The sequence below is a fragment of the Mytilus trossulus genome, chromosome 9 (assembly GCF_036588685.1).
Source record: "Mytilus trossulus isolate FHL-02 chromosome 9, PNRI_Mtr1.1.1.hap1, whole genome shotgun sequence".
Lineage (NCBI taxonomy): Eukaryota > Metazoa > Mollusca > Bivalvia > Mytilida > Mytilidae > Mytilus > Mytilus trossulus.
This window is the reverse complement of record NC_086381.1, coordinates 81,647,606-81,719,694: the sequence shown is the minus strand read 5'-3', so window position 1 is coordinate 81,719,694 and position 72,089 is coordinate 81,647,606. Positions and strand designations below refer to the sequence as shown.

General features: G+C 32.2%; 2 protein-coding genes across 2 annotated transcripts; one reads left to right on the top strand and one right to left on the bottom strand.

The window, feature by feature from the left end:
• Nucleotides 1-26,187: 26,187 nt before the first annotated feature.
• On the bottom strand, nt 26,188-35,596 carry LOC134683455 (uncharacterized). The gene is made up of 2 exons (XM_063542751.1): nt 35,572-35,596; nt 26,188-27,264 (listed from the first exon to the last, which is right to left on the bottom strand). The coding sequence occupies exon 2, from the start codon at nt 27,262-27,264 to the stop codon at nt 26,536-26,538; it is 729 nt and encodes a 242-aa protein (XP_063398821.1). The 5' UTR covers nt 35,572-35,596; the 3' UTR covers nt 26,188-26,535.
• A 15,691-nt stretch (nt 35,597-51,287) lies between these two features.
• On the top strand, nt 51,288-53,555 carry LOC134684239 (uncharacterized). Its single transcript, XM_063543504.1, has 2 exons — nt 51,288-51,681; nt 53,044-53,555. Exons 1-2 carry the CDS (start codon nt 51,336-51,338, stop codon nt 53,502-53,504), a joined length of 807 nt encoding a protein of 268 aa, XP_063399574.1. The 5' UTR covers nt 51,288-51,335; the 3' UTR covers nt 53,505-53,555.
• The last annotated feature ends 18,534 nt before the right edge of the window (nt 53,556-72,089 follow it).

Here is a 72,089-nt window from a genome sequence, read left to right as displayed (position 1 = left end):
ATGGTGTCTTGTCAGACTGTTTAGGAACATTTTTGTTATTTGAATGTTTGGCATGTGATGGTGTCTTGTCAGACTGTTTAGGAACATCTTTGTCATTTGAATGTATGTCTTTTGATGGTGTCTTGTCAGACTGTTTAGGAACATCTTTGATATTTGAATGTTTGGCATGTGATGGTGTCTTGTCAGACTGTTTAGGAACATCTTTGTTATTTGTATGTTTGTCATGTGATGGTTTCTTGACAGACTGTTTAGGAACATCTTTGATATTTGAATGTTTGGCATGTGATGGTGTCTTGTCAGACTGTTTAGGAACATCTTTGTTATTTGTATGTTTGTCATGTGATGGTGTCTTGTCAGACTGTTTAGGAACATCTTTGTTATTTGAATGTTTGGCATGTGATGGTGTCTTGTCAGACTGTTTAGGAACATCTTTGTTATTTGTATGTTTGTCATGTGATGGTTTCTTGTCAGACTGTTTAGGAACATCTTTGTTATTTGAATGTTTGGCATGTGATGGTGTCTTGTCAGACTGTTTAGGAACATATTTGTTATTTGAATGTTTGTCTCTTGATGGTGTCTTGTCAGACTGTTTAGGAACATCTTTGTTATTTGTATGTTTGTCTTTTGATGGTGTCTTGTCAGACTGTTTAGGAACATCTTTGGTATTTGTATGTTTGTCTTTTGATGGTGTCTTGTCAGACTGTTTATGTTTTGAGGAACTTTTATCACTTACTGTTGAACTTCTATTGGAATCGGACTTTGATGAGGATACAACCGTTTGAGCGTTTCGAAAACTTGCAGCTAGTTTTTTTAGCTTTCTCAAGTTTTTCCTGTGCAGATAGCTTTTGACTTTTATCTGTTTGTTCTGTGTTGTCTTCTGGAGGACGAGGTTTCTTTGGAATTCTAAAAACTTTCTTTTTTCTTCTTCTATTTGTCTTTGTTTCCATTCTTCTTTCATTCTTTGTTGATCCAGTTCTTAAAAAGGGAAAAATATAGTTGAATAGAACTTCATAAATATTTCAGGTAAAAAATTTACAAAGATAAAAATGATTCAGAAAGAAGTATACTAGTATTCAAACATAAAAATATTATTAACATAGTTCTTACAGCTTTAAGTTTAAAGCCCACGTTTTTTTTTTATTTTATCATGGGATTCAAAATTATCTCACCTGATATTTTTATTTACAATTGATGCATAACTCAATGCAACTGTTAAACTTTTACGTAAGTGTCAGAAATATAAGCAAAAAATTGCATTTATATACCTATGTTCTATTTTTTTAAATATGTCTGCCATGTTGGCAGGCAGGATCCTCCGACACATTTTTTAAACTAGATGCCCTAATGATAATTGTGGCTAAGTTCGGATAAATTATTCCCAGATGTTTTAGAGGGAAGGCTTTTGTAAAAGATTACAAAAATTTCCGAAAATTTGTTAAACATTGACTTTAAAGGTGAATAACTCCTTATGGGGATAATTGACCATTTTGGTCATGTCGACGTATTTGTAGATCTTACTTTGCTGAACATTCATGTTTGTTAACAGTTTATATAGAAAGGAAGATGTGGTAAGATTGCCAATGAGACCACTCTCCACGAGAAACCAAATGACACAAAAATTAGCCATCAAAGGTCACCGTACGGCCTTCAACAATGAATAAAGCCCATACCGCAAAGTCAGTTATAAAAGGCCCCGAAATGACAATGTAAAAGAATTCAAACGAAAAAACTAACGGTCTAATTTATGTACAACAAATGAACGAAAAACAAATATGTAACACAAAACACAAACGACAACCACCAAAATACAGGATCCTGACTTGGGACAGGCACATACATACAGCATGTGGCGGGCTTAAGCATGTTAGCGGGATCACAACCCTCCCCCTAACCTGGGACAGTGGTGTAACAGTACAACATAATAACGTTCTATGAAATTCAGTTGAAAGAGGCTTAACTCATCAGATGGATAAAAATATAAATACTGCAACTACAGGTGGACGTGGTTGGGTACTTGTACATCCAAACAACAACAAGACACTCAATATAGATCTGAAAATACTCACAGTTTCTTACAGCTAGTTCAAAGCCATTCTCCACAAAAACAACAAGTCATGCATCTTAGAGTAAATTATCATTCCGTACACATCCAATTTTAAACTGGAATAAGTGTAAAGACGTAAAAAATAGTCAGTGAAAAAATGACTTTGTGCAATGCCAAGATACAGGCAAATAGTTGATCCATGAATTTGTTTATGTATATATAACACTGATATTCAGTCTGCTTTAAATTTACTTTCTATAATAATATTCAAGATAAAATAATCTGCTGAGCGGAGACTAATACGAATGCAGTGGTCGAACCCTGAACAGTTGGGGCAAATGTTTAAGCTTCATACTATCTGAATTTGTGTTGTAATCAAATTGTTGCCATACTAAAGGTTTCTAATACAAACTAAATGTGGTAAAAGATTTGACATCTTTTACCACATTTAGTCTTCTGCGCAATACTGTGCGATTAAAGATAACGTCTAAAAAAAATTCAATATTTGAAATTTGAATAAATGATCTGCAGGGTGCAGCTTGATACGACCGCAGAGGTCGAACCCTGATCAGTTAGAAAAGGAATGGACACAACATTCAGTTCAGCACAGAAGGGCTGACTATTGGTCTGGTGATACCTTCGGGGAAATAAATCCCCACCAGCAGGGATATCGACCTAGTGGTTGCAAATAAACTAATATATACCAGGATCAAAATTTTGTATTAACCAGACGCGCGTTTCGTCTAAAAAAGAACCCCAATAATTCAATTTTTGATGAAGTCAAACTTATTTAGTTTCAGATCCTTAATCTTGATCTCAATAAAGATCAATTTTAAACGGGGCCCAAAATCCAAAAATGTAAATAAACTGTTAGATTCAGCATATAAAAAAACCGCATAAATTTAACTTTTGTTGAAAATCCAATCTGATGGAACAGTCCGTGAGTTGATGGAATACTGGAATTGTAGGGTAAGTGCTGGTGAGATCTCAGTTGAACATGTTCTCAGGAACCGAGTTGGTATCTTGTTCCGACGCTTTTTATTGGTTTATTAGTCCCTTTAAAGCTTAATGATAGGAATTTCGTTGATTCGGATGTCATTTATGCTTTCAAATTGTCATTTGAATTGTGTAACGAATTCTGTAGTTGCCGATCTAAGTGCAGTTTCATTCATCTTTTTCCAAAGGTGAATATTCCTACATTGTTTGATTCTTTTCTCTTTGAAACTTGGTGGGTAGTATCATAAAGGACTATGTCATGGTCACTTTTGTCACAAACTGATGGTAGTTTTTACAACATAGTTTAAATGCCGAGTGACAAGAAAATGTTCTTGTCGAGTATGGAAATCCACAATCTGTTATACCCACTAAATCATGTGATAGGTCTAAAGATAGTTTATTGACTTTCTGTGCATATTGATGACCAGCTATGGTGGTTTTTTTTCCAGCAGATGTCTTGGATTTTTAAGTCTCCCGATAAGAGAGTTCTATGAAAATCTGTCTGATTTCATAAGTAATTATGAAATTAGAACTGTAATAATAGGAGGTGATAGGAACGTTGTACTGTCAAATTTAGATGGAAACTAACAAGCGATAAAAACAAAAATAGAAAACCAGTGAATAGTGTAAAATTAGTAATGAAAACGCACAATCTTTTAGATATATGGCAATATTTAAATCCCAAAAATTTCGGAAAGACAAAATTGCAGTCAAGCAAGTAGAATTGAATGAAAGGTTTCCACAGATTTCAATATAAACAATATGCACATGTATATAATTTACTGGTAACATTCCCAAGTTATGTCTCTTTGAAATGACACACATAGAGCTGAACTGGAAACTAGCATGTAAACAAAATTATTTTTCTATGAATATTCAGGAACAAAGAACAAATCCCGCCGACATATACAATATCTTCAAAAACGAATTTGGATTATACTTTAAAGTTAACAGATATGTGAAAAAAACTCAAAAGAAATCCTATTCGTAAATTTCAAACATTTCTATATTTTGTACTAGATATGTACATGTTCCGGACTATATGAGTATTTGGACCATACGCGTATGGTCATGACCATACAGGTATATACTCATATGGTCGGGATAATTAACAATCTGTTACGATTTACTTTTAATGTCTTTATATTGTATGACCGGTCATTAAAAAGACGATATCATATAGGTATCTTTATTATTATATAATATAAAGATTAGCTAAATAATAATTAGAAGTTTCGCATAGTAAATTTTACTTACTTGTCAAAACTATAATAAACACATTTTATATCGATGGTCATCATTACCGATGGTCATTACCGATGGTCATTACCGATTCGTTATTACGAGTAAATGGCAATATGTCGACTTAAAAAAATAAATTCCAAACATTTCTTAATAAGCTGCTACACAAGATGTCACTGGGAACAAACATAGTTTATTTAAGTTTTCTTGTGAATATGGTGTATTGCAATCATGTTACGATATTTCAGATCTAAGTCTTCTTAACATACCGTAAACATATCGGAATGGCCCAAGACCTGTGTATCACTGTACGCAGCTACAAAAAGGCTGGATTTTAACTCGCAAACAAAAGGTGTAAATGAAAAGGATCGTGCAAAAAGTCATGACCGTACGCTTATGGTTCAAATACTTATATGGTCCGGAACATACATATAGTATTCAAATATGGTTGTGAAGCATAACGTTTAGATTAATAACTTAATATGTATCTATAAAATGAGATATTACACAAACAAAATAAAAATTGACACCTCAGAGTACAGACAAACCTATGGATCTGCAAAATTATTAAGGGATGGCAGGGACATGATAATTAAATTTTAAATGCATTTTAGGTTTCAGAAAATTTAAAACTTTACCAGATTTTGCTTTTCATTTTTTTGTTCGTACCTGCAGAAATTGCCAAAATTAACTAAGTTTGGAAAGAGGTTTAAGAATCTCCCCTTATGTATTACATGTTGTGAGTAGTATTGATTTAAATGTACAATAGATGGACGATTGACATCTGCAAACAATAGGTGATTTTTATCGGTGTAACTGAGAGGACTGTATCTAATGAAACTCGGGGTGTTTGTTTACTTTATTATCTTCTGCAGACTTGAAGAAACTGCACATCAAAATCCAGTAAAGTTTTTAATTTTCTGAAATGTAGACTACACATTACCATTATATATCTAGTTCCTGCCATGCCTTTTTCTAGATTTATTAGTTTGTCTGCACTCATAGTAAATGTTAAGGTGTAAACGCGGTCATATAATTCCTTATGGTGAACCTTAATAAACCCTCAAATAACACTTATTCTAAAACTTTAAATCATAACACAAAATATCAAACAATATAATGAAAGATAATAAATTTTCATTTCGATAAGAATAAACATGTAACGTCGTACCTTTTGATGAAAATTCAAAAGTGAAAAGATTAACACATGAACTATATTATCCTTCAATCATCATGATCATATCAGGTTACGATTATTTGATCACACTAGACACACGAATGATTTTTCTAAACTTTTAAATATGTGTCGGGTAGATTGTATGTTATAAGGATGTAAAGGTAAAGGTCAAATACGGAAATGCGTTCTTACAAATTTAAATGATTTGCAATTATATATGTTTGTATTGTAGTATATTTAAATGTACACGTAACTGCTAATTGTTTATAATTGTAACAGCTATAGACCAATAAATCAATTAGGATAGTCATAAATTTAAACAAAAACTGTCACGTATTCAATATTTGACGTTGTCAATGTTGATATAATATATATTGTGTGTTCAATCACTGGAACAGCAAATAATTGCCTTCATATGTACATCTTCATTCCGAAAGAAAATGCTGTCTTTATCCTATTATAAAAGAAACAATTCATGAAGGCTTTAATTTATATTGAGTGTAAATAAAGGCAACAGTAGTATACCGCTGTTCAAAACTCATAAATCCATGGACAAAAAACAAAATCGGGGCAACAAACCAAAACTGAGGGAAACGCATTAAATATAAGAGGAGAACAACGACACAACACCGAAACGCAACAGCACACAGAAACGGACCAAGCAACAGACAATACACCACGAGAATAACAAATATAACATCAAAACCAAATACATGAATATGGGATAGACAAGTACCGTGCCACGTCTTATCTCAAAAATAAGAGAAAACAGAAACGAACAATATTATAACAATGGCCATCTTCCTGACTTGGTACAGGACACTTTTAAAGGGGAATAAAAGTGGTGGGTTGAACCTGGTTTTAAGGCATGCCAAACCTCGCACTTTAATGGCACAGTTAAATATAACATTGAAATGAAAACAAAAAATTACAGGACTACAATACAAATAAAAAGCAGAACATATTAGACAAAGAAAAGCATGATTAATAGATAACAAAAAGCATCAGGTTTAAAATTCAATACGCCAAAAACGCGTCTAGTCCACACGAGACTCACCAGTGACGAAAAAAATACAAAATTGTACAGCACTGAAGATCAAAAGTTGAAAAGGTTTTGCCAAATACGGCATTGTTTGTATGCCCAGGATAAGAACATTCATATTATATAAAACAATTCACACTATTGCAAACAGTAAATTTTAACAAATGAATATGAAAGAGATATACATAATGAAATTAAAGTAAAAACTAATTACAGAAAACTAAACCCGAATACATAACGCCCAGATATACAAGATCGAAAGTGAAAAAAGTACAAAGTTGTACAGCACTAAAGATCAAAAGTTGAAAAGGTTTTGCTAAATACGGCATTGTATTATGCCCGGGATAAGAACACTATTATATAGAACGATTCATGCTATTGCAAACAGTAAATTTTAACAAATGAATGTGAAAGATATATAACACTGGTTGGCTTATTACAATATTCAGCATAATGGGCCAAGACGTGATAAAATCACGATAAATTCAAGCCCCAAATGAATTATTTCTTAATATTTCTGTCTTTACTTTAATATGACAAAACTAATGATATAAAAATTGAAAACAATGCCTTTGTATTTTTTTCTTTGCGTAGAAAATAAGGACATTATTTATTTGATTTAAGTTTATATATATTGGGGTTCGTGTTGTTTTTATTCTTTAGTTTTCTATGTTGTGTCATGTGTACTATTGTTTGTCTGTTTGTCTTTTTCATTTTTAGCCATGGAGTGGTCAGTTTGTTGTATATTTATGAGTTTGACTGTTCCTCAGGTATCTTTCGTCCCTCTTTTGCGTTTACGATGAGAGTATGACTGTCATTCCTTTTAAATATTTATGACAATATAACAATACTGTATTTCAATCTAATACAAAATTGTTTAACAATGATCTTACCTGCAATATCCAACTACGGTAATTTTCCTCTACAGATGATTTGTGCAGAACCTTGATGTGTATCTCATTTTTTTCTGTAAAAGTGTTGTTCAATCAAAACAAAGGTTTATATATAGATATATCCAGAAAATTCGAATTTTAAAAAGTATGATTCAATTTTAGTTTGACATTGAGTTACAATGGGTATTATTTGCAAGCGGATGTTATAAAGAAAATATCAAATCATGAATGAAGTAAAATAATATCATCTTAAATAATCTTATCAATGAATATAAATCAAATATGATTACCTTAGTTCAAATTGAACTATTTAAATGTAGTGTTCACCTATCTTCATATTTTAACATATGTATCACAAATTTTAAAGAAAACAATTTGAGGAAATTTGACTAAATTTATAAATAAAGTTTGTTCATGCTTCACCGAGCATTGGACACTGCAACTTTTGATAAAAGAAGTACATTCTGACAAAAAATCAGGACACTCAAGATGTACAACAAAAACAAAGTAAATTGTGTTTCATTGTGGTGTAATTGCGAACTGTGTAGTAGATTTTGTTAAAAAGTGGTTCGAAATGCTAACTTAAAAAAATAATGGTATTATATTAACACCTTATTATAATTTGAAATTGTATTAACCGAAGTAATTTTGTTTGATCTCAAACACGTCTATTCACATACCCTGTTGTAAAATACTTTTACATTCTTTTATTATAGACATTTTCGTTTAATTGGTAAACGTCTTAAAGTCGTTTACCGCGGTAATTACGTAACTGTATATTCGACGTCGCTACTTAGCGACGTTATTGTATTCCTACATGTAGTTTAGATAAAGATTTCGTTCTATGAAGACGTTCTTCATCATTTCTTTAGAATATATGTTAAATTGGTGCCGTGACAAAAAGAACGATGAGTTCTAAACTCAAAGCTATTCGAGCTGGACATCGTGGTGCAGTCACGAAACTACTGAAGCGAGTGATCGGAAATTTCGAGGAGTTATCAAAGGAATACGATGTCAATGAAATTATGTCAATCAGGGAAATGATACGGAAAAAGGAAACAGTTATTTCGGAGCTCAACGATAAAATTGTGGAAGAAATTTCGGAAGAGGATATTCAAGAAGAGATAGAAGAAGCCGACAGGTATGAATTTGATATTCAAATTACTCTAACAAAATTAGCAAAAGTAATCCGGGAAGCAGATAGCACAACATCTTCGAAACAGCAACAATTAAACCCGCACGCCACAGAATTTACACTTTCAAACAACCTAATAAAACCTACTCCAGTAAGTTTCACGCCAGCAAATAATTCTTCATCTACATTTTCAAACTCCAGTATGTACCATAAATTACGGAGGAAATATACTGGAATGGCAGCCATTTTGGGATTCCTTTTGTGCAGCAGTTCATGAAAATGTGTCCTTAAACGACGTTCAGAAGTTTAACTATTTAAGGTCTCAATTGTACGGAGAAGCAAGCCAATGCATCTCAGGATTACAAATTACAAACACAAATTACGCTCAAGCCCTAAATGTATTGAAACAGAGATTTGGTCAACCTCACAAAATTGTGAATGCCTATATGCAAAGCCTTATTAGTCTACCCAGTCCATCCGCGAATATTAGAGAGTTAAAGAACTTTTACGACAGTATGGAGAATTACATTCGAGGTCTTGAGGGAATGGGACAAACACATGAATCGTACGGGAGCCTTCTAGTACCAATTATCTTAAATAAAATTCCCGGAAACATTCGACAAAATATGGTACGCGTTCACGGAAATGACATATGGAATTTACAGTTGCTACGTGACGCAATTCAGCATGAAATTACTATCCAAGAAGCAGGTCAGTCCGTAAGTTGTTATGAATCAGAATCAGAACATACATCTACGTCAGCATTTATAGTAAGTACAAAACGAAACTACGAATCAAATAACAGAGATTTAACCAGCAAACCCTGTATATATTGTAACGACATTCACGCTCCAACTACATGCATGACGGTAATAAATATTGATGACAGAAAGCGCACAGTTAAGGAGAAACAGTTATGTTTTAATTGTTTGGGAAGACACAGAATTGCAAACTGCAAATCAATAAATACATGTAAAATTTGTGGTAAACGACATCACACAAGTATTTGCAATAAGGCGGAGCAATATACGCAAAACGAAGCAAAAACAGAAACGGAAAATTACAATTCAGAAAAACTAGACAGCAATCTCTCAGTAGCAAGCATGCAATCATTAACGACATCAGTAAGAGCTCAAGTACTTTTGAAAACCGCGATAGTTACAGTCTCGTCCGACAAAACCCATTTTAGTCAAGCAAACACCTTATTCGACGAAGGTGCACAGCGCAGTTTTATTACCAAGGATATGGCAGATAAATTAAACTTGAAACCCGTGAGAAATGAAGATATAACGGTCTCCGGATTCGGTGAAACAAATACGAAGGTAAGACATCTTCAAGTGGCTACTGTTTATTTACGAGCCCAGACTACAAAATTAATACCAATTAATGTACTTATCGTTCCAAAGATTGCTCACCCTATACAAACATACGCAAGAAATCAGTCACATTTTCCGTACTGAAATGGATTTAAATTAGCACACCCTGTATCACGTGACGAGGACTTTGAAGTTTCTATATTAATTGGCGCTGATTACTTTTGGGATATTGTAGAGGACAAAGTTATTCGAGGACCGGGACCAACCGCAGTGAAATCGAAAGTAGGCTACTTATTATCTGGGCCTATGTATCGAAATTCATCAGAACATTACAGTCCGTCATTTTCACCAATCATGAATATGTTAACCCCGCACAGACATGAAGAACGTGAGAAAATCAAGACATCAGAGAACTTTACGACAAGCCGTATTCACTACAAACCACCCACTGTTAATGCAAATATGTTACGAACAGATTTTACGGAGATTGAAAGCGTTTACAACTATCGCCCAGTATCGTACATTACGCGGGATCCGAGATCCAGAGCAATTGACACCGTCACATTTATTTCAAGGGAGGATAATATCACCTGAGAACTTTATGCACACAGAGGACAATATGAACGCATCAACAGAACCAAATGGACTTATTACTACACGGCCAATTGTTAACTTCCTCTTGAAATATGAACAGTAAACTCATTTTGAGGCCCCCAGAATGTTGTAAAATACTTTTACATTCTTTTATTATAGACATTTTCGTTTAATTGGTAAACGTCTTAACGTCGTTTACCGCGGTAATTACGTAACTGTATATTCGACGTCGCTACTTAGCGACGTTATTGTATTCCTACATGTAGTTTAGATAAAGATTTCGTTCTATGAAGACGTTCTTCATCATTTCTTTAGAAAATATGTTAAATACCCCGCCCACTAAACCCAATCTTAACGACAAAAACAGCAAACATAATTTGCATTTCTATAGATATAGACAATGCAATAACACATAGGAACACCCCTTAAGGCTGAAACTGGGCCACTTTTACTATGAAGTTTCCTGAAAAAATATGTCCTAGAATGGAAATTTGATATGCACTACTATTTAATTCAAAGCTCAAAACATAGGGCTGTGCCCCTGACTGTTAACTTCAAGTTCAAACTTATACTTAAATTCTGTGCTACCCATACATTGACTTTGTGGCTACTTCAGAATTCAATTTTAACTATAACGATATGTTTTATACTGGAAACATTTCTGAAATTTAAACTCGAAGTTCCTGTCCTGAATTGGTATATATTGACCATGGTAATAGAAAATGATAATTCGTTTCCAAGTCACCACAACGACAGTATAAAGAGTCTACTAAATTCTGAAGAAACAGACGAGAATTTAATTACATCAAGCTTGAATATATTGTCCACATATTAGTATAAACCTGGTATCTTTAAAAAAAAGAATTTTGAACAGTGACTGAAAAAATGTTTTAAATATTAACAACATGTTTATATTTTTTATTTTCGTCGAGAGACAAATGTAAAACCTTTGGAAACAATTTAAAAAATAATGATAAATCGATATCTCGGGACTTCATTAACACAGTTATTAAACCCACATTAAAATTTTCAGTTGATCTTTTTAAGGTCATTTGTCTTTTAACCAATTACAAAAGGGCCAATGAGTTAGTAGAATTCGAATTACTAGCGTTGGAGTTAGTATTAACGAAAAAACAATTAGAATGAATAAAACAGAAATAAATTTATCAGACCTTGACAATAAAACCGTCTATCAATATTTTATAAAACAAAATTAACTTCTTACATTTGAATAATAAAATGGAAATGAATATTAGACTCAAAACCATTACAAATTAGACAATCCTTAGCCTTTACAAACAATGAAATATACATTAACAAACAAAAGTTTATAAATGGAAATTATTTAGCTATATATATTACCATGATTACCGAACAAAGAAAATCTTTTCAAATGGAAAATATCAAATACCTCAGAGTGTGCTTTATGTAAATGCACAGACAATTATCAACATTTTTTTGAACGATTGTGGATTTGTAAAAGACTTTTGGAATAAAATAAAAGAAAAAATGAAAATCATAATCTTCTGTAAGAAAATATAATATGGAAGGCCGACATTATAATGACATAAATCTTATTATAACGTTGATAGGTTTCTCAATTTACAAATCATTTTACACATCGGAACAAAGAACAAAACTTGCCGACATATAGAATATCTTCAAAAACGAAATTGAATTACACTTTGAATTTAACAGATATGTGAAAAAATGCAAAATTAATCTAAATCGCAAATTTAAAAAAATCATAAATGTGCTAGATTAAGATATATAAACATAGTATTCATATATAGTTGTGAAGCTTAACAAAAAGAATATTAACTAATGTACGTGGTAAAATCACGATAAACCCCAATGAATTATTTCTTAATCTGTCTGGCTTTACTTCGATAGGACAAAACAAATGATATAGAAATTGAAAACGATGCCTTTGTATTCTTATCGTTTGCGTAGGACATCATTTATTTGATTTAAGTTTATATATATTTACGATGAGAGCTTGACTGTCATTCTTTTGAAATATTTATGACAATATTACTATATTTCAATCTAATACAAAATTGTTTGACAATGATCTTACCTGTATTATCCAATTACGGTAATTTCCTCCAACAGAAGATTTGCGGAAAACCTTGATGTTTTATCTCTTTTTTTTCTGTAAAAGTGTTGTTATAAAATCAAAGTAAAGATTATATTTATATCCAGAAAATTCGACTTTTAAAAAGTATGATTTGTTTTTAGTTTGAGATTGATTTACAATGGGTACTATTTGCTAGCGGATGTTATAAAGAAAAAAACCTAAAACAAATACACTTACCTTATTTCAAATTGATCGAAATAAATGTAGTGTTTACCCATCTTCATATTTTTAAATATGTATCACAATTTTAAGGTAATAAATAAGGTAAATTTGTAAATTTAATAAACCGTAATACCTCTTGGCTAATTTTGGTCTTATCTTAAAGATAAATATATAATATCCTTTGATTAAGGAATGTCGTAGAGAGCCAAAGTGGTGCAGATTTTTGAAAACTGCGGTCAAAGGTCAAAAGGGGGGATTTTAAAAAATCGCAAATTTTAGACATTTTGGACGATTTCGCGGTAGTCTTTCATGTTAACTGAGAATATTTTTCTATGGAAGCATGTTGTATGTATGCTCCACGAATGCAGCTAGTCATATTTATGTCTGGTTGCCAGAGTTTAGTGATACATACCCTCGCTTGCAACATGTAAGAAAATGAATAAAATATCTTAATCTACTGAAATTATCGACAAAAAATATTCATAATTAAGATTTAGCTATGCTATAATATATGGCAACATGTAAAGATATTTTTTGAAAAGTTTTGATAAAATGCCATAAAGAACAGAAGAGAAATAAGAACTGTAAAGATAACACCTGGTCCATGATGTAATGAAAAAAAATGATGAAATTCCGTACTTTGACCTTTGAATGGTTAACTTTTACAAATTATGACCTTGATGGAGAGTTGTCTCATTGGAACTCATACCACATCTTATTAAATCCATAAACAATGGAATGTATAGCAGACTTGAAAGCCCGATATGTATATATGAACTGCAAACAAACACGATCCACATAGATATAACGCTTCAAAAGAAGCTTTCTATGTATAATTATAATACACTAACACTAGACACCAATTTGATCAATTTGATAAGGTAACAGAATACTGGAAAAAAAAGTCGATGCATTTGTTCAGAGATCACCATGTACCGATTGACCATTGCTTCTGGGATCATTTTGCCCCGCGGTGAATTGATTTTAACTGCAACAGATGTGTCAATATTAGAACCAGCTAGAATGACAAATCTTCAATTAGAGAAGACGTGTCGTATCCTGTAAGAGCGCGAGCTGCTGTTAATGTGCCAGACATCAGGGGTTCAATATCTTAAAAGAAAGTTGCATATTTTGTGAATAGGTAACAACTGTCTTGTGGCTTTGGTTGAAGAAATGCCTCCAGTCTGAAATCAAAATTCATCATGTTTGACATCTGAGGAAAAAAAAACTTATTAGAAATAAAACATAGCAGTCTTGATTTTAATATGATGCAACCTCTGAAATATCATTCAATATCTGTTCATTGGCAAACAGATCTAAAGGGAGCAGAATAATTCTTGTATCTGCCTGTTCAGTCACTTGCAAACCGTGTTTGAAAATGAAAAAGAAAAAAATCCGAAAGTCTCATTTTAACGCAATTTTATAAAAACAAAAACAAAAAAACTACAGCGCGGGAAAGCTCTACGACAGTGCTAAAATGAAAGTATGATGTTTACTATACCTTCATGTGGATTTTCAGCCGTGAGGTATTTCGGTCCATCAAACTCCTTAAATAAGCGACTTTTCCCGATTAGTCACTCCACTATTAATGTTGACAAAACATCAAGACACTGCAGCTGTATCAAACAGTAAATTGTGAAGAGACCACTGAACTAAGAAGATTTGTTCTCCTATTTTTTCTCTTTTCCAAGATGTGGACGATAGAACGTATTCTTACAAGAGGAAAACAATTATGGTTGTAGACGTTAAACATAAGAATCTTGTGCAATTTTGAAAACAAAATGTTTAAGAAGAAAAGCTTGTAATGTACTATTATATTATTTATTTATGTATTTCTCTGTCCTGAGAGTCCTTTCGTTTATTTATACTGTATTCCAGTCACGCAATGTTGTCATTTTAGCGGTATACGAACATTACCATTTACGGGGGAAGTTTAACTAACCATAAAACCAGGTTCAACCCATCAATTTTGTTTCTTAAGATGTTCTGTACCAAATCAGGAATATGGAAGTTGTTATCATATAAGCTGTTTCTATGTACGTTGGCCTTCGTTTTCCTCTTATAGTTGTTCTGTTTCACTCGGTTTTGGTTTGCTACACGAGTAAATTTTTATCGAATGGATTCATGACTAGAGAAAAGCAGTATACTACTGTTGTCTTTATTGATCCACTTTCTATATAATCAAACGTTAAGTACGTAAACCTTTATTCAGATAAGCTCGTTATGTTCACATTTACGACCCTATTATGATGCAAAATTTCATATTCATCACTGAAACATACAATAGCTTGTTGTTCGGTGTGAGCCAAGGCTCCGTGTTGAAGGCCGTACTTTAACCTATAATGGTTTACTTTTTAAATTGTTATTTGTATGGAGAGTTATCTCATTGGCACTCACACCACATCTTCCTATATCTAATGATTGTCAAGTCTGGACTATTACTGACAAAAAACAGGTTTTTTTTGTTTTTTTTTCTTCATTTTTTTAGAGTTTATTTTATTAAACTTAAGATAGATGTCTTTTCGGCAATTACATCATAAACAAGAGACGAAGGAAATTTGGCTTTGCCAAATAACAATAATAATATAGGCACGACAGAATTATCGAATAGAAATATATACAAATCAATAAACTTTAGATCATAGATTAATAAGGAGGTTACAAATTACTTTCAGGATAATGTATACAATCAAATTGTAAAATCATATGTCCATATGTCGTTCAAACAAACTGAACATATACTATGTTATCTATGGTTTTATAAATGATCGAGCATTTACATTAAGGATTGAATCGTTTGTTTTTTTATTAAAAAAATTGTTACTAAAACGAATAAGTTGTGATGATACACTATTGTTTCAGATAAGGTTGGTACCTATTTAAACGTTATAATCCGCTGCCTTTGTTTGCATATGTCCTAAGTCAGAAACCTGATGTTAAGTGGTTGTCGTTTATTGATGTGGTTCATAAATGTTTCTCTTTTTTCTATGAATTAGACCGTTGGTTTTTCTGTTTGAATGGTTTTACACTAGTCATTTTTGGGGCCCTATATAGCCTGCTGTTCGGTATGTTAACGACTGTATTTTGACCTATAATGGTTTACTTTTACAAATTGTGCGATTGGATGGAGAGTTTTCTCATTGGCACTCATACCACATCTTCTAATATCTATAGACATATATGATGATTTGGTTGTCTGCAAAAGCATGGCGTTCATATGTAATCAATTGAACATTGCTATATTCAATCTCGCTTTTAATAAATGTAAAGTTACAATAGACGCGATAAAAGTGCTCTTTCAGAGACGAATGGAATTTGCAATGAAATGATTAATGATTAGCAAATCAAATTTCAAATATCTATCTATACAACAGGCTAGGCAGCTATGCATATTTTAATTTTTGAATAATTAGCATATAGGTAATAAAGTTTGCAAACAAACTAAAATTTATGTTCGAAGAGAGTTTTACACAACAAATAAACCTAAAACTTGAATATGGCATCTGGCAGGATTATACGAGCCTCCTCTCTGGTAGGGTCGATCTAGGCCAAGAACGACAACAACTTCTTTGTCGGCTTTAGGTAATTCGACGTGATTTATTCCTGCGATGGGCAAGTCGTAATAGGTATCTATGTTTTCCATAATGATGTTGAAATATCGAGATATATTTTTAGCACTGAATTTCAAAACTCCTGCAGATGGTGAGTCGGCATTTTCATTCAAATACTTTTTCTCCTTTATATCTAAAAAAACTTCATTAATATCAAGGTTGCTCTACTCAGAAGAACCTGTGCTGTGAACATTGCGGTTTTCTCTTCAGTTACAACAGAAGCAACTACCATATCTTCATTGCAATGTGGATATGGGGTTAAGAAATCTATATTATGGTCGTCCGATTTTAAAGTCACTTGAAAACGATAACTTTTTCAAGTAGAAGTCTCTCCTGGAAGGCCAGCAACAGGTCCCCGCCATTGTGTTGATAATTGGTAATCTATAACAACAGAAATCGTAAACATTATATTTTACAAACAGGAAGCTCTATGAAGGTAAACTCAAGGACAATTATGACATGATACAATGTAAATAAAGTCTTTAACGACCTTGACTGGCTATACATCACTCCGTCGGTCGGTTGTCTAGACAATATTGATTTGTTTGTAAATAGTTATCAAAGGTACCAGGATTATAATTTTGTATGCCAGACGCGCATTTCGTCTACATAAGACTCATTAGTGACGATCAGATCAAAATAGTTATAAAGCCAAACAAGTACAAAAGTGAAGAGCAAAAAGGATGCGTTGTCTTTTTTTTTACTACGTAATTTTTCCACTCATAGTAATATTACTGTTTAACCTTTTTTTTATTGGTATTTCGCTGAAAATATTTGGAATTCTTACTTTCTCTTAAATAGGGTTTTATGCAAAAAAGGGAGAACATGTAATTTAAAGGCAATAACTCTGGCACTAAAGTTTCATTAACAATGTGGATTCTTTGATACGTTAGAAAAGAAGGGATATGGTGGAATACAAAATCAAAACACACATTGAAAAAAAAGAGGGCTTTTAGTCTTGTTTGAAATTACACGCATCATCATCGATCAAAAACTCTAACTGCAAGTTCAAGACTTCCCTTGCCACCGTTTTGATAGAACTTCACGAGTACTGTAATATATTGAGCCTTTATCTGGATGTAAAATACAGAAAAAATACTGGGATACCCATAATAAAAATAGCGTTCAACGTCCATGTGATAGGTATGATGCCACGCCTATCATTGTAAATATAACGGAATTTGATGGGACTGTCGTACAAAGTGAGAGGTTTAGCGCTATAAAACCAGGTTTAATCCATCATTTTCTACATTTGATTTTTCTCCGAGTTCAGTATTTTTTGTGATTTTACTTTTTAATATAACGTTATAAAAAGACATAACTCAAAAACGGAAACAACAAGACCACCCACGAACTTTGATCTGCGTTTTGTGGTTATTATCATTATAGAAAACGGAAACGAAAAAAAACCCAGCATATTCCCGTTTGTAAATGGTAAAGTTGCATAACTCTAAAACTGTAAAAGTGACGCTTCCCAAATTCAAACTTGATCTGTGTTTTGTGGTTAAGTTCCATAATAGGTTAAGACAAACTAATGTAAGAGAAACAAAACCAATTTCGGGATGTGCTTACGGACTGACGCACAGACTGGCAAGGGTTACATTAAATGCCCCTCAGTTGCGTCGGGGTCATAAAATGAAGCATCATGGTATTCATATTTTACAAAGTTTTCTGCATAAAATGGTGCAAATTTGTTTTTCGCCTTGCTCTGCTCGGAGTAAGATATGCTTGCATGCACATCATGTAACCTAGTTTCGCCCCTGCTGAGTAAGTGGAGGGTCACCACACACTGCATAAAATGCTTTAACTAAATATTGTTTTTTGCGATCACTCCGGTAATTTGGAAATTGATAGTCCCTCCTAAAGGCATTTGGAACCTTCAAGATTTAAATCGATTTGTGTGTATACCGGTGAAGAGAATAGTAATTCGTTTCAGTATTTCATTTTGTGTGATGTAAGATTGTTTAATTGCTTAATTTCTTGATTTTTCTTTTTTTGATAAAGTTATTCCATTTCAAATTTAATTTTAAATGTATGTGTAGTTACCAGTCGTTATTCGATATTCGATATTCAAAATTAAGTTGAAAATAAAAAATAAAATACAAAATGCTTTATAACATTAAAAGCCTGATTTTCAAAGTTAAGAGTACTGATAAGATACGTAGGAAATCATTACCGCATTTTTATGGAACGCCACAGCTGTCTTATGTGGAACTCTGATATTACTTTATGTTGTTTTATCATTACTTAATAATAGTTTGTCTTTATTTGATATGGTTTTGACATTACGTAATGATGTTTTAATACAACTCAATATGGAATAGTCATTACTTAATGATATTTCGATATTACACGATATGGTTTCGTATTGACTTGATATGGTATTGTCATTACTCAATATGGTTTTGTCATTACTCGATGTGGTTTCACCATTATTTAATATGGTTGTGTCATAAGTCGATGTGGTTTTACCATTACTTGATGTGTATGTGACTGAACGTAATGTAGTTGTTTCATTATATGATGTGGTTTTGTTATTCCGTAATGTTGATTTGTCTATTCTTTATATGGTTTCAACATTACGTAATAATGTTTCATAATTTGACCATTTTCACTACTTGATGTGTTTGTTTCATTATTTGATGTGGTCTTGTCATTCTTTGATGTGGTCCTGTCATTCTTTGATGTGGTTATCCCATTACTTGATGAGGTAAAACCACGTGACCAATTCGGAAAAACCTGTTCTATTTTTAGATAGATTTCCATATTGTTTGTGCTTTGAATGCGTTTGGCCATCCATCTAATTAGTATTCAAATTAAAGTTCGGGTTACTGTTTGAGTTAAACTTTCAGTTAGTTTTCGAATTCAAGTCATACTTATAATTAAAGTTTTAGTAAGCATTGAGTTTCGAGTTGGACTTCGAGTTTGAGTCACATTTAAAGGCAGAGTTCTAGTTACAACTTTGAATTTGAGTTACTTCTTGAGGTAGAGTTTGAGTAAGATTCGAATTTAAGTCTAATTTTTATTAATTAAGATTTCGAGTTGAAATTCGAGCTATTTTATATGTCTTTTTGAGTTCGTAATTAAATTTTCTATCGCGGAACAATGGCTTTTGCTCGGGCTTCCGAAAAGAGGGCTCCGGGATATGCGTACTAAATAAACACTTGCAGTATACAAAACGAAACATAGGAGTTGAAATAAAGTTAGATGTGGTGTGACTGCCAGTGAGACAAGTATCCACCACAGTTTAAATGCAGTGGATGTAAGAAATCATATATAGGCAACCGTACAGCCTTCAACACTTCGTATAGTCAGCTACAAAAGGCCACCATGCACAATGTGAAAAAAAACTTTTTTTTTCACAGATTTCAATGTGTCGTTTGTTTAATGTGCTTTGGATGGGTATCGCCAAAGTTAAAATCAAATTAAAGTTCGAGTGGTTGTTCAGAGTTATTTGGTATGAAAAAGGGCAGAAAATAATAAAAAAAAAAAAAATCCTAAAAATTTTACAGTATTTCGGATATAATTGGGATATCCCCAAACCACTTGGTCCTGTTATTTGATCTATATGTTTTCAAATAGAATCAGTATTACAATAAATTTGTAAAAAAGTACACGGAACGCTGTGTCTCGCCTGATATTGCTGCTTTCAGTGTAAAAGCGTAATGTTGATCGGCTGTTCATTCATCGGTCGAAAAAAAAAATTTAAATGTTTTTCTGTAGATAATTTTTCTTGATATTGAGGAAAAACTCCTATACAAGTTTTAAAACACTTCATGGAGGTAATAAATTTATCATGTCAAAACAGTTTAATTCGGTTTTATTTTACTCAAACAAAACTGCATGGTTTTCAACAATGAGCAAAACCAATACCCCATAGTAAGCTATAAAAGGTCCCGAAATAACGCCACTTTCGATGACGTTGTTGTGTCTCATTGCCGCTACATTTATGTCGCAGGCTCGACACAAATCAAAAGACTAATACTTTTTTGTTAAAAAATGAGACACTTCAAATCAACTCACACTTTAATCACAGGAAAATCGGAGGAGGGGGCTCGGACTAAGCAACAAAGCATCAATACTGTAAAATAAGAATTCTCTAAAAAAAAAATTAATGACCATTTGAACATATATACGAATATCAATCTTTTACTTTTAATCAATTGAATTCTCTGATCTATCTCGCACTAATTGAAAAATAAACTTTTTGGAATATCTGTATCACATGTGATGGCGAACATGTTCCAGTTGTCGTAACCATAATACCTTCATCTTTTGAACTTCCAAATAAGACCAAATCACTCGGTTTGTAATTTCGCAAATAACACGATGGATGCCACACGTTGAGCAGAATCTCCTTACCTTTCTGGGGAACCCGAGATCACCCCGATGGATTTAAATTACCCAGTCATACCGATCTATTGAGCCAGCCAATTGAAATGGGTTTTTTTAGCCACAGCAACTGAAAGTTGGGGGCATAGTTTTTAACATTTGTCCGTCCGTCCGTCTTTCCGTGTCATTATGGGTACATAGTTATTCTGCATAACTCCTCCAACAGTTTGAATCCTAGGAAGTTTTCTCTTTACTGTCTGTTAGTACATATTTTGACAATGTGCTGCATGTGGTAAGGGTTTAATTTTATTAATATGTGCTCTTCGGGAGAAAGTTGAACTTTGTCACTTTTGGGAAATTTACTTGCATAAGTAGGGCGTTTCCAGATAACCCCTCCTACAGATTGAATTTATAGGAATTTATTACTCTGCTAGCTGTATGTACCTGTTTGATGGTGTGCATGTGGTCAGGGATTTTTCTTTTTATTACTTTTCCTCTTTTGGGAGAAAAATTTTGTCCTTTTCGGGGTATAAGTGGTTAAATGAGTGGAGTGCATCGATTTGTCTAGTTTACATTTTTTTCTTTGCTGTTACACTACTGTTACAGTTCGGTGTTCTCTCACATACGTGTTAAACTCTGCCACGTGCACTTTCTTTATGTACCTGAAACAAGTCTGGAGTACGAAGTTCAATTGTTGTCGTTGTATACATATGTGTCATATTTGTTTTTTTTTGTAAAATAGACCGTTAGTTTTTTCGTTTAAATTCTTTTTCACATAGTGCATGGCGGCCTTTTGTAGCTGACTATACGGATTTTTGAAGGGTGTATGGTTGCCGATATATGATTTCTTACATCCACTGATTCAAACTCTGGTGGATAGTTGTCTCATTGGCAATCACACTACATCTAACTTTATTTCAACTCCTATTTTGCGTTTTGTATAATGCACATTGTTTATTTAGTACGCATATCCCGGAGCCCGCTTTTCGGAAGCCCGAGCTAAAGCCATTGTTCCGCGATAGAAAACTTAATTACGAACTCAAAAAGACATATAAAATAGCTCGAATTTCAACTTGAAATCTTAATAAATCTAAATGAGACTTAAATTCGAATCCAACTCAAACTCTACCTTAAGAAGTGATTCAAATTCAAAGTTGTTACTAGAACTCTGCCTTTAAATGTGACTCAAACTCGAAGTCCAACCCGAAAATCAATTCTAACTAGATCTATAATTATAAGTATGACTTGAATTCCAAAACTAACTCAAAGTTTAACTTCAACAGTAACCCGAACTTTAATTTGAACACTAATTAGATGGATGGCCTAACGCACCAAAGGCACATACAACATGGAAATCTATCTAAAAATATAACAGGTTTTTCCGAAATTGGTCACGTGGTTTTACCTCATCAAGTAATGGGATAACCACATCAAAGAATGACAGGACCACATCAAAGAATGACAAGACCACATCAAATAATGAAACAAACACATCAAGTAGTGTAAAATGGTCAAATTTTGAAACATAATTACGTTATGTTAAAACCATATAAAGAATGGACAAATCATCATTACGAAATAACAAAATCACATCATGTAATGGAACAATTACATTGCGTTAAGTCACATACACATCAAGTAATGTTAAAACCACATTGACTAATGACACAACCATATTAAATAATGGTGAAACTACATCGAGTAATGACAAAACCATATTGAGTAATTACAAAACTATATCAAGTCAATACGAAACCATATCGTGTAATATCGAAATATCATAAAGTAATGACTATTCCATATTGAGTTATATTAAAACATCATTACGTAATGTCAAAACTATATCAAATAAAGACAAACTATTATTAAGTAATGATAAAACAACATAAAGTAATATCAGAGTTCCACATAAGACAGCTGTGGCGTTCCATACATTTTTTACAACTTTTACAGTAGTATATATTACTTCCTTTAGTCATGTTAGAATTGTTGGCTTCTTTATTACATGTTATTAAAAGGTATTGAATATTGTACAGTTATCATGGTAGCATTGTAAATTTATCTTATCACAATTATGTTTTTTTTTTAAATTAATTCTTGTAAACTATTTGTTTTTATTTTGTTGTTTATTGTTTGTTTAAACTTGTATTACCACAAAAATTGTAAATAACTAATGACAATAAATACCATATAATTCAACATCTATATATAAGTTGTACTTTCATTATTTAATTATATAAGTCTTCGGAATTCGGGTTTGCTTTATAGCTTACAACACTATTTATTATTTTTTTAATATGTGTGTTTTAATAGTTAATTTCTTTTGAAATATACATGTATAACAGTGTTGTCTGCAAGATTAAAAATAACATTACATCCTTAGTGTGATTTTCCGAAAATCAAATCTAGGTCAACTAACTTGAAATGTCTGACTCAGTGATAAAATCTATTCAAAGAAAATGAATAAATAAATTTAAATCAAAGCTTTTCTCCTTGAATTTCTGGAGTTACTTTGTTGCTTCTCTGTCTTTTCTGAATTTTATTTAATTAATTACGCCGTTTCATAGGTCAATGATCATGTTGTAGTGACACGTGATACTGCGTAGAATAAACGTACATAACCGTAGAAAAACGTGCGAAAAACGTTACTTTAACCTTAGAAAATCGAATAAGAAACGTACTGACCCCTTGTAATACGTACTGAAACGTAGTTCAACGTAGTTTATAAGTAATAAAACGTATTAAAACTTGGTAGAATGTGCCCCGTGCTTTTATCAAAAAACCTAACAAAACGTTACAATACGTCCGGCGGCTTCAAGCATACTTCAGACGAATTGTGCACATCCTGCTACAAGCATGAAATTTGGCATAGACCTCCCTCAACTATTACACTTTTATTTCAGATAGGGAGGCATTTGAAAAAAATGTCTCACTTCCGGTAAAATCTAAAATGGCGGACTTCATACTTAAATCAACCCAATATTAAAGGCTATAGTGTTTGCAAATGTGTTATTATCATGCTACAACCATAATATTTGGTACAAATCTTTGTTTTGTACTACTTTTTGATATACTATATTGTTTAGATGTCTGCAAAAATCCTACTTCCGGTAAATTCCAACATGGCGGACATTGTACTAAAATAAGCTTATTTTTAGGGAGGGTAATTGAAATGTGTTTAAACGTATTGCTACTATCATTACATTAGGCAGGAACCTTTCTTTGGTGCTTCTAATGAATACAATGTATATAAAATCTGTCTTCAAAACCCCTACTTCCGGTAATATTCAAAATGGTGGACATAGAAATATCAATTCATTATTCAAATATTCAACTTTTTTTCAAAATGTAAAGAAAATGTTGTTTTTGTGCTGCCATTGATATTTTGGCTTTAAGTTATCCTCAAAACCTCTTATTCTATTTTGTTGTAAATGTTTAAATACAAAGATGACACTTCCGGTAAAAAATATGGATTAAATTTCAAAGATGAGCACTCAATCCATTTCTTCGATGTAGAGTTTTGGATAGATTTATTAAAAAGAAAAATCAGTACATATGTATAATACTAAAACATTTTTAAAATTACTACTTTTTGGCCAAAAATACATGTTCATTCACAGTCCCTACCACATGCACACATAGAAGTGGCTTGAGACCCGATTTCCCACATTAACAACGACCGAGACACCCTTTATTACATCCACAATGTACAAGCTTTTGACAGTCTGGTTGGATTATGATGAGGCCTCAGAAAGAGTTTTTTAAAAGGGATCCTCTTTGTCCCTTCGCCATCCATTAGTGCCTGCATGGACTGGATAGCATAAGAGCCAATCAAATGATCGTCCCCCTAAACACATTCCCTAGTATATTGCACGTTTTACATGCTGGAAAAGAGCAGACCAAGTTGAGGAAATAGCCTCAATTAGCCTTCCCTTTTGTGAAAATAGTTATTTGTTTGCTTCGTTAACCATGTAAGCCCCATCTGATAAGTTTTTGGGATCTTATAGTAAAACCCCGGTAATTTCGGTTGATCAATCATCAATCTTTATGTTAAAGTCACATCTTCAAATGCAATCAATGACTCCCACGCGGTCTTTTTTCTTTCCAATCAAAGAGAGAACTGTATCACAACCGGTAAAGGCATTGATCACAACAAGTGTGTGTGATCACTTATTGCCTAGTGCATTTGAAAGACCATTGATAGATAGTAATCCAAAGTGTTTTGCCCTCCCAAACACAATCCATAGTTCGTCTACCCCTATGTCACGGAATAGCGAAACAGTAACGACAGCATCATCAGTTACGACTGTTCGAATCATGACTCGTTTAAGTTCGTGTTTCACTGCATCAGACATATGCACACAGCCGCCGTACTATGATTATCATCAGCTCTGACAACGTACAGTACTACATTTTCATTTAATTTCCAGCTGATATGATCGCGAATATGAAGCTGAATTTACTACAAAAAGAACACTCAACCTCAAAAATTTGAAAGCCAATAGTGTATTTATCAATTAAGCAATAACTTTTTAGTATCTTTAAATATCAGATATATTTGTTGGTGGCTTAGAAACAGGTGTAATTCAAGCTTCAGCGAGCTATTACTCCTGTTTTCAGTCGAGTGTGAGCAGAAGGTATACACATTCTGAGGTCATAAAAGTTCACACATCACACAGCAATACACAAGAATAGTCCAGCAGATTGAGTGTAAACCTTTTGAGCTATTTTATCAACAGGGACATTAAAAGACAGCCAAAAAAGGTCAACTTTACAAGAGGGAAACATTAAATATTTTTGTTCTTGATATGGAATCTTTCTTTTTACAGTGTCAGTGAATACAATACTAACATTCACCCTCAGTCTCAAAGGACTTTCAATTACAGAATTAAGAATCGATTTTTAGTTGTTTCTTATACCTTATACAGTAGAAAATTAGTAAACAATAGACATTAAAATCGTCGATGCTGTCTCAATGAAATAACCAGCTGTTTAAAATAAGTTATGCGGTTGAAGATACAAATTAGACGAATACATTTAAAAAAGCATATTAATTTATGTCGTTTAAACATATTCATAGTGAGTCAATCGAAAATTAAAAAATATGTTCTTTATTTTTCCTTTTAGTACGACAAACATAGGAGGGAGAAGGGGGGGGGGGGGGGTAGGAGGGGTCCTAAACCCGAAATCACGAACTTAAAAACACAAAGTCCCGGGGTCCCGAATTTAAATAAATTGCAATCCCGACATCCCGAAATTCGAGAAAAGAATTCCAGGATCCCGAAAGGGTTAATCCCGAAATCCCGAGCTTAAAAACACCCGATCCCGGAGTCCCGATAATAGTCATATCCCCCTCACATAAGGACAACATATCCTGTTTAATGATATACAATTACAAAGATTTGAAATCTGGAAAAAAACACCAACAGAACATTTGCAACGAAAGTGCAACGTAATCGCATTAATAAATGAGCAAGCTAGGAATAGTGTAAATTCTAAAAAAAAAATTCAAACGATTTAATGACAATGAACAGCTCTGGTGATATCTAAACAGTACTGGTTGTTAACTAGGTTTTTTTTTTAAATTTACCAATACTACTGCATTTTTTTGGAAGATTTTATTTTCACTTATTTCTCTATTAAGATAAATTCGAGAAAACATCCTCTTGGAATAGTCTAAGACTTAAAGTTGATAAGGAAACACCTAAATATGACATTGCGAAGTATTTGAACATAGTTAATAGTTTTTACTTTTATAATTCAAATCATTATTATTGCCATAAACATTCTAAACAATATAGCAACTCTAATTCGAAGTCATAAGATTTGAACACCTACTATGTGTGTGTTATTACAGAATGAATAAACCAACGACCAAAATGTAACATCGAGCAGGATCGTATTCGCCATCTTTGTCGTAGGGGCGAGCTAGCCCAAGGACTACAATAAGATCTTTGCTTTCGTCCGGAATCTTCTCCATGTCAATCCCTGTCACGGGAAATTCGTAACTTCCGGAATCCATCTTAATGCTGCATTTTCTCTTTTGCCAATTGTTATCATATATGGAAACATTTTCGGAACTACATTTCAGTATTCCCGTTGAACGGGAGTCTGTATTTTCCTTCAGATATCTTTTTTCCTCAATTCCGTAAAATATTTCATCGACATCCCGCTTTGCTTCATTCGATAGACATCGTGGATCAAATTGCCCGGTATCCTCCTCGGAAACAAATGACTCAACAACCATGTCTTCAAATCTGTGAGGAAGCGGAGTGAAGGAGTACCCAATAGGGTGATCGGGATGGAAAGTTACACGAAAACGGTATGATTTTTGTAAACTGAAACTTCGGCTTGAATGCCAACAGCAAGTTCCGGGCTGTGTTGTTGTTATAGGCCTGTAAATCTTCCCAGTCTCCTCATTTAGCCCCAAGTAACAGTGACCGTTGTTCATTCTAGTCTTAGCGATGATTCTTAAAACAATTTCGGATATAGATGGAGATGATGGAAATGATTCTAAACTAAAATCTTCCGAATATTGTCGCTCCAGGTTATATGGTGATTGTTTTATACTGCTGGCCATCTAGAATAATGAAACATTATTATTAGTATCAAAAGAAATATGTGCTCATTGAACTAAGACCAGAAGTTCAAACACTGAGCAATTGACGTTCATTTTACAATGTATTTGATTATTTTTTGTTGTTTTTCTGTATCGCTATGACCAGAATTGGTTTTTTGGTATATTTTTTTTAAAGTAAAAAATTATAATGATCAACAGTGACTGCTATTTCAAAACACTGTCCAGTCATGATATATTTTTTACAGTAAAAAAAAACATACAGCATATTCAAATGTATATAAGAATAGAAAAAGAATATTTATTATTCCAATCAAGGGCCCTTGGTGGGCAGCATAACCATGATAACATGTACACATAAAACAATACATCATGATTTGTAACAGAAAAACATTTTTATAAACTAAAATGAAACATTAAAAAAAGTTCAGACAGATGTTATTATCTTCATTCTATAAAATCATATACGTTTAATTCCAGGCAGGATCAGAACCATAAAATCATTACAATTATCATTGTTATTACATACATTAATTAACATTTCTTCTAACATCTAGACATGTAAAAATATAGCTCCCTAAATATTTAAGTACAGACAAATTTTCATTAGTAAATAACCAAACCAATTTTGCCTCATTTGAAAGATGTATAAAATTAGGACAACTACAGTTTATCTCCTTAAAAAATATCTCCCTATCATTTTTGTATGCTGGACAACTAGTTATAAAATGTTGTTCATCTTCAACCAGATTTAGAGTACACTTCTTACAAAACCTTTGGTCTCTTCCTATATATAATGTTTTATACCTGTCTTTTTCTATTTTGAGATCATCTGCACTGATTTTAATTTTACATATGGCACTTCTCAATTGAAAATTGTTTAAAGATAGATACATTTCTTTTGAAAAAAAGTTTTAAGTTTGAAATAAGTATCTAATTTACTACTCTGTGTATCTGTTCTTTTTGTGTTCCAAAATTTTACAAAACTATTACAAAGTTTTTGCTTAACTGACTTGATAAAAAAGTTGAGCTTCACCTCCAAATAACGAATATTCAGCTTTTTAAAAATGAAATGTATGGATGAATACCAGCATTCAATATTATTATTAAACATGTTTTTGTTACACATATAGGTAACATACAGTAAACCATCTTTCATATTCTTTATTCTATACCAATATTTTAGCATTGATAATACAACTGAAAAATATAAAGGGAATCTACCAAGCTCTCCTAGCACAGCTAGGTTAGAAGACTTTTTGTTTACACCTAATATATACTTCATATATCTTAAATTGGATTTATCTAATCAAAGAGCAGATTGCTGAGGGATACGATTGCATTTGTTTTCATTGACACATGTATACATGTAGCTGGATAATATTATTTTCAAAACTAATTCAACTGCACATGTAAAATGTACGTAATCTGAAGTTACAAAATAGCCAATCCCGGATAAAAGTGTATGAACAATGTACTCATTGTGTTTTATTTTTGTACAATCAATTCCAAGATTACTTTCCACAGCAGTCACAGCAGAGACTCAGAGTGAGAGAAGGTATTTCACTTCGTATCTTATAACCTATTTACCTACGATAATTCTAGGAGTAACCCCATTCCTAACTCTTTTTAAAATATTTAATTTCCTTTGGGTCAGAGGTCATGACTCCTTTCCGTACACATTTCTCGGTTAAAATTGCGATCGTATTTAATATAACACGGCGTTTATCGACAGAACGAGTTAATTTTTCTCGACATGTTTTGTATTCAGAATTTACGGAAAATACTTCCGGAAGGGAGACAACTGGAAACGATAATATGGAAGACTCCATTTCGCCGTAAGGGGTGTTGCGATGTGGACTACATTTATTTTAATTTAAATGATGCATATGATTTAAAACTATGAAACAACAATAACCCGCAGTAACAGACAAACATAGAAACGATACCATGAGTTTTAAATCAATCAATTGAGGTTAGAATCCAGAGCAACCATTCAATCTAATCCCCCTTGAAGCCAGGAAAACTATACGCATGCGCATAATTACCTAAACAAACCCTGGAGCAAGAAAGTATATTAAATGTTAATTAAACGACCAAGATGGTTCTCTAATTCTTTATGGAAGTACAATATCAAATACCAGTTTCATAACGGTGATATATAAGAGAAACTCCACTTCAGTTCTTATATGACAGAAATAGATTTATCGAAATTCAGAGAACTCCCGCATTTTTATCAAAACTGGGGAATTCCCTCTGACGTGTTTCTTAATTTATAAAAACACTAAATATAAATACTGCTTAATTCTGATTTTCCGTGTTGTTAAAAACACGCATATAAGTCAAGAGAAATTTCAAACATGAAGATTATGAAAAGAACATTATAGTAAAGTTGTTTCAGTTCAATCCCTTTGTTTGTTTTGACCTTTTAAAGCAAGACAATCATAAGAATCTGAGATGTTCCTTAATGTTTAGAATAAAACAACTGACGTGAGGGCAATGCCCTGAGTCACTGGTATAAGTCTACAGATTGCTTGAAAGCAATCGTATCCCAAAAAATCATTCATATAAATGTGCTGTAATAAATATTCACTTTCTTTCTGGCATTCTGCAGAGCTAGTTTTAAACATACCTGTAATTTCACTGCCAATACATTAAAATGGGTTTTATTGTATGGTCATATATATGTAATAGAGTAGAAATACTTGGATTGGAAGATGATAAAGATCTTTGGAATTTGAATACAGCTTTTAGTGATTTTTTGTATAATTCTTCCTTTCCTTGCTTAAAAATTCCACTAGATAAAATTTTTAAACCTAAGTACTTATAATTGTTAACACATTCTATTGTATCTTTTTCGACATAAAAATGTTCTTTTAAAAGTTTACCAGGTTTGTTAAATATAATAACTTTGGTTTTAGAAAGATTGACCTCTAAACACCATTTAGTACAAAATTTTGATAAATCATCAAGTCGTTTTTGAAGACCTGCCTTGGAACTAGAAAACATAACAATATCTGACATCTGCATACATGAGACAGTCAATCCTGCGACCGTTTATATCAACAGCATTTGGGCTTTCCTTAAATGCATCCGGTAAATCATTTATAAAAATCTTGAAAAGGTTAATTTGGACTTAAAACATCCCCTTGCTTTACTCCAATTTGAGAATATACGAGTTCCAAAAAGAATATCGTTTGTATGAAGTCCTAACATTAGTCAAATGGACAGATGCCGCGTCAAAATGCACATTGATAATGACAGACTTTTGTTTCGTCCTCTGCTCAATGAAATGAAAAGGTTTATGTTTTTTTTTCTCACTAATAACCTGAATCAACGTTTAATTGGAAATATCTTCTATATCACGCCTTTCACTGCTTATTTTTCTTTATGCGTGAATGCACGTTGTGACTGTGGTATACTGTACGAATACATATTAAGGGGGATAATCTACGCCTTCCTAGATATTTATTTATTTATTTCGTAAACCGTTTCCGCAGTATATATTGGACGATGTCCGTAGTCTTTCGGAACACCGGATGTTATTCGGAATAGTACATCTGTTCTTTCTATTGCAACCTTTCGTATACATGCGCAAAAGTTTAAATCAATTGACCTGTTGAATAAGCATTTAATCTTAGCATCTTCAGTTGCTATAGAGATATGTTAAATATGATGCGAGCGTTTCTAATGAGCATTTAAATGCTTCCTTACAAGTGCTAATGTTTATCTTACATATATGCGTAGTTATTTTAATTAGAGTCAAACGTTGAAACCAATTGTGTTAATTTATGAGATAAGATTTCATGCAAACAAGGCGATTGATATTCGGAAACGAAATATGTCAAAATTAAAATCTATATATAAGTAGTATTACTAGCATTTCATTAAAGATTCGGAGTCTAGGGAGGATGTCCGGGGAAGATGTACATGATGTACAAAGCACATTGAAGCCGGCTATTTCATTTTTTTCATACTGAAATTAAAAGGAAGTCTTTCTTGCACTTTATTAAAATTTTACACCTAGGATATACCATGGAAGTAATATCTAAATATCAAAAAATAGGATGAACTGGACTAAAATAAAAATTGAACGAATGACTCTATTCGGCAGCGTACATCAACGGAAAGTAACGAATGGACTATTCGGGTTACTTCGCACGTACATGTATATACGCCAAAAACTTGTGTCTTCGTAATTCTCCGTGAACACGAAAATGACCGATAAGTGTCATTGATTTGATCGATCACATGCGGAGAATCAACTTCCATGCCAGATATGGAACCAATTAACGTGTTATCGAAAGATGGGCGGTAATTCAGATGAAACCTTTGAAGTGACGACGATGTCATTCCTTTCAATATTACTTCCATGGATAGACCAAGGATGTATTATGTATTTTCAAGGCAGCTAAATCCAAGTGCAACATATACATTGAGCTGCAAAATTTTCTTATTTTCAAGGCAGCTAAATTCAAGTTCAACATAGACATTGAGCTGCAAAATTTTCTTATTTTCAAGGCAGCTAAGTGCAACATATACGTTCAGCTGTAAAAGTTTCTTATCATCTACATCCGATTTCACCTGGATAGATGCACGCTTGATAAAGCTAGTTGGTCTAGCGAAATATTGCGTTAATTTTCATCATTTTGTAAATATGTTAAACATTCTTATATTTACATACTAAAAAGTGTGTTAAAATTACATTGATAGGCAATCTATATGTAATCTAATATATATATTTTGAGCCATCTCACTGATCAGAAGGATACACAGTGCCCCCAAATCACCAGTACAAAACTATCCAGCAAGAGAGAAAAAGGATAGCATGCATAGGTCAATATCAGAAACTTACAAGGCAACTTCAGTTCAATTTAATATTTAATTTTATTCTATTGAATTTGTCAAATGTCAGAGGAAATGTCTTTTTAAATGTGGTAGGAATACCAATGAGACAACTCTCCATCAAGTGTTAGACACAGTGTAGTCAATAAAAAAGGAACACCTTTCAACAGTTCATTAATGTGGCCTTTAAACAAACTAAATAATATTTAGGTGATGGGTATTCAGTGGTAATTTTAGGTTCGATCATGTAAGTTTTTTTGTTGTTTTCAATTTTTGTTGTTTATTTATAAGTACAAGGTCAAGGTGTAAGCTGTTTTGTCTAGGCTATAAATAACTTTATTAATGAATTGGTTTCGGTCATCAAGGTTAAGAGCATATAGTGCAATTCAAATTATATATATAGTGATATACTATTAACAATAAACGTTTTCATGACCCACAATTTGAAATTTGAGAAAATATCAGAATAAAAAGGGAAATTAGGAAAACTTATCTTCAAAGCGAGTTAAAGGTTACTATTTTTTTTTAACAAAAGAGGTTTGTCATCTAAAACTTTTAAGAACAAAATGCACACAACTTACCAATGCTTACTACCCTAAGCATAACAAAAACCTTGCAGAGCAGGTATTAGAATATTAATAATGATCAATATCAAACCATTGTTCAAATAACCATGAAATATCAAACCATTGTTCAAATAACCATGAACAACAGCTATTTTACAGGTTCACGTATTGCATTTCTTAAACTCAAATAATCATAAATTGATTTAATTTCTTCACATCTGCATTTGAACTTTAGCCTAAAAACTAACTCTTATCTAAAAAAAAAAAAAAAAAAAAAAAAACGCACGTAAGAATGAGTGTAACATCCAGTGGGTGACTAATTAGCATGTTGTCTTTCGTGAGAGAGGAGAAAAAATCCTTGGACGCGGGCAATGATTCCTTTAGCGAGAATATTTCAACCCCCATTGAACTGTAGTTACATTGAAAGTAAACAATCAATGCCAGTTTCTAATTCTTATACCACAAAAATAATATAAAACAATATACATCTTTATTAAACAATTATCTAATATTTAATGCCAAACAAGCCTCTGGGTTTACGATTGCATTTCTTTTTTTTTTTAAGAAAACAACTTGTTTCAAATATGTGCAGACTTTAAATGTATATGATCTAACAAACATTGGGCATAAGTTCTTCATGCTGTCAATCATTGTATTTTCATATTACAAATTATATATACCACGTGTCTTTTTGTCTGTTTGTCTTTTTATGTTTAGCCATTCTCTATTTTTATATTTTAACACCTTAATATTCTCTATTCTTTATTTGTTTGGTTCGTTTTTCTCTATAAATTCTGTATATTTATGTTTACCATTAAAATGATTATGGCATTATTCTCTACACTGTAAACTCTATCAACACCCTCATACATGTATTATGACCTCGATATAAATGGATGTATAGTGTGTGTTGTAATGTTTCTCTTTTGAAGACGTATACTACACATGCCACGTACACATTTTATTTTAATTTTTAGTTCAAATATTTATTGTCATATAAACTCTGAACAATAAGTTTGTGACAAATAATATAAACATACACAAAATACATTTAACAAATAAACCATGAAAACAAAAAAAGCAAAAAAGCAAAACAATCTATCTATATGATATATAAATATATTTTATAAATAAATCAAGAGTCCCCTGTCCTCAGTTCTAATGCCTGTTTAAAATAGGACCCTAAGCTTTCTACTTCTTTTGAGGTTGATGGACAAAGAAGATATTTAATTTTTTCATTTTCTTGCCAGGACATAAAATCTGGCATATGTTTAATTACATTTCCTATAAAGTTATCTCTTAGTTTAGCAATTTTTTTGCAGTATAAAATAAAATGGGCTTCATCCTCCATTGTATTACAGGATGTGCATAGTCTTTTTTCTCTAGGTATTTTTAAATGTCTTCCTTTTTCTATCATTAAATTATGATCGCTAATTCTCATTTTTGTTATGTTCCTTCTCTTTTCAAAAGATTTACAGTTTAAGTAGTTTTTCATTTCTAAATTTTGCTTTAAACTTTTATATATTTAAATACAATTTACTTTTTTTATCTATTTTTTCAAATTTTTGTTCAAACATATTTGTGTAGAAATTTAAGAATTGATGTTTTAAGGTTTTTTTTAACAACTTTTAGTAATTTTTTCTTTTGTTTTCCTCAAGAATGGATGCGTCCATATTTACCTCTTTCAAAATATTTTTAACATATGTAAACCAGGTATAGCAACCTGAATTATCTAAACTTTTAGAAAGTAAAAAGGATTCGTATAATAATGGATTAATTTAAGAATTTAGTAATCTTGATAAGTAAAGTATACTTTGAGTTTTTATATGCAACTCGAGTGGGTATCTCCCTAGCTCTGTTCTCACAGCTATGTTTGATGAAGATTTTCTTGTTCCGAGGATATATTTACAGAAAGACAAATGTAATTTTTCTAAACTTGATTTATCAGTAAAATTAAGGGGGTCTATATTTGTTTTGGAAATATTTGCACGTTTTTCTGCTCTAAATTTTGTAACATAAGTATCCATATAAGTTATTTCTGAATTATAAGTGGCTATTGGTTTAACTATAGAATCAAAAAGACTGCAAGCTACTTTAACTGGCAGATTATTTAAGGAACCAGTATAAGTTTTAATGGCAAACATCACTTTCCTTGCTTTATTTACAAGCTCTTCAGAGCTATGCAATAAGTTTCCATTTGATTTCACAAGAATTCCAAGAAATGAATACTCAGAGACATTTGACAAACTTTCATTTTTATATTTTGATAAAGATGTTTCCACTTTTTTATTATTTTGCTGCAGAATCATTGTTTTAGTTTTATTAATATTTAAAGTTAATTGCCATTTTTCACAATACTTTTTTAGTAACGAATGGTGTTAAAAATAAACTAGACATTTATGTCAATTATTCCTTTTGAATCATTTTCACCTTTGAGTATCGTTTTCTTTTTTCTTACACAGAAATCAATCTGTCAATTCTAAACTTTTTTACTGTCACGCTTGTATATTGTAATAGTAGCATTTTTTTTTAAATACCCCCCCCCCCCCCCCCCCCCCCCCCTCTCACTCTTTGCGTGAATATGAATCTGATAAGATAAGATAACATGAAATGTAAACTGTATTATTGTTATTTGGTTACTGTTATTGACTTATGCGGCTTTTATTCATTTGTATATATGTATTCTATGTATTCTATTTTGAATATTTCTGGATTTTGATTATATTTATAACTGATGTTTACAATTACATCAGCGTATTTACGGTTTTCCGAAAACTATCAAATCTAGGTCAAATGTCTGACTAATAAAATTTATTTACAAACATATTGTAATATCATATATTATTAAAGTAAATATATCGTTAAAACGTTTAGCAAATCAGATTAAGAATAAATTTACCTTCAAGTCTATGAGTTTCAGCTTATGCTCCTGAGCCTCCACGATAAAGCAGATATTTAAATAAAAATTGTCCTGGTGTATTGTGAATTTGTATTCGTCTTTACCACCAAAAATGATTTGATAACACTATTAACCAAAAAATGCAACACTAAAACGAACGTACAATATTTACTCCTCATATTTTGTCTAAACCTTTATTTATTTATTCATCACCAATATATAGGTGTTTTCCTCTATGAATTCCGGGGGATGGCCAACTAATACTTTATTGTGGGGATATGTGGTTGGAACCCCCTTATTCAAATGACTTACATGTGTTATGTTGGAACCCACCCCTGCTAGATATGATGGATCCGCACCTAAAAAGTAAGGAAAAAGTTAAATAGCCAATCAAAGATTTACCCTGAAAACCAAATCATCGTACGTATCGCAAAAACACCTTAAGGTACATGATATAAGAATATACCTAACGTGATTTCTGACTTTTTCACAAGCACTTGTCACTGAAAAAGTCATATATCATATATAAACCCTAATAATACCCACATGTACTTATGTTAAGGCATATATATTTTAAGAAACAATTGCCTGTTCTTTTTCTTGATGGAATTAAAAAGACAAAAACTCTACCCCTGCTCCAAGGATCACTGAGGAATAGAAAAGATACTCTTCAGACCGGGTTTAAAACATTTGCAAAATTGGGGCGCCCGTTTGGTTGTGCGGGATGTATAAATACGCATACATGTCAGGTCCGAATGGCGGACATTAAATCCGATGTAGAGAGAGTGTCACGCTCTATACAAGTTCCAACAACTCTTTGAGGGGTTCGTAGATGACCTGTTGCAAGGCTAGATTTCTGTTCCTATCCAATATTTCCTCATTTTCCAGTGACAGTCCAATTTTACCGGCAATCATCCCGGCCGACCCATATTGCAGGACCCACTCGATATTTTTCTCGTGATTTTTTTTTTGCTCAAAACATAGTTGCAGTTATCTTTTTTATTGTAAAAATTAATAAGATCTGCATTAAAAAACATTAAGCCATTCTCTTTTTTTTCTTCTTGAAAACATTTACTAGTAGATTAAGAATAAGGTTCCACCCCATGTCTCACCCTTGTTGTAGACAAAGACTGTCTTTTAATTATAGTTATGTTAAAATATCAGCATTATTGGGATAAAAAAGGAGACTGATAATGCCGTATACAAAGCCATAATATTCATTGGGAACATCCCATGAGGCCTTCACCTCCGAATATCAAATTGTTATTATATTATTATTATTATTATTATTAATAATAAAAGATATTATTATTATTATACGTTGTGGTTCTTATTTTCATTAGCATTCTGAAGCAATTGTTTACATAAAAATCATGATTGCCCTAAGCTTGCATTTGTTTGTGACCAATTTTTAGATGATGTATGGCACATGATGAGATTATTTGAAACGTGAGAAAATGAACAGGGAACAACATCGTCTCTCTACCACGTGTACCTTTGTTGCATCGACATGGGTTACTTAAACAAAAACAGAACCCAGAGTTCACTAAATCATTTTTTTGTCCAAAAAATAAAAAGGAAAAATTCGTTCATTCTAGGGTTCCTTCATCTTAATACTAAACAACGGTAAACCTTCATTGAGGTCAAACAGAGTTCACTCACTGACCATGTCTATTGATCAACTGGTGAATTATATTTTTTTCCGGACAAAGTAGTGACCTTGATAATATTTCTTGTTTAGTTCACGTCTTAACAAACATAAATCTTGAAAAAGGAAGATAAATTAAGAAACACACATATTGACCATTCTTCTCTTCTTCTCTCATATGGGTACATGCTTAAAACATGTACAACGGAATGAAATTTTCTCTCGAGCATTTTTATGTATGGTATTTATAAATGGACGCCTCTAAAAGTAAGACGAAAGATATCAGAGTAACATTCATACGCATACGTCGAAAATAAACTGACAACGCCATGGCTTAAAAAGAAAAAGACAAACGGACAAACAATAGTACACAGAAGACAACAATGAAAACTAAAGACTGAGCAACACGAACCCTTAAAGATTTCAATTCATATTTTTTGAGATGACATACAATGTACCTCATAAAGTAGGTTTTCAAAACAAAACCTTGATAGAAAAATAGAAAAACGGCTTCTCGCATTCATAGTAGTTACCTTCTACGAGACGACAGGAGCTGTATAGTCTCCATGTCGGTTTTATTTTATTATGTGATAACTTGGCCACTTGTATAGTGATTATTCTTTTACCAGACCTAATATTTCATGCTTATTTTATTATTTGATAATCGATATCTAGGATCGTATTTTTGATCATTTGAGTATCTTGTTAAAAAAAGTAATTAATGATTATGTACGTGTTATTAAATGGCAAAAAAATTGTGAATATGTAATTACTTGGACACTCCCACGAGGGACCTCAGTAATGGTGAAGGAATGGTTGATTTGTGTTTGTAAAATGTCCAGTGGCCAGTGGCCAATATTTACGACAAATTCAGAACAAGAAAAAGTTAAAAAAAAATCACTTTAATGCAATAGGTATTTTGTACACGGTCGAACAATCGGAATGAAGGGCTTGAAGTTTGAAATACCACTGAAAAAAGGGACGCTAGATGCATAAAGCGCAGTGCCATCCACCAGCCCTCAGAGAGTTGCTCCAATTATTATTTAACGTGCTAAGATTGAAGTGGGGGGGGGGGGGGGGGGGGGCTAGAGGGGGTCTCATCCCGATTTCCCGGTTAATATCAGAAAATCCCGAAATCCCGGACATATTTTGTTAAAAGTCCCGATCCCGATAAATTTGTTCCAAAATTTAAAGTTTAAAGTTTCAATGCTTACGATTTAAACGTCTCGGATATGATTGATGTTCAAAGTCTTTCAGCGTAACCAATCCGAATATGTATTATCATTTGGACTGCCACTGGAAATGAGGGTAGATATTGGATAGGTACAGAAATTTTGCCTCAAAGAGTTGTTGCAATTAAGGGTTCTTAGCGTGGCACTCTCTTTACACGAGGCTTCCGATTTAACGTCCCCATTCTGTCCAACGTGACTGTGATTTTGATACATCCCTCACAGCCAAACCGACGCCCAACTTCAACAAGCGTGTTACTGACGGTCGGGAGAAGACCAAGTCAACTCAGTCACCCTTGGGGTTTACATGTACTCTGATCTGGATCTACTCTGTTTCTAGATGCGATTCTGATTGAAGTATAATGAAAATGGCACTTTTGTCTGTCTAAGGTACAGTTGTTTGTCAATCCCGTTATATTTCAACATAATAATCTTAATTTCCCGTGGCTAAAAACGTGGCTTTCCCGTATCCCAATGTTTTTCTATCCCGAATTCCCAATCTTTAAACAAGGCAATTCCGATTTCCCGTTGTTAAAATCGGCCGATCCCGGTGCCCGAAAATGGTCTAACCCTCCCCCCAAGTTTGGTGCACTTATCCTAAATGAGGTATCGACTCTAACGTCAGATTCCATCCAGATGCGGTGGCGAACTATACATACAGCACAGACTTAATTTATTATTTTTCAATTGGCAGGCATGACCATGCATACTTCTAAATGTCTTCCTGATTTATACACGATTTTTCCTTTAGGCATGTGAAAATAAATATTTTTAATTTGTATATTGTTGATTTATTTTGGAAAATGTAATTCCTTCATTGTTATTATGTTTCAGTTACCATGGTTACAAGTGACTGTGAAGCATATGTTTTGCTTTTGCTTTTAGTTGAAGGCATCACGTGACCTTTAATGGTTGCTTACATGTGTATCATTTAACCGTTTATCATTTGCACTTGTTGTTAATTGTCTCATTGGCGATCAAACCACATATCTCTCTTATTTTCAATGTATTAAATTTACAGCGAGCTAACTAAAACAAAATTGAGTTGTCTCTCTTCTTGCATTCGTCTGGAACAAAACTAATTGCAAAAAAAAAAAAAGAAGAGTACGTTTATCTTACATAATCTGCAATTGAGGAATCTGCCTTAAAAATAACTTGGCAGTACAATTTGTGAACGTTAACCGATATAAGATGTGCATCAAAGATACTTGAAAACTCGGTTAGACTGAAATATATCTCTAAGTTCAGTCGCCTGCATAGAATTTGTCATTAATTTGTACGAGGTCATATTATTATTTTATTGTTAATTAAATTCAATAAACAAATGCAATGTACAATAATTTTGTAACGCATTTATTATTCATGTGTGCTTTGTGCAAAATCCCGTTCCATAAGTACAGGGCTCTGAAAGAAACTGATGCAGAAAAACACATATATTGTGCGCTTTGAAAGATAATTGTGTGCATATTTAGTGCGCATTGAAAGACAATTGTGTGCGCTTAATTATATATAACTCGAGCGCATAATTTATTTTATAAATATAAAAAAAGAAGAGAAGTTTATATTGTTACATTAATCGTGTTGAATACAATTCAAATGAGTTGACCAAATTCCTATACGTTGCATGCAGAAATAAACTATACCTTTTCCATGAGCAAAATAAATAAATAAAAAGATAAAATCATATTTGAAACAAAGATTCTTTTAAATAATTTCAACCAAAGCATGGGAGTCAAGGAGCATGTGGAAAATTTCTAGAAACACATTACAATTTTAGTTTATGCACCTACTTTGTATAAGTTCACCTTGACCTAAACTTTGAATAGCCTGATACAAATTTTGAATATGTAGCCACTCCAAATTCAGGATGGTTATATAATACCACTAGACACAGTTTAAAATAAAACAATAGGATAAACACAAACAAAGCTTTTTCTCATAAGATGTCTCGCATATTTAAACACAATGTATCTGGGATGATCCTACATGAGTTTTTATACACCCGTCAAAATTTTGACGGGATGTATTATGGTATATAAATGTCCGGCGTCCGTCCGTCTGTCTGTCTGTTTGTCTGTCTGTCAGTCTACCTGACTCTGTCTGTCTGTCTGTCTGTCTGTCTGTCTGTCTGTCTGTCTGTCTGTCTGTCTGTCTGTCTGTCTGTCTGTCCGTTTGTCCGTCTGTCTGTCCGGCGTAAACATGTCGCAACGTAACTTGAGAACGACTTATTCAAATTTCATGAAACTTAAAACAGTTGTTTCTTATGATAGTCAAATGATCTGTTTACTTTTTGGTGAAAATAAGATTAAAACTTTTTGAGTTACGGCACTTTGTAACAAAACCAGGGGTGTGTTTTTTTTTCACATGTCGCACCGTATCTCAAAAACGGTTTTTGATTATTGGTTAAAACTTTACACACTTTTTAGTTATATGAATATTAAGATCTGTATACTTTTTGGTGATGATTCAAAATTTCATCTTTGAGTTATTAAGTATTTTGTAAAAAAGGGGGAGGGGGTTTTCATATTTCGCGCCGTATCTAAAAAACGATTTATGATTATTGGTTAAAACTTTACATACTTCTTAGTTATATGAATATAAAGATCTGTATACTTTTTTGTGATGATTCAAAATTCATTTTTGAGTTATTAAGTATTTTGTAAAAAGGGGGGAAGGGGTTTTCATATTTCGCGCCGTATCTCAAAAATGATTTATGATTATTGGTTAAAACTTTACACACTTCTAAGTTATATGAATATAAAGATCTGTATAATTTTTGGTGATGATTCAAAATTTCATTTTTGAGTTATTAAATGGATATTATGATTTTCGTAATTTAAGGAATACAATCTTTAAATTGATACATAATTTTGGATTTTATCTATTCTCGATGTGTTTTGATTGTGATGGATAATTTTGTCACGTTGTCGCCAATGTAACTTTAACATAATGGCTGACCAATCAAGCATAAACTCGTTACAAAAACTTTCTGGCTTGGCCAAGAATAGTTCGAATATTGACAAAAGTTCAGAAGACAAAATTTAATTGCTAAAATAGAGAGGACAAATCCGATACTCTACGGGATTGAAATACATTTACTAGGTTTGGATTGTCTTAAACAATCAACGAACTTTGATTATTCACGTCTCGCAATATCTTCCAATCAGGTCGTAAGAAACATTCGGCGCACTGCTGTCCATCGTTCAACTCTTAATAACGTCCCCGAAGAGACGTTAATAATGCAACGGAAATCAACTTTGTATATTTATATAAACGATAATACTTGTAAATAAATAAATAAAAGGAATAAATTACCACACTGCACTGATTCTACAAGGTCACGCAGTAGTTAAAAATACAAAAAAGGCAATAGATAATCCAAGCAGCAACAAAAAACCAAAGATCGAAAAAAACAAACATGACTGAGACCAATAGAAAAACGACAATAAGACAAACAACAGTCCACAATACACTACACAAAAAGCATAAGCAACCCGTAAACTGCACCAAAAAAAGGGGGTCAACTTAGGTACTCTGCAGGGATAAAAAAAAAATCCGACGTACAGTTTTCCTTTTGAACTCCCATCGGTTGACAGAGTACACATAAACATACAGGATCCACACAAACGATTCGCCGGCCGCAGTCCTTTTCACATTAGTGTCGGTTCTCACAATAGTGTCGGCTTTTCTTGTCAATTGCATGGAAAATTTGGCGATACGTACGCGTCGTATTTGGTGATGTTTCGACATTGAATAAATACACAGTTGGCCAACAACTGCAATGGCCATTGTGACATTACCCTTTTAATCTCGATTTGCAATTTGCTCATTGGCACTCATACCACATCCTCTAGTCTTATATTTATGAATTTGCTATACGGATATTTTTGTTTTCTTTTGTCTTTGGTTTTGCTATTACCAAAATTGTTTTTTGTTTGTTTCGTCATAACATAATAAGCGTATGGAAATTGAAATAAGGAAATATACTGAACACGCTGCAACTATTGAAAATAAGTTCAAAGTCCGAAGATATTTTGAAATCAAATGACCTACGCATAATGATATATTAAAGAAATAAATAACCTGTTACTTAATATATAATATTTAAACGGGTTTTTAAATTGATTAAGAAGGCGATATACTTTAAATACGACGTGGACTTTGAACCTTAGTGGACGATGCTTTTCTAACCGTTAAACCATACATAAATATTAAACAATACATTTCATTTCTGATTTTGTAATATACCAGAACATATATATATAACTCGTCATGACCAAACCGTGGAAGGAGTTCAATGTCCAAAGTCTATTTTTGACACCAAATGCTTAGTATTTATATACACTAATCATAAACATTTATTAGAAGGATTAATTGGTTTATTGTTTCTAAATATACTGTTCGACTTAATATTAAATTTAATGTACTTTAGTTCCCAATACATGTAATACGACTTTGAAATTGTATGAATGGTGCCATACAAAGACAATACAATATCATACAATATGCTTTATTTTAAAAACACTCCGTCACATTAACATGTGACATGTGAAGACAATGATTATTATGCAAAGCAATTTAAAATGAAATATAAAATTAATGATCATGAAATATGTCATAGACTCTAATGCCTCGTTCACACGTACATTTAATTCGAATTGAATTCGAATCGAATGCCAATCGAATTCGCTAATCTCGTTCACATACTCTTCTTTTTTTAATTCTAATTGACTAATTCGAATTAACCAATTCGCAGTAGCAATACGTTTTTGTTAATTCGAATTCAGAGTTACTGTCGTGAGGACAGTAAAGTTGAATTTGACGCGCATTACAATTCGAATTGAAATTAAAGTTAGGACGTAAATTGTTTCGATTGCGAATTAAACTAATTCGCATTAGTTAATGCGTATCGAATTCGAATTACATGTGAACTCAGTATGATAATTAAAACACGATTAACATGATTAATGAAATATAATGTATAAATAGAAGATGAATAATTATAAAATCGCACGTGGGTTAAAAATAAATAAATACAGGTAGCAATTTTATACTGAAAGGGCAATGTAAAACGGACAACACATTTTGTATGTGTGTGCCTGTCCCAAGTCAGGAGCCTGTTATTCAGGGGTTGTCAATGTGTTACATATTTGTTTTTCGTTCATTTTTTGTACATAAATGAGAACGTTAGTGAACGTTAGTTTTCTCGTTTAAATTGTTTTAGATTTTCATTTTGGGGCTTTTATGGCTGACTATGCGGTATGGACTTTGCTGATTGTTGAAGGCTTTAGATGACCATGCGATACTGGCTTTGCTCATTGTTGAAGGCCATACGGTGACCTATAGTTGTTTATTTCTGTGTCATTTTGTTTTTTTGTGGATAATTGTCTCGTTGGCAATCATACCACATCCTTTTTTATATATAACTTATCTTTTAAAAATAAACAGCACCAGTGTTGAAAGTGTTGATTAACAACAATCAATCAATAAATATAAATTAAAATCACATCTCGGCCGATTCCGTTCCTTCCGATAGAATACAAGTAGCCCAAGGATTGTCGATTAATGTTAGGTCATAAAGAAATAATCAATGTAAATGTTTTGATTAACAATAATGTGTATCAATCAAAGCGAAGATTGACAATCACACTCTCTAATCTATTGGTATTGACCTGGCTCCATTTTATTCATCTCAAAATACTGGCTTAGAACGTCATTCAGTTGGCGTTATTGGGAGAATTTATTTTCATTAAGACATAAACTAGTTCACTTAGACATTGATTTTATGTCAATTTTCACTTAATGGCAGGTCTAATATTCAGACGCAACACTGAAACAATAAATATTTGATAGAACAGTTTTGTAAATGACTCATATAGGTCGAACAGTAGTATTATCTGGGTCATAGGGATAAATGAATGTCTTTTTAGAAGTTTAATAACTTTTCAACACTGATCGATGACCTAGCACCTACTAACACAGTCAACTTAAGTACTTGCATTAAAATATTCAGAACACAAGAGAATCTGCTTAATCTGTGGGTATGTTTGTTTAATATCCTATAGTACATGTATGACCTTTAGATAGATTCCTTGAATAAAGCGATACATGTACATTAGCTTTTACTCCTTGTGTAGATTTGTGCGATATTCTGATATCAAATCAGTGTCCCTAAAAAAACTTTGCGGCACTTTATTAAAGCTGACAAAAAATTGAAAAAGGTAATCAAGGCACAGAAAAAAAACACACAACCTTTGGTTCTGTGAGTATTTTTAAAAGACTCGAGTATTATAAGAAAAAAAAGCATCAAAATATAGAAAATAGTTAACAAAGAATACAATAAATAAATAATTTTGGAGAGCTAAGATGCAAAGAATATAGATAAGTGACACCAACAATTAGAATATGTGAGAAAATATAAGGATCCCCAATCCCATATCCATACCATCATAACTTCATCACAGAAAACAAAATCCACACAAAAGCACTGCACAAAATATCTAGATTGTATGTACACTTGATTGTTATTTTGTTAAGGATAACCGTCAACCTGACATTCATCGTAGAAGTTATATAAAACGTGCATAATGGAAAGTATCATTCTCTACAAAAAAGTGATGAATTAGAAATATGCACGCCGATAACATTGTATAGTTAATTTTTCATCAACAAATTCTTGAACAATTTATGTATATTCAGGGAATGCAATATGGCTTTCATGTCAACCAGCAAGTGTTTTACGTAACAAACGTGATCAGAGAAGGATACCAGAGTGATATATTGGAACTCATAGATAAAAAATAAACAGACAACACTATGGCTACAAAAGAAACAGAAAACACACAGATAAATATGACCGGACAATTTGGACAGTGCAATGAAATACGTTTTTTAAACAACATTTAATTGTTTTAATATATATTTAGGTTTTGCATTTATTTTATCATTCTAGACTTTGTCGTAAATTTAGGCATAAGTGTTTTACACGGATTATATGTGTCATAATCTTGGACAAAGGTCTTAAATGCATTTACTCTATTTATTTCATTATTCATTCTCTGTGACAGTTTGGACTATAATTTACAAATACGTGTCGGACACTAATTACTCTTTTAATCCATTGTTATTTCTAATTTGTCATCTGTTAATCTTCTTAATCCTTTAATTGATTGTGCTTATATATATTGTTATTGTTTGTATGTTACATCACATTTAGTTTGGAGTTTGTTGTTCGGTCTTGCCGGACTGCTAAAATAAAAGTTTAAGGAGCGAATCTTCCTTCTTGATTTATATATAGTCGAATAGCCATTTTACCCGGCTATATCTGGTGTTAGGACGTACGGGCAACGGATCTTTCGGATACCTTGTTCTACCTGTGAAGCTGATCCCCCAGCAAACAGAAAAATGGATACTCAGAGAACCAGAAATTTTGGCCGAAACTGGAAATACCAGATGTTTGATAATAGAACTACCTTTCAGACCAGAAATTCAACACAACATATGGACAACTGCCTATGTAAGTTTTGTGGAAAAACTGTTAACAACCAATTTCATTTTGAACAATGCATAGCAAAAACGTCTTTTTGCTATAAGTGCAGAAGTTTTGGACATTACGCCAGAATGTGTAGTTTTCACAGACAACCGGACATGAAAGTTGTCAAAGTTAAATCTAAATCAAAGTTACGCCGCGACGCAGAAAGGATGAGAATTTTCAAAGAAAATAAAGCTATGTCAATATTTCCTTGTGCGGAACTTACAACTATTGAACTGATGGATTTCTTTCCCGCCTTTAATTATGATAGAGAATTCATTGATAGCGTTACACTCAGGCACGACCGAGTGCATTCAGAGAGAGTGAAGTTTGAAATCAAAAGTGTTCATTACGAAAAGAAATTCAAAGAGCTGAAACAAGAGCATAACAGTGTAATTCGCAATTTAGAAAAAATTCAAAAACAAGGTGCAAATGATAAAAAAGAAATAGAAAAATTACAGGAACGCAATACGGATCTTAAAGCAATTCATTCTCGGATATACGATCAAAGATGTAAAGCCATCGACCAGCAATATCAATTACAGCGCGACAAAGAACGTATGTTGAATCGCATTACAACACTAGAAGACGAACTGGACAATATTCGGGAAAATACAAGACAAGATAACCATTCAAATCAAAACTATCGATACAGAGGACGCCACAATCACAGAAGAAACTTTCGGAACAATTTCAGATGAACATAATATTAAGACCCGGGTCGTGTCTTCAGAGGCCGCGGGAATATATGACCGGACAATTTGGACAGTGCAATGAAATACGTTTTTTAAACAACATTTAATTGTTTTAATATATATTTAGGTTTTGCATTTATTTTATCATTCTAGACTTTGTCGTAAATTTAGGCATAAGTGTTTTACACGGATTATATGTGTCATAATCTTGGACAAAGGTCTTAAATGCATTTACTCTATTTATTTCATTATTCATTCTCTGTGACAGTTTGGACTATAATTTACAAATACGTGTCGGACACTAATTACTCTTTTAATCCATTGTTATTTCTAATTTGTCATCTGTTAATCTTCTTAATCCTTTAATTGATTGTGCTTATATATATTGTTATTGTTTGTATGTTACATCACATTTAGTTTGGAGTTTGTTGTTCGGTCTTGCCGGACTGCTAAAATAAAAGTTTAAGGAGCGAATCTTCCTTCTTGATTTATATATAGTCGAATAGCCATTTTACCCGGCTATATCTTTCATGATACCAAACTTTAAGTGAAAACAACTGATGTCACGTACTATTTTACCCCTTTGAAGTGGGTACCCAATGTTTCATATTCTATGATCTGTTAGAACAATTTTTGTATTCTAAGATAGTTCAATGACTGGATTTAATGTAAATCAAACTTTTTACTAACTTATTTTATTACATCGGTGACTGGGTATTGATCTGACACAGTGGATTTAGATTAATATCGTGCTACTACATTTCTGGAGAATGTTTAAAAGCAAGTTTTTTTTAATTTTATCTAAATGGTTGAAAATCATGAAGAAACCATGAAGTAACTCAATGCATTATCAAATTGGTTAGAGTTCCTTTTGGTACCCTGCCCTAAGAAATACACATTACTTAAAGTGTGATTTGTGAGGACAATCTATGTAACCCTTTCCTTTATATGTAAACTTTTTATATACTGGAGGATAAATGCTCAGTAATTCATACAAAATAAACCGTCGAAGATGGTACTCTCACATAAGGATTTAATCCTAAGTGTACATGTAGTCGAATCGTTGTCGGATTTTACAAATAAATGTATTAACTGACAAGTGTTGAGTTTTGGTCGTGCAAGAGATATTTTTAGATTAAGAAATTAAGATAACATATCTGTGAAAGGTGTCATATGCATTTTTGCGCTTATTGACAATCACCATTAACTCAAAGGGTAAACAAGGATTTTTTTAAGGTGTTATTTTTAGGATGCATTTAATAAAAAAAAAATTAACTGGTACATAAGAAAAGTGCCTTGAATATACAGGAAAATACACCACTGAACGTTTTAAAGTAAACATACGACTGCCTGTCACTACACATGTACAAAATGTACCATGTAAGATGTTTATGATTTTATGTTCTAGAAATGCATGACATGAAAAAATAATTCAACTCACAGTACCTAAAAATTAATTTGATTTTGTTCTAATTTCGTGATAATATCATACGATTATAGTTTTCATAAATCATAGTGTTACAACTATTATAGCATCACAAGCCTTGCTATGAAATAATAATGTATATATCTTGTCACGGTAGGTTGTGTCTTTGACCTTTTTTTATTATTTTTACTCAATGCTTCCTTGAAAACGGATCAAACCGATTGAGTTTACATACATGCACTGAGCGTAGTATGCTTTTCGTCCGAAACATTAACCAATACGCATTGTTTTGTCTCTATTCCCTTTTTGACTTATCTAGTTTATGGGTAGTGTATTCAAATGTTTTATATTTTGTTACAATACAACCTTTAATTTACATTCAAACATTTTTTAAAAGAGGGACGAAAGATAACAGAGGGACAGTCACACTCATAAATTCAAAATAAACTGAAAACGCCATGGCTAAAAATGAAAAGGACAAACTAAGTGATGAAGTTGAATTACTTTGTTCGAAAATGGGAATAGATATAGGAAGATGTGGTATGAGTGCCAATTAGACCACTCTCCGACCAAATAACAATCTATAAAGTAAACCATTATACTCATAGATGGAAAAAAAATGACATTGCCATGGCTAAAAATAAAACACAAACAGATAAATAATATCAAAACTTAAGACTAAGCACCATGAACCCCATCAAAAACATGTGTCACCCGTCGTGTTGCTTATGTTTTTACAAATCCGATTAAAAGTCTTATTCGGTAGGTCACATACGTGAAAAGGGAAGGGTATAGTAGTTACAACATAAGGAACATATTCGATATCATCTGTGAAAAGGTTATTCAAGAACGGTCAACCAACTCGTGGTGGCGACTGTAAACTTAACGAAGGGATGATATCAACTTCACCATTTGGAACTCTCTTTTGAGCAGCAATTCTCTATCAAGGAAATCGTGACAGGAAATGCAAGCCCGGGAATATCGTATCAGTAGGCTATTTGCCAATTCCCGCAATTGACCACGTCATTAGAAATCTCTTTTTCAGTTGTCATTGTTATGAGGGAGATTAATGTTTATTTATACAATGCAGAGATAGCTGAAAGAGCAAATTTACCTCTGCATAATTTGAGAAATCTGTAAGGTTTTCAAATCTTTTAATGACATCAATTTGTTGATCAGCTGAATGTTTGTGACATTAGAAATTGTTTTTCATGAAAAATTTAATTTAACAGCCGCTACATCACTTTCAATGCATCATGCTTTGCATTGGAAAAAGCCGATTTTGTCATATATGAAACCAGTCTACGACAAAGGGAAGTAAATTGTTTAAAAAGTGTGTAACAGAATGAAATCGGTAATGGCAAATAGACTATTGTGAGATATATATGCTGCGGTTGAATGTTGTAACATAGAAATGAAAAGTTTACAATTGGGAAGATGGAATCATCTCTTTTGTCGTAAAATTTTGTTTTCAACCGAAACTGAAGTAGTACAAGATTCTTTGAAAATCGCTTGCATGAACACATGTACACTTCATCAATACAAAGGTATATAAAAGAGACCGACATAAAAGGACAATTTGTAAATCGGAAGAAAGCATTACATAGCAACAAACGGAACAATCGAAAACAGCTGTCATATTCCTGACTTGGTACATCCATTTTAATTTTATAAAATTACTAAAAAGTGATTTACTCTTCATAAATGAATTTTAAAGGATTGCAAACACGTTTACAACTATCTATTTTAGCCAAAATAAACAAGATGAAGATAATTTCAGGTCACCGTTCGGCGATCAACAAAACCCATACCGTATAGGCGGATGTTGAATAAACATGGATGTCAACACCTGAAACAATTAAGCAAAGATATTAAAAAAATCCTGAAAAGCTCATGCATGTTGTATGTTTCATTTATGTATGAATGCATTGCTTTTTATTCACAAAACTCTTGTTATCTCTTTATCTCTTATTTTTTCTTTCTTTATTTTGTTCCGGTATTTGTATCCTTTTTTTGCTCAGTCCGTATTTCTGATACATTCAAATGTTCGTTTTTTTACTTTTGTTATACTATAAACGAACGTGTATTCGAACATTTCCCAGCGTACACTTATTATCCCATAGATAAAGGCAAATATAATATACCGCTGTTCAAAACTCATAAATCCATGGACCAAAAACAAGATCGGGGTAACACACTAAATCAGAGGAAAATAGATTATATATATAAAGAGGAGAACGACACAACATTAAAATTTAACACACACAGAAACGGACAAAATTCTATGAGAATAACAAATATAACATCAAAACCAAATACCTGAATTTTTGATAGATAAGGATCGTAACACGTCTTATAGTAATGTGAATTTATATTAAAAAATAAGAGAAAACAAACGACAGAAACACAACGTTAAAATGTAACACACACATAAACGAACTATAATATACCTGACTTGGTACAGGACATTTTTAAAGGAAAAAATGGTGGGTTGAACCTGGTTTTGTGGCATGACAAACCTCTCTCTTTTATGACCATGTGAAATATAGCATTAAAATGACAACACAACATTACAGGACTACAATATAAATAAATTGGCAAAGAAACACACGAATAATAGCTTAAAAAAGGCAACAAACTTAATACGCCAAAAGTGCATTTTGTCCACACAAGACTTACTAGTTACGCCCAGATACAAAAGTTTGAAAGCCAAAACAAGAACAAAGTTGAACAGCACCAAGAACCAAAAGTTCAAAATAGTTTAGCCGAAACCGGCCAGGGTTTTCTGTTACCAGAACATCCCTATAATTAAGAATAGTTTTTACTTTTGCAAACAGTAAATTTTATAAAATGACTATACAAAAGATTTACATGATAAAACTGAAGTATTAACTTTTTACAGGAAACAACCGAAATACATAACATAACTCGACAGTTGCAACATAGAACATTTGAAGGATGCCAACATGAATTGGTTGTCCATTAGATTACAATTGTTGGTGCTACCTTCCTATACTGTGTACATTGTATGTGATCTACCTAGTTAGACTTATAGTTTTGACAGGTTTGTTGCAAAGAAAAAGTCAGTTTGTTTTCGACTAATAAGTTTGAATATCCCTTTGGTATCTTCGTCGTCTTTTATTTTGACATTATAATAAACGCTCACAGATAAGCATAACTCTTATCATCATTTTATAGGTTATCATTGTTCTCGTGATATAATGAGAAACTAAACATGGTAGTCATCTTTGTTATATTCGCAATTTGCTGCATTAACTTTGATTCTGTTTCTGGTAGTGATGATAAGATTTCCAGACTTGAGAAACTTGTTGAACAACAAAATGTCATGATTATTGAATTTAAGAAAGAATTTGATGTGTTGAAAGACACCGTTAGGATTCAAAATATAAAAATTAACAGCTTGGAAAATCAATTACAAAGCTGTAAGGCTTGTTTTGAACGCAAGGGTTCCAACCTGACTGGTGTACTGCTGTCTCAACAAAGCCGACAATCTTGGAATAAACTGAATGTCGAGAAGCCAAAAGATAAAGTGAGCGTTCCAAACAACAGACTACAAACAGGTAATATTGTGAAATAATTTATTGTCGTTTGTTTCGACTTTCGTGCATGGAGAATACTTAGCTATTTCTAATCAAACTTTTCTGAAAATAGGTAAAACTTATACTAGAATTTGCAATTACCGCGTTCCTACAAAATCCAAGAAAATCAGACACCAACGGGTATAAATCAATCCTTAATATATAATTGATAAGAAGAGTTTATGTGATTATAAGTTGTAATGCTGAATTCATCATTAATGATGTCCGCTTCTCTGTTTCACAATAACAATCTCTTTAATAAGACTGTAAAAGAGGGGCAAAAGATACAAGAGGGACAGTCATACTCATAGATCAAAAACAAAACTGACAACGCCATGACTAAAAGGAAAAAGACAAATAGACAAATAATAATACACAAGACAAAACAAAGACAACTAAAGACTAAGCAGCACGAACCCTACCAAAAACTGTAGGTGATCTCAGGTGCTTTGGAAGAATCAACAGATCCGGCTCCGCATGTGGCACCCGTCGAGTTGCTCATGTTATCACAAACCTGGTAAATAGTCTAATTCGATATGACACATTCGTGAATTGGGAAGGGGATTGTTGTATTCTATAACGGTCAGCCAACACGCGATGGCATCCGTAAAGTTAGAAACAGGAAGAAAACACCGTAACCAAAAGAAAAAAAGACGATGGCACGAAAGCTCATAAAGCTCTATAGAGACATGGAAATGTTATGAACTTTAAATTGATGAAATATAATACTGCCTATCTGTCTGTCTACCTGCATGCAGATCAAAAACTGTTTTTATAATGCACCTCTCTTAAATATGGGATTTTGTCATAGTACATATATGAGGGTCACCCAATGTTCATTGGCAAAAGTCCTTTAGTAAACTTAAGACGGGAAAAGTTACCAATAGGACATTGACAAAAGTAAAATTCGAAAATTCAAACAAAACAACATTCTAAAAGAAAAAGGGCAAAAAGGCGATAACACAGAGGTAGACTTTAGAATGGTCAGCTGTTTGCGCCCTCTAACAGCTACTGATAAAACACCCAGATTGAGCAAAAGAGTGCATCTATTATACCATAGCAAACCAGGGTGGATATTAAAGTAGACATTTAGAAGTATAAAAATTATCAAAAACTTATGCTATTAAAATTGCTTATGATTTCCACAAATATCACAAGAGTTATATAATTTAGCATTGCCAGGAACTTAGGATAGGCTATTGATGTTCATACATTTTGATTTTCCTTTAGTTTTAGTACATTCATATGGGTTAAAAATATCTTTTATTTCAAGTGTCAGATCAGAAATTTCTCTGCTTGTCACTTCCATATTCTAGATATATTAATTTTTACGTTTTTTTTCAGATTTCAGACGAAATAGGAGATTACTGCTGTCCGGATCTAACGTTGATTCCCCACCAATTATCGCATTTCACGCATACCTTTCCAAATCGGAAATAGACCCTGGACACCATCATACTATAATTTTTGATTCTGTCCTCACCAATTCCGGGAATGGCTACAATAAACACTCTGGAACATTCATTGCTCCTGAGAATGGTATGTACGTTTTTGCTTATACCGTCGTTGGGTACGCAGGAAGTAGAATGCCAGTTCATTTGGTTGTTAACAGTAACATTGTAGGAGCTACCGCCGCAGATAGTACATCGGATACTCCATACCCATCCGTTTCAACTGTGGTCGTTGTTTATTTGAACCAGAATGATACATGTTTTCTAAGAACTCATACAAATACCGGTTATGTTGTTGGAAATTTGTATAGCAGCGAATGGTCAAGATCATCCTTTTCTGCATGGAAACTTTGAGTTGGACTTTTTGAACGTTCCAATAAAATGATGTTCTTGAAAGATGTTGAATGTTTTAATTGTTGACAGGATATGCTATTTTGAAAAAAAAAAAGAAATGAAGAAAAGACGACAATATAACAAAAAAAACGTGTAATATAGACAATAAACTATGCTAAAATGTCATGGTAAACCAAATAAAGGCAACAGAAGTATACCGAAGTAAAACGATTTAATCCATAGTATACATCATAAATCGATTGAGAGAAAATAAATTCCGTGTTGTAAACTAAAAAAAAGTGAAATCACAGAAATACTTAACTACGAGGAAAATTCAAAAAAGAAAAGTTCCTAACTAAATGGCAAAATCAAAAACTCAAACACATCAAACGAATGGATAATAATGTCCTATTCCTGACTTGGTACAGGCATTTTCTTCGTAGAAAATTGTTTACAGACCAGGTTTAATCGAAGAAAACACATGCTAAAATACAAAATAACATTGAATTTGTTTAATAAATGTGTAAATCATCACAAGAAAAGGACAGGTGTAATTATCGTTCTAATTAGAAAGATTTAAAATATCAAACTACATTTGTATATCAAATTGTGGAAAATGTTCCCTTTTAACAGGCTAAGGAGGTTAACACAGGTTAAGGGAAATGACTCTTAAAATCATCAGTACGTTTGTGTCAATCGTTTTTTAGACATGTTCTAAGCTTCTTGGTTACATAGATTATTTGTTTTAGGTGAAAGCTTAAAATGCATAGATGAAACTGGACTTTTACAAATGCATAACTGATTTAAAGAGTTTTCTCCGTGAACAAAGATATCCCACCTAAAGCAACCTTAACTCAAAAGAAAACCATCTTCACATCATACAAAGATATTTAAGATAAAGTTTTGCAAGATATTATTCTGTTTACACTATATTGGACTGTATCTCCTTATTATTCAATTTCAATGTGTTTCACTTATTTTGACGTTACCTAGTGATAAATTTTTTTTGAATCATTCTAGTAAACAGATCATAACATGACAACACATATTTATCTCGTTTCTACACTTTGTCAGAACTGAATTTGCACGCTGTCGTACTAGCCGAATAGTATATATGTGTATGCGTTCGTGTCTATTTTACCTTTAATCATTTAAGGCGAAATAATTACATAGATATATGGAAACATTGTATCCTTGACACTCGATGTCAAAACCACAAAATTGAAATGGACATAGGGAATGTGTTACACCGAAATGAACGGAAGAAACCAAAATAAAAAATCACACAAGCCTAACAAAGACCAAGAGCTCCTGACTCGGGACAGGCGCCAAGATGTGGCGGGGATAAACATGTTTTTGAGATCTCCCCCTCCCCCTATACATAGAGCCAATGTAGAAAAAACCAATGCGCAACAATACGCAATAGCCGTTGCGTGGTAAGGTTATTGCTTTATTTTTTAACAATCTTTTCATTAAAAAATTCAGCTCAAAGAAGACTGTGGTCACTTCAGTACCTTCGTGATATAGATGAGCAGCTTAGACATATACAACACCATCCTTCGCAATAATATCATTTAAATCTGAAATTAATCATATAAAGCTTGAAATTAACTGGCTGATCATGTTACTCGTCCCTTCCACTCAGTACATTGTAAGTGACCCCAGGATAAAATCGGAGTATCTGTAAAATCATGAACTTAGTAATCATGGTAATATCTCGAGAATAATGACGAATTCTAGTAGTACATTTCTTCTTTTGGTCATATTAAAGCTGAAGATAAGTTCTTATTTCAGGACACGATTCTATGAAAGGTAGTATTGGTTATTTTGTAGCTTTTATGACCTTCGAGATCCTTAAACAAATGTATCTCAAATAGCAGTATACAAGTTTAAACAAAATGTTATATCAAGGCTACGAGACTTTCTGTAAATTAAGAGTTTCCTCCCTTATCATGCTTTAATCCAGCATCTTCAATAAACGATTGCGTAATTTAACCTGTAAAATAATTGCGTCAAAAAATAATATGACAAGTTCAGGTCGTTCACCTTCAATTAACTGCCATGTTTACATTAACCGATATAAAAGTGCAATGAATTGATCAGACGTGATTTAAAGTCAATTGCATTTACCTTTATAAAAATATATTCGATATGCTGTTTGATAAGTATTCAACACAGTCTGTCCAAAAGTTTGAACTATATTGGTCCACTTTTTAAACGAATAGATTCCTTATACCAAACAATACAGAAGCAGACTGCATATCTTACATGAGCATAATAAACGAACATTTCGTTATCGAATCATAGACTTCAAAATAAAGATAATGTGTTCTTGAAATTACTTTATATTTTGTTTATAATGAAAAGTAGTGTCACAAAAAGTCAGTATGTTCAAGCATATCGTCGAAATTCTTCTACATTCGTGGTGAATGTAGCTGTTTATATAAATAAAAGTGTTATTTGTACTTTTTACAGAACAGGGTCAATACCGCTACTGGTAGACTAAAAGACCCATGTATAAACTGTTTAGAAGTCAGTTCTTCGGTACTGACCTGATTTTCTAGGTACGTTTATAAGCTTATATTTTATTTACCAAACTTATGTTTTGATTTAAGTAATAGATTTAGATCCCTTTTAAATCATCATATGTTTTTGGTATATATGTTACAGTGAATTTGTATAATCAGGGATTATGTAGAATCCCTGATTTTTCAGGGAATATGTAGAATCACTAAAATCATTAGTAATTATATATAATCCCTGAAAATGACCAGTGATTTTACATAATCACTGAACATTTTAATAATTATTCTACAAATTCCCTAATATGATTTCAGGGATTATGAATAATTTAATGGTCCTTTAGTTTGTTTAATAAACAAAATTAATATAGACAAATTATAATTTTAAGTTTATTTCATTTTCCTTGCCAGATGAAATAATTTAGTTTTAAACACATAGGATGATCTAAAAGATATTATCAACACAAGGTTAAGAGATATAGTTGAAGACTTCAAAATCAAAAATATTAACCTTCCCTTATAACGATAGCTTTACATGTATTGTTTGTTTATCCATCGTCAAATGAATATTCATGCTCTATTTGTAAATCCACAAGCATGTTATTTGTGATACATGTAAAGCAAATGGTGAAGTAGATTATGGAACAACTGTTTTGTGTTTTTGTTTTGTTCAAAGAACAATTTGCAAGAAATTCAAACTGTGAGAACTTAGGCATCTAAATGTAAAGAAAAACAGGCAGAACTTGGGATTAATATAGAACAAATTTTAAGAGGAAGCTTGCATATTCTCATACCAATTCGATAGGATAAAAAAGAAAAGGGAAACCCAAAAAACATAATGGCAATTCTTAAAAAAAGGGTCTAAAAAAGGATATTGCCTGACCACAAAACAATGGTAACTTTATCATTCTTGCTCGAACCAGTTCAAGGTTGCAAATTTCCATTTTTTTGTTATTATTATTTTTTTGTGGGGGGGGGGGGGTACCTTCGCATGTGTTTACTGAACTTTTTATTTCTCTTAGGCGTGTTATTAAAATCTGATTCGATATGCGCAGGAGAAGGATTTTTAAAATGTGGATATTGTGGCAAAAACAGATGTGATGCATATTATTTTAATATATTGTGTTTAACATTTTAATATAGTGTGCCTAACTTTTAAAAAAAAATGGGTTTATCATTTCTATATATTGTTATAATTTTGTTACTTTATTATGATGTTTTTATGTGATTTTATAGAATAAATTATTTTATGTTCATTAACTTTCTTTATAAATACAACTATTTCTTCATTTCAGTTATTATGTAGAATCCCTGACGTTTTTTCTAGTGATTATACATAATCTCTGAAAATTTCAGGGATTCTACATAATCACTTAACTAGCCAGTGATTCTACATAATCCCTGAAAATTTCAGGGATTCTACATAATCACTGATTATACAAATTCACTGTAACATATAAACATCCTTCATTTTCAAATATTTGGTTTGAGCGTCCCTGTTAAATCGAGAAAAGCGCGCTTTGAACGCCTACATTTTATAAGGGGGTGTTTTCATGTTATATTTCAGTTCTTTTAACGATTGGTATATATAGTACTGCAAAAAAAATCTAACAACATGATCAATGTTATAGGGCCTGTGCAATTAAGACTCAGTGCTGCAGCATAATTTATTCACATTTGACCTTGAAGTATATATTCAGAGTAAATGCACAGAAACCGACAATAATACAGTCATGGGTATTTATAGAACATTATACTAAATAAATATTGTTCATTTTTTTTGGTTTTAAAGCCTGTACCAATACCATTTGGTATATATACACTAGTATGTAACTCGGTATTAAATGATGTGTATCAGTACATTACTAAGTACATCGCTGAATATGAGGATTCTTTAAATGTTATCAAACTTCCTCACAATAATTGTTGTCGGCTTTCATAAGTATGTTATAAAAGGTCGGTGAACTGAAGAAATGTAGTTCAGTGTGTACTTAAACCGATATACAATATCCTGTTAGCACAGTACAACAATGTATTGACTTTTTTATTGTGTTGAAATATAGACACAAATAAAATTGTAAACCTTGAAATCGTATAAACAACTCTTGTTCACATAATCATATGAAAAAGTGCAATAGGACATTTATCAATTTTTGATCAAGAATATTTATTCTGGTCATAAATCTGATCAGAAAAAAAAACCATTTGAATACAGTTAGTTGAAATAATTGATAACCCATAAATGCAGCTTATATATTAAATGTACTTGAATTCAGCAATAAAATTAATTTGTGTTTTTCTGTATTTTGCATAGATATGACAAAAATACTATTTATTTCATTGATGCTAATTGGCTTTATTGCCCAAAATTGAAAAAGTAACTTAAGAACACACCACAAAACCGGCTATCGGTACTACAAATACATTATGGCCTGTATAAATTTCCTGATTGAGATTCAAACAGTTCTTTTAGCTTATGTGTATGACATAGAACAACTAGAACAAGCGTAGAGGTTTAGACTTTCAGTCGTCAACCTTGAGATCCTGCAAGAAGTGTTTGGAATTAAACATTTTAGTTTGGAATTGGTTTGGTATAGATATAAGAAATGATATATACATACTGGGATTTAAAATAAGGGGGCATTTACGAGTGGACTCATTTATGTAGAAGGATATTGCCAAAAATTCCTCCTAGCAAATCTGAACAATAAAACATTCATTCTTTGTAAGAACAATATCCGATGTGAAAGGTCTACACGACAATCTCATGTGTCAATACAATTAAGAACTTTAAGACATCGGTTGCTCTCACATGGTTGGACTAATCTTCCAACACCCCTTCCCCCATTGCCAATGTTGCCATATTCTGGCCCTGCAACGTACATATTTAGATTCAGATTCAGTTAATGGAATCGAGACTTTTGTTGGCAAAGAAAAATTATAGAAAGCGTCTTGTCTTCTATTCATCTTTGCAAATGCGAACTGGTTTGAAAAGTTCTAGAATATGAATTTCCGAGATATTAGCTGTAAAATATACTTTGCTTGTGATTGCTATTTCAAGACAATAGATTTCGAAAAACTTTGAAATGTGTCACCTACTACATCAACGTCGATAGAATAATGGACAAGAGAAAGAGTAATAATAAGAAATCAAACATTTTCTTGATGATCATATTTTCAATAAAAACCGTAAGTTATGTCTTCAAGTTTGTGTCATTAGAGGTACTTTTTTTTAAAGTTGATTAAATTCTGCTATCGTGATAATTTGTATTTGTTTATATGCTAACAAACGTATGTTATAGTCAAAAAACGTCAAAAAGAATGATATGTTTAAACAAGTCTCTGCAATTTGTATTTTTTATCAAAAACTAATGAGAAAATTCCGATCCTGCATAGTAAGCTATAAAAAGTCCCCAAATGTCAAACGAAAACAATGCACACAAGAAACCTAATCTATATACAAAGCTAATAACGCAAAACAAATATGATAAACATCAAGAAATGAAAAAATCACTGAATTACAGGCTCCTAACTTAAAACAGGCGCATACAGAATGTGGTGGGATTGAATATGCTAATCCATGAACCCTATTTAAGTACTGAACTTTGGATTTTGTTCTTGGTGTAATCTAAACATTATTCGTTATAAAACGAACCAAACAACAAAGTTAAAGAAGATCTGAGAAACCGTAAGGTCATGTTACCTTTTTTTCTTACGCAAAGTCTTGGACTTTGCCCTCTTGTATCTGTAAACCTTAGTGCATTTTGATTCCATATAATTTTTCTATTCAGAATGTGTTTGCATTCTTTTACTTAAGTGACATTTGTATGTAGACTTATCTGTAACACAACTGTCACTGACCTGGGTTTTTAGGTCAAGTACTGTAAAATTGTTAACGTCAAGGTCCAATCTTTTCTTAAATAACTTTAATATATTGATACTTATGTGTGCATTTATAATAATAGCTTAACATCTGGTTTAGTCAAGAGTTTAAGTTTGTTACGAGTTATGCATTCATAATTTGAAAATGATATGTATATTGTGCCTCTATCAATTTCCTTGGAGGTCTTATTACCAGGGGTATTTGAAACCAGGTGATCAGATGCCACTTTGTATACATTCTACTTCATGCCTACATATTGAGCTAGATGGGTCACAATAAATAATCAAATCTTACATGAGAAAAAAACAGATATTAGCTTTTTGTCAAAGCAAATTATCGGAGAATCACAGTACTATCCAAATCTTAGCATATCTGGATGAGGAGGAGACGCATTGTTTTTTTCATTTGAAGACCTCCACGTGTGTCATTAAAACGTCTGACATTAAAAAAAAATCTTTCAAATCTATAAATTTCCCAATCTCATACAGCGACAGGTTTAAATTTCAAATTTATTCAATGTGCTGAATGCTGTATTAAAAAACATGTAAATGATTCGCAGAGATATCGGTTTTGTCCTTCGGGATTAGAACTTGCAATTTTATTTATTCAAATAATTGTTTTAGCATTTTCAATGAGCAATTATATCAACGTTTTCAATATAACTGCCTGCACCAGATGCACGATGCTTATTTCGACAAGAAATATCTTTTCAGTAATACTCGCGGCCAAAATTGCTTTTTTTATTTAAATTCAGGAAATCTTATACATTAAAAATGTACAGCAAGGCATCACTAGAGAAGATTTCCTTCAAAATGATTAATTAAAGAGAGGCTTAAGACACCAGAGGGACAGTTAAACTCATAGATCGAAAATAAAATGACAATGCAATGGCAAGTGAGTGTACGTGTAATTGTGTAGTCCCTATTTTCTCCCACAACAATTGGGATATTCTTATTTTATGTATTATTGTGAACGTGACTTAAGTTTATATCTATACCTATCAAGAGATGAGATGAACGTAACCACCTATTATGTGATAGACTTCGTACGAATATAACCCTTTTCCGCCTACTGATGTATATTTAAACCTGTTTGAATCTAGATCATTTAGATACAAGTCATATATATAGAGATAGATCGTGTGACTCAATATAGTATGAGAAACAATAGATTTAAATCGACTTTACAATTAAAGAACAATATAATCTTAATTGTACAAGGAAAAGGGTTGAACTACGTACCAATCATTACAAAGGAAATGTACCATCATGCTGTATAAATTAGAATAAATCTTTTGAGTGTTTGCTAGAACATGCATAATTTTGTTCAGCTTTAAAACTGGCTTTTCACCAATACTTACATAGGATAAATGAGAGACAACAGTGTTAATGATCGAAGTATTATGCAATTAGATGGTGATCCCATTAAGTTCTTACCGTCAACTAGTAATGAACAATAAATCAGTTATCCTCATTTTGATTATATGACCGTTATCTTATCTTTTATCGAAAGTAAAAGTTCGTGAATCTGAACCTAATTTGCGCAAGTAACTTGTTTTTTGTTCATTTTGTGTACAAAAGTGAGGCCATTGGTTTTCTCGTTGAATGGTTTTACAATTGTCATTTCGGGGCCTTTTATAGCTGACTATGTGGTATGGGATTTGCTCATTTTGAAGGCTGAACGATGACATATAGTTGCTAATTTCCCTGTTATTTGGTCTATTGTGGAGAGTTTACTCATTGACAATTATACCACATCTTCTTCTTTTATATATTTTCTTCGAATCAATTGATCATACCGTGTAGGCAACATGCAAAATATTTACGTAACTTAAATCAAAGCAAACTTAAGTATAAATAGCTTCTTTCATTTAAGAGACATTGAGATTAATACTTTAATATATCATACATTGTTTCGATCGTATTTTGTAACATGAATGAATAGTTGATTCGTCATTTTTAATTGATAATGCGTTTGTCCTTTTGACCCATTGTAAAATATTGTCAATTGATTTGTTTGTTCTCAAAACGAATCCTTAGTTTGGTTTGAAACCAGGGGATAAGCCAATAATGAAATATAAAAAGAATTATATACTTTATTTGTTGAGGAAAAATTTGAATGAAGTGAATTTGTGTCAGTTGATACCCGAAAAAGTTGTAGTAATAATAATTAATGATAATAATAATAATAGAAGAACAATCTAAAAACTGTTAAATTGAAAACGAAGGCATAGTAAGTATGTCAGTTTAAGTGGAAAAATGTTTTATTCACTATAAAACTTTAAAATATCATTAAAATAGAGTTAAGATAATGGGCATTTTGCGTATATTGTTTTGTATTTGTCGCTTAAAGATGTACACCTCTGAGGAGCCATATATTTCTAGAATTAAACTTTGTTTCTTAACCTGATTTCATCACATAATTGTGCACTTCTTTTTCTGCTACGGCCCGTTAAAAGTACCCAATTTTGACGATTTTCCCATTTTTCATCAATTTATACCCATTTCGTGCTAATATCGTGAAAAATTTAATAGTTCCACATGTACAATTAAACTTTTTTTCACACTTTCAATAAAAATGAACTGGACCAATCTGAATAAATTTAAATAGAAAAAACTATAGGAAGGTGTTAATATAAGAAAGTTTTATCATATTTTGATGCTTTTTTGCGTCAAATTTACCATGCTATCAATTTTGTAAATTTGAGACTTTTCTCTTTTTTAAGAACCAAATGCATATTTTTTCAACTTCTTTGTTATAAATGATCGAAAAAACACATATCTTAGAAATTTGAAAAGAAATGAGGGATATGGGATGTACAGGTTTCTGGTAAAATAATTTCTTGTATCTCTCACACATTTTTTCAAAATTTTGGCTAAAAAGATCTAGACTGACTCGATTGGTATTTGAAAAATAGATTACTCAAAAACTACCTACTGTAAGTAGACAATTTTTTCACAGAGTAAAGATTGATTATAATGTTTTTTGAATTTATTAATAATTTCCACTTGAATCACATATTTTGGAAATAATTTCAGAACGAGATTTCAACAAGACTGAAACGTCAGAAGAATAAATCCTTTAGTATTATTTACAAAGGAGTAGGTCCGATAAGAACCGATTTTGGCCTCAAATTTCAGGTTCATCTGACAAAAGATTTTGACCACTTTTTAAACACTTAAGTGTCTATTTCATTTGATTCAATTAGTTTATGTGAAAGATTTTAGCTGAATAAGTCATTAAAACCGATCCGATTCAAGCTAAAAAATGAAAAATCTACCAAATACGCAGAAAAATGTCACTTTTCAGATGGTTTTTGTCAAAAATGAAAGTGGTCGCATCCGTGTTCATCCTCAACCTTTATATATGTTATGTATTACCATCAAATAAAACTTACATTTCAATATTAAGGATGAACACGAATGCGGCCACTTTCGTTTCAGACGGAAACCGTCTAAAATTTAACTAAAATGATAGACTTGTGAAGATTTCAGTAATTTAGCATGACTTAATGGTGCTTCTACCTAATATATGTGCATTATATTGTCAAAAACAGCCCATATTTATGTAGCAGAAGCATTCTTCTGTCCAATAAATAACTAAAAGTTTTCATTTTAACAATTTTGTAAAACTGCTATATTTTGGGGCCAAAAAGGGGTCTTACTGGACCTACTCCTTTCAATATTCTATTTCCAAAATCACACCGTGTCACGTAAGAAATCATAAGCGGAGCGTTGGTCAAGCAAAAAGAACGTTGTCTTGATAGGTTTGACAATAAAGACCATTCTTATTCTCATAATGTTTTACCATTTGAAATGATAAAGACCATTCTTATTCTTATAATGTTTTACCATTTGAAATGACGCGAAAAATGCCAAAGGACATTAATGCTCATAAATCGAGAATAAGTTTATCAACGACATGGCGACAAACTAAAAAGATCTAAAGACAAACTACAGTATACAAAAATGATGTATAAATCTAATGACTGCATTAGCAACACGACCAACTCGAGGGGATCTCATGTTCTCCAGAAGAGAAAGCAGATCCTGCTTCACAAGTGTCCCAGCCAATAGTTATGAAAGTTTACCTTAACCGCGTTAATTTGGCTGATTTTGTAAAACATGTCTATCAGTTACATGTCAGCTTTATCTATTTCAATGTAGGTCAAACAAATAATTATGTAGGTGAAATTTTAACCTTTTAACCATGTTCAAGTCAAGGTATGTACATATTTTCTGAACCACTTCTGGGTACTTTCATAGATGTACATTCACACATGCTGCCAGTGAAAGGAGATGCGACAAAAACAAGTATGAATACATTTAGTTTACTACTAACTACGTAAACACTTGTCAAAAAACGACCGTGTTATTTGAATACAAAATTTTCCATAGTTGATCTGATATAATCAAAAATATATAAAAAAAAAAGACAAACACACATTAAATAACGTTATTTCTGATAACCTTAAAAAAACTTAAGCTAAGGAAATCAGAACTCTTATTTAAATGGTTTAGTTCTGTTCCTTGTTTTCTCGGTAACTGTATTCTCTACAATACAAAGTTTCGGTTTTGAGTAGCAGTTTGTTGTCCCGTAAATTTGAAACAAATTGTTGAATATACGGGTTTGAATTGACCTCCTTTAGCAAAACAATTTCGCAATGCTTCGTGGTATAATGAATGTATGTTTCCATGACGTTTGAAAATGAAAAAAGGATATGCGGGACGTTTGATACTTGATCCAAAAATGTGTATGAACATGTGGATGATAAAGAAAAGTTCTAGCAATCTATTCAATAAGGTGTTAAAAGGTGTGCATAAAGAAAACAAAATAATAAAAAAAAGAGGAGAGTCCATATTAGTCTTTTGTTTACTATTAGCATTCCCTTTTATATATATACTAGAACACACCCGTGATATCGCGGGTCCGTGACTGAATTAAAGTATATAACTTTGCGCAAGACTTATTTTTGTATTAGTATTGCCATCTGATAAAGTCATGCCGATTATAAGATAGTTATCACAGTTTTCTCTGCTTTCAAATCTTTCTGTTTGAACCCGTCTAACTGGAACTTATCAATTATTGGTAATATTAATTATTTGGAAAACAAAAGGTCCTGGGATGGAGTATTTTTTTAATCAACAGCATTGTCCTATGTTAGTTATAAATAAAGTTGAATTCTTTGATTCGCTGTTTTACGTCATGCCCGCTAACAAATTGAAAACTGTACCTATACGCCTTTTTTTTAGTATTCGTATTGTTGTTATCTTATAAAGTCTTACTGATTAAAATACTACAATAGGTAACAATTTGACAATTTAGTAGTGTCAACCCTGTTATTATGACCCGTGTATATAGCATATTATCCTGAATACACCGTTTGGTGGTGCACCTGTCAAATGCGGAACGCACAGATAAGGTAATAGGTAATAGATGAATATACTATTGGTATCGGTATCGGACTCGACCCGGAACTTCTTAATTATTGGCAATATTAATTACGTGGAAAACAAAAGGGCCTGGAGTGGTGTAATTTTCAATCTACACCTTTGTAATATATAAATTATATATAAAGTTGAATTCTTTGATTCGTCGTTTTTACGTGATGACGGCTGACAAATTGGATCTCGTAATTTTAGTATTATAGATTTAAAAAAAAATATATTACTTTTCCGGAGTATCAAAGATCATCTCAAACTATCTTGATTTCTATGGTGTGTTTGGTACATTGTAGTTTGAAACGGTATGGCATTGTCAGTTCGGTTTCTAGTTATATCCCTTCGGTATTATTCGACTTTCTTTATCACATGACAACAGGAATTTAAAAACATGGAATAATATGGGTTCAATAAATAATACAGGATAACTAAGATGGTTATTAAATCTGACTGAGAGCTAGGTGTTTGTCCTTTTAGATTTGTATTATGGCAAGGAACAAAACAAGTGCGTGTTAAAAATCATTTATTATGCAATTCAATTTAAATTGTCAAAACCGCTGTTATAAAAATATCAGAGGAGGTGTCTAAATTTAATCTGATAATTAAACTAACAAAGTTTAAAAACTAATCATATACATCTACAAGGACATCGACCGATTTAAATAATGTGTCCAAATTTTAGGACAGTTTTCTAACGATAACCAATCAATTTAAAACGCAGTTCGTAAGAAAACTAGAATAAAAAACAGTGACCATGAGCTTCAAATTAAATCAAATAAAAAGCAAAAATGAGTAAACTTATATAAAATTGGAGTTAATATCAGAAGTTATCAATCAAGGGAAAAGAAAACAATGTTTTCAAGGCATATTTTTTGTATCATATGAGCTCAATTTCACAACGACATATTGGAGAGGCAATTTCCTTCAGTAAACTGTTAACAAAATAAAACACTTGGTTATACAAATTTGTTATATAGATGATACAATTTATCACATCAAATAAGGTTCCATCATTGTGAATACTAGTTTCATGATTTTTCATTCAAGCTTTACAGTTTCTTATTTTCATCTTGTCTATCAAACACAATTTTCATATTTATACAAGATTTGTAATCAGCAAGTAATCATATGAATGTAATCTTAAAGTAATCTAAAAGTAATTATGATTACACTTGTTTTTTACGACCGCAACAATTTTTGCGGTCGTATATTGGAATCACGTCGTCGTCGTTGTCAGCGTCGTCCGAAGACGAATAGTTTCCGGATAATAACTTTAGTATAAGAAAATGAAAATCAATAAAATTTCAACACAATGTTTATAACCGCAGAAGGAAGTTTGGGATTGATTTTGGGGGTTATGATTCCATCAGTTTAGGAATTAGGGACCCACAGGGGCCCAAAACATACATATATCTAGTTTCAGGACAATAAAAGAGGGACGAAAGATAACAAAGGGACAGTCAAACTCATCAATATAAAACAAACTGACAAGGCCATGGCTAAAAATGAAAAAAAAGACAAACAGACAAACAATAGTACACATGACACAACATAGAAAACTAAAGAATAAACAACACGAACCCCAATAAGTTGTGTATAAGTATTTCAATTACTCTGAAATTGTACCACAATGTGCATACTATTAGAAGTAAAGGGCCAAAAAAGGGCAAAAAAAGAAGCATTTTTCTTTTTACAGACAATAACATGTGAAAATTCTATTTGTCCATTAATACTTATGTATTCATTTAACTGACATTCCTATCGATCCATCGTTTAGCCGGAATGTTTTTATTTTTTGATTGATATCTCAATTGGATGCTCTATGTCGTACTTCTTTTAAACTGAGTTTTACTATGTTAATTGCTGTGTGTTTGTTTTTGCTATATTGGCTAGAGAAATATGGGTGGGTTAAAAAAAAAAACATATTAACTACTCTGCATGTTTTCGCCTGTCCCAAGTCAGGAGCCTCTGGTCTTTGCTAGTCTTGTATGCTTTTGAATATTTTTATTTTTTTTTATATATTCCGAATTTTAGTATGACGTCCATGATCAGAGAACTAGTACACATCTTTGTTTCGGGGCCAGCTAAAGCACGCCTAAGGGTGCGCGGTTTTCTCGATGTATAAAAGACCCATTGGTTGTCTTTGGCTGGTTTTTACGCTTTGGTCGGTTTGTTGTCTCTTGGACACATTCCCATTTCTGTTCTCAATTCAATCAATATTAAAACATATGGAAACATCTCAGCTTAAAAAACATATTCATAATGTATAAATCAAGAAGAGTTGGGTACAAATCAAGGACGGTAAACTTTGTATGAAAATAAACCTCAAATTGCACTCAAAATATACCAGGAAAAAAATACGTAAACGTTGAAGGAAATATCATTTTACATGGTGATCTTGTTCTTGCTGTTTATTCTTTTGGTGTGTTTGAAATACCTGTTCAGTTGGTTTTCTATTGATTGGATATTATGGGATGTATTTTTTTTTCTTTTCTTTTCTCCTTTTTCCCAAATATTGTACTATGTTTTATAAGCTTGAAATATAAAATACCTGTGCCAAGTCAGGAATACGACATTTGTTGTCCATTCGTTTGATGTGTTTGAGATTTTTATTTTGCCATTTGATGAGGAACTTTCCTTTTTGAATTTTCCTCGGAGTTCATTATTTTTGTGACTTTTCATTTTATCCTGTATTTTTGTGACTTTTCTTTTTACACTATTTTATGTTGATCCCTACATCAAAATCAATAACATTTAAATTATCTGTTATGATTTAGATCTTATATGATTAATTTAACAAAACCAAAATGAGATATTTTTAAAGTGTCCTGTACCAAGTCAGGAAGATGGCCATTGTTATAATATTGTTCGTTTCTGTGTGTGTGTTGCATTTTAACGTTAGTCGTTTCTGTTTTCTCTTATTTTTGAGATAAGACGTGGCACGGTACTTGTCTATCCGATATTCATGTATTTGGTTTTGATGTTATATTTGTTATTCTCGTGGTGTATTGTCTGTTGTTTGGTCCGTTTCGGTGTTGTGTCGTTGTTCTCCTCTTATATTTAATGCGTTTCCCTCGGTTTTGGTTTGTTGCCCCGATTTTGTTTTTTGTCCATGGATTTATGAGTTTTGAACAGCGGTATACTACTGTTGCCTTTATTTAGCATTGTATTTAAATAGTTTGTATAAGTATCAGTACCTACGCATTACAAAACAACGCCTGTGCCATATAGATGACTAAATCATTAACACCATGACTGTTTCGCTAAGTTTTATACCATGCTCAGAAATGGAAAACCTACGTATTAGTAAACGTATACAGATGCTAGTAACAGCAAGTACTCATAAATCGAAACTTGTTTTTGTCCGGTTATTTTGTGCTAAGTGCTGATCTAGTGAGTCATACTTTGTCTAACTGGTTGCTAATCGTATAGATACAAAGTATTTTCTAAGATGTATAGCATGTTGTTATAAGTTCTCACAATTTTTTTAACCCTTTTGTCAGTGGTTGTCTTCGATAACTGTTTGTCGTATTGTTATTGGTTTCAATTCAAGTATAAAAAAAAAACTCGATAGTCGTTTATATCTTATAACTTGCTATACGGTATTGGTTTGTTCATTGCTGAATGTCACACGTTTGACGGTCAGTAGTTTTCAACACACCCTTGGCATTTGATATTTGGTTGACATGTATACAAGTTATATACGGTACCAGGCGTATTATTCGCAAATAATTGGCAAATAAATTCAGAATCGTTCGGACAAACAACAATTAACTTATCCCACTTCTAATACATGTACATCCACAAACTTAAAAACAGGTTTAATCCACCACTTTCAACAAATGGTTGTACTAAGTCAGGAATATGACAGTTGTTTCCCATTAGCTTAATTTGTAAGAGCATTTGATTTTGCCATTTCATAAGGGACTTTCCGTTTACAATTTTCTTTAGTATTTTTTTTATTTTACTTTGTATATGTAACATACAGAACAGTTTTAAAGTTTATTACATTTTTTTCTGGAATATACCTTATCCTTTTTATAGTAATATATCAAGTTTTTGAAAGTCTCAAATTTTGATCACAAGGATGCACAGTATTTCAAGTAGCTACTTTACCTTTTTTATTTTCAAGGACACACATTTGTGTCATCAGATGCTGCCTTATAGACCTTCAAAAAAGTCAATAAGTTATATATTATTTGATAGTGCGTTTCTCTGTTATGAACGTTCCTGTTGTTCCTTTGTTTTTATCTTATAGTTGATGTGTTTCTTTTGGATTTGGTTTGTAACCCAGATTAGTTTTTTTCTCAAACGATTTATGCCTTTTGAACACTGAACACGTCTCTGTGTGTGTTACATTTTAGTGTTGTGTCGTTGTTCTCCTCTTATATTTAATGCGTTTCCCTCAGTTTTAGTTTGTTACCCCGATTTAGTTTTTTGTCCATGGATTTATGAGTTTTGAACAGCGGTATACTACTGTTGCTTTTATATACTACTGTTGCCTTTATTTTCGTTTGTTATGCATATCTATAATGTTTTGAAACAAAACCTAATAGACATTTGAATAAAAAATAATACGATCAATTTTAAAATGTGTTTCGATGAGTAACGTTAACTTTGAATTCGAAAGTTTTCATTTCAAACATGTATGTCACAGTCAGGTTTTTTTTTCAAATTCGCCAAGATAAGGTGTATTATTTAAAGTTAATTTAAATTTTGATTTCACACTAAAAAAAATTCATTCTTTTACAGGGAACCGGTGATTAAAGGGACAGTAGCTTTCAAATTCAAACTCACCGATTTAATATAATTCTCATATTTGATTTATAACAATGAAAAAACATTTCCCCAAACTATCAAAAGTCTAAAAAAAACATTAAACAGGGCACTTGCATGCAAATTCGTAGCTTCGTTTTGTGTGTATTTTAGTATAGAAAACCGATATACAATATCCTGTTAGCACAGTACAACAATGTATGTGTTGAAAATATAGACACAAATAAAATTGAAAAAATTTAAATCGTATAATCAACTTTTGATGACATTATCATATGATAAAATGCAAAAGGTCATTTATTAATTTTCATTAATAGTATTCATTCTGGTCATAGATCAGATAAATCCTGATCAGGAAAGAAGTCCAGTAGAGGACAGTTAGTTAAAATAAATGTTAACCTAAAAAAAAAAACTACTCACATATTAAATTTACTTGGATTGAGCTGTAAAATGAATCTGTGTTTTTGTATTTTGCATAGATAAGAAAAAACATACTTTTTAATTCATTAATGCTTATTCGCTTTATTGCCCAACATTTAGAGAAAAATCATTAAAAAACACAAAAAAACATACCACAAAACCGGCTATCCGTCCGACAAATACAACATGACCTGTATGAATTTTCTTATTGTGATTCAAACAGTTCTTTTGGCTTGTGTGTATGACACAAGGACTAGCACAAGCGCAAAGTTTTAGACTTTCAGTTGGCAATCTTGAGATCCTGCAAGACGTGTTTGGAATTAAACATTTTAGTCTGGAATTGGTTTGATATAGATATAAGAAATAATATATACATACTGAGCATTAAAATAAGTAGGTATTTACGAGTGAACTAATTTATGTAGAAGGATATTGCCAAAGTTCAAAATACCATCAAGCAAATCTGAACAATGAAGAATTCATTCGTTGTAAGAACAATATCCGATGTGAATGGACTACCAGACAATCTCGTGTCTCAATAGCTTCAAGATTTCGGTTGCTCTCACATAGTTGGACTAATCTTCAAACGCCTCTCTCCCATTGCCATTGTTGCCACATATTGTCCTTGCAACGTACATATTTAGATTCAGATTCAAATAATGGAATCGAGACTTTTGTTGGCAACGAAAGGTTATAGAAAGGGTCTTTTCGTCTATTCATCTTTTCCAATGCGAATTGGTTTGAAAAGTTTTTATTCATGGCTTGCAATTTCCGAGATGTTAGCTGTATAATTTGATTTAGTTCTGATGGCCATCTCAAGACAATTGATTTCGAAAAAATTTGAAATATGTCACCTACTACATCCAAGTCGATAGAAGAATGTACAGAAAAAAGAGTAATGATAAGAAACCAAACATTTTCTTGATGATCGAAATTGCAATAAAACATTGAGTTATGTCTTCAAGTTTGTGTCATTACAAGTACTTTTTTAAAGTTGATTAAATTCTGTTATAATATAGTTATCGTGATAATTTGTATCTGTTTATAAGTTAACAAACATATGATATAGTCCAAAAACGTCATAAAGCATGATATTTGAGATATGTCGATACATCACAATTAACGATTAGGCACACTGTATTTTGTTAGAATACTTGATAAATTATTTTTAGCTTGTCTTTCAGTTTTTCCTTCCATATCCAACCCTTTTGTATTTTCTGGTTTAACGTTTTTTGACAAAATCTTTCAAGTCAAATATTCGCCGCTAACTGATGTATACAGACGTACCAGGCGATAGAAATATCAAACATGATTACTTTTATGAGTTATTATTTGCTTCAGATTTGGCTTTTTGTTTTATGTTTTAAATCTTTAAATATAACGATTGTTCTTCAATATTCGACCATATCTCTATTGTTTTGACAACGAGACGCGTGTCTGGTGTACTTAATAATGACCACGATAACTGTTATGAGATATTTTCTTTATTCAAAGATTTCTCTTTTTTTCATTTCTTTTTTTTTTTTTTGGCTTTTGAAAAATATAATAGTGGTTGCACTTTAAG

Bases quoted from the DNA above. Each gene is read 5' to 3' on its own strand.
- LOC134684239 (XM_063543504.1), top strand. From the start codon at position 51,336: ATGGTAGTCATCTTTGTTATATTCGCAATTTGCTGCATTAACTTTGAT. The intron at 51,682-53,043 runs GTAATATTGTGA...GTTTTTTTTCAG, and splicing joins AAACAACAGACTACAAACAG to ATTTCAGACGAAATAGGAGA.
- LOC134683455 (XM_063542751.1), bottom strand. From the start codon at position 27,264: ATGGCCAGCAGTATAAAACAATCACCATATAACCTGGAGCGACAATAT.